This window comes from Sceloporus undulatus, chromosome 7 (genome assembly GCF_019175285.1).
Source record: "Sceloporus undulatus isolate JIND9_A2432 ecotype Alabama chromosome 7, SceUnd_v1.1, whole genome shotgun sequence".
Classification (NCBI taxonomy): Eukaryota; Metazoa; Chordata; class Lepidosauria; order Squamata; family Phrynosomatidae; genus Sceloporus; species Sceloporus undulatus.
The window spans coordinates 30,476,685-30,541,097 of record NC_056528.1 but is presented as its reverse complement, the minus strand read 5'-3'; the positions used below and the strand labels follow the sequence as shown (position 1 = coordinate 30,541,097).

Genomic DNA, 64,413 nt, shown 5'->3' with positions numbered 1-64,413 from the left:
ACATCTTTTTGCTTTCGGGATTTCAGCAACAATGCATTTCCGATATCGCTTCATTTGCGCAATTGCGTGTGATGATCATTTGCACAATTACTCGCCATTTTCGCTTTATTTGCCGGATGGTTTAAATGCGCTTTAATCTCCCTTTAATGTCGGAATTAGCCCCAGTGTGATAAACGCCAATAAGGGTTGTTTTTTTTTTGTGATATTAGACACCAGTTATTGTTTTTCTCAGAGAACATGGGACCCGAGTTCTGATTTTATGTATTTTAGGGACATTGCAACTGCAATACCATTTAGTTTGTTTTGAGAATTTTAAGCAATTATATAAATACTTTGGATAATATTCGTACAGATTGTGTTACTTTTTAGATTTGGCGAACGCCTAACTCTTTCCTTCTTCTCCGGAGTCGTAATGCTCAGAAACACAATGCCACCCTGACTCTCACACTTTCTGCTGCCAAATTGCCAAGTTACAAATCCAGGCCTGGTTGGGAAGCCCTGCCTTTGGCATCCTTTGCCTTTGCTCTGTCTTGCCCCAACTCGCCTTTCCTGGCCTGTTGGCTCTGCAGCGGAGGAAAGGGTCCTGGAGAGGGACTGCAATTCCCATCTTCCACTCCAAGTGCCCTGGCAGCCCCTCTGGGCATTCAAAGGGCAGCCTTCAGCCTCCTTGGATGGATCCTTTCCCAGAAGCATTAAATAGAATGGGGAAATCAACCTCGAGGGAGGATTGTTCCAGATCAGAGCTTGCTTTGGACACATGGCTCCAGTTTCTCAATGTCCTTTTTGAATTGTGATATTCAGAACTGGACACAGGATTATTCCAGGTGAGGCTTGACCAAAGCAGAATACACTATTACTTCCCTTGATCCAGATACTATAATTCTATTGATGCTCCTCATAGTATTTCATGGTTTCCAGACCCATCACCATTGCAGTTGTCCTCCGGACACGTTCCAGATGGTCAACATCCTTCTCGAATTGTGGTGCCCAGAACTGGACACAGTGTTATTCCAGGTGAGGCTTGACCAAAGCAGAAGAGAGGGACACTATTGTTTCCCTGTTCAACTTGTGGTCTACTAGGTCCCTTTAACATGTACTGTTACCAAGCCAGGTGTCCCCTGTCCTATATCTGACCCTTTCCTTATTCCTATAGTCCTCTAGTCCTTCCTGTCCAGGAGAATCCAGTGGCCATCTTGGGCTCATCCAGGAACTGTTGCAGAGATGTCTCCCTGGCCATGGGTTCTGGTGCTGAAGAGCACTGTTTCACAGAACCAGGCTCCTGGCCTCTTCTTCCTTGCCACAACAGTTTTGCGTGGCCATAAGTGTTTTGCATGGCCATAAGACCCATGGTTCCCGCCACCCGCCACAAATCTGTGCAAGCGCCTGGAGCCTTGGACTCTTGCCTCACAACAACAACAACAACAACCCTCCTGGAGTCTCTTATCAGCCTTTTATGGCTGCTTTTATGGCTTCGGGAGCAGGCGGTTTCAGCCACACCTGAATGCAAAACCACCCAAACAAGCTCTGGCTCATGCTGGGATGGTTAGTGGTTGGGGCTGGTGGCCAGAACCGGGCAGGAAGGGGCCAACGGAGGGAGGCATCGTGGCAAGCGTCACGCAGGCTATTGCTGAATGTGGCACCCTCCAGATTTCTCTGGACTGCAGCTCCCAGCAGCCCCAGCTGGCAAAGCCACTGGTCAGGAACACTGGTGGGAGCTGTATAGCAACTCCAGAGGATGCAAGATTTCTGCTCCAGAACAAAGGGAGACTAGCCTGTTTTAGACATAGGAGACTGCTTCCTTGGTCAAGAAGTTCAGATTTCTCATTCAGTTCCAAAGGTTCTTATTTCAGCTGGGCCAGAACCAAAAAAGCTTCTGGTTAGAGCCAGCTTGACCAATCTGTTGGCCCATTTGGCGAAACTTTTGCTACACTGGCAGAACCCACCCACTGCCCAGAAATGGGTTCTCTTCTTAGTCCTGTTTCGGATTATGGCCACTTTAGGGCTTGGAAGAGTTTCCTGTTCTGGCCCTGCAATGCCCCAAGGCTGGGAAGGTTAGCCGGCCGGTGGATTGGTGGTGTTGCAGGTGGAACCTTCTCATGCCCTGGTCCTGCTGGCTTTTCCACGCTGCTTGGGGAATTTGGGGGGTTTCAATCCAGAAAAGTTTCAATCCAAAGCTCCAAGTCGCCTTTCAGACCCGGCACATGAGGCCACAAAGGAAGCCTGAATGCTGACCAGAAAAAGAAATGAGTCAGTAGTTGTGCAAAGGGGGGAATGCAGTGTTTCTGGCTTCCAGAGTTGTGGGCCAGAGCCACGGGGGGGGGATTTTGGCCAGGGAAGGGGCAAAGAAGGGGGTCAGCGGGTTCTAGAGGCCCATGAGGCTGACTGACACTTTCACAGATGCAAACAGGGACGCCTTTGCTTAACTTTCTCCAGAACGTGGCACGGAGGAAGGGGGTTATAATTAATTGCAGGCAGATGTCTGTTTGTTTACTCTGCACTGGGAGGCAGAAACCTCACATGGAACCGGACTGAGCTCATGCTCTGTTCTTGCTGAGCAATGCAGAGGGATTTCAGGCCTGGAAGTTGTGGAGGAAAGGATGTGCGCCATTGTTCTTTCACATGCACTGCATCGCAAAGTCCTATTCAGAAGTCACAGCCAGGCTGAGAGGCTAAAGAAAGAAGCCAGAAGCGAGGCACGTGCCAGACAGGCCACATCTGGGCCACAGTGACCATTGCCCAACCTGGACAGCTGGACTTCTGCTCTGCAGGGCAGCTGAACCATCTCCTCTGGCAGCCCCGCCAGACATAGCAGAATGGGTTGGACTGGATCAGGGCCCTTCTTGGAGTCTCTTCCAGCTCCATATGAATTTATGACCCCACCATTAGAAAAGGTAGATAGTGCTTGGCAATGTGGAAGGCAGAAGGAGAAGGGGAAGGCCACATGCCATGGAGATGGTCTCAGCCAAGGAGGCCGTTATGGGTCTGCAAGAGGGGCTTTGGGGATCTCTTTCATTCAGAAAGGTGCCATAAGACTAAGATCTGCAATTATGTCTTTGCCATTGCTAGCTGGCCTCAAGTCAACACCAAAAATATAATTACAAGCCCCAGAGCCATGTTTTGCTTTCCCTGCCGCCTCCGAAGCGCCACCGTTTGCACATTTCCTGGCTTTGTTTTGCCTCTGGAGGCTTGCTGCCCCAACATGCCTCCGCTTTCTGTGTCTCAATGGGATCAGATATGAGAAATATTTGCCTTTCCAGGGAGAGGGACGCTCCAAACAAAGAAAGGGCAGCCTTCCTAATATTTTAAGACTCCCAAAGCCAATGCAGAATATAAGAAGCGGATCAGATAAACGGAGGTCATTATGCCCCTTGATGGAGCGGAAGGAAGGGGGGCTTCACGGACGCGATGCAGAATGTTTCTTTTTTAACCTTACCAAGAACTGCGATTAGATTGTTTACGAAGGGAGCCAGATATATCATGGTTTGTAATAGCAATCTCAAAGGTTTGATTCCGAATGAAGAAGAACAATGGATGGATGTGAGAGATGAGCAATGAAGAATTTGTTTGTTTGTTTGTTTATATGTATCCCGCTCTTTTCCCAGGAAAATGTCTGGGACTCAGAGTGGCTTCATAGTATTTTAAAAAAATAGTACAATAAAATAAAAAGTACATTGGAAAGAGTTTTTAAACTGGTCCAACATCGAACATCCCAGCCTGTCCTTATAGTAATTCCCTAAATGCCTGTGTGAACAGGTAGGTCTTCACCTGCCCGTTCTGATAATGCTGGGCAGGGAGTCCCAGAGTCTAGGAAGGGCAGCCACCGAGAAGGTCCTCTCTCCTGTCCCCACCAACCGTGTTTGTGAAGGTGTTGGGATGGAGAGAAGAGCTTCTCCAGAGGGTCTTAGAGTCCAGGCCGGTTCATAGCAGGAGAAATGCTCTGCCAAATAGTGTGGACCTGAGCCATGGAGGGCTTTGTAGGTAATAACCAGCACTTTGAATTGTACCCAGAAACAAGCTGGCAGCCAATGAAGCTGTTTCAACAGGGGAGTTGTTTGGGCTCTGTAATCGGCGCCTGTTAACAGCCTGGCAGCAGCTCTTTGAACCAGTTGAATTTTCCAAACACTCTTCAAAGGCAGCCCCATGTAGAGCCCATTACAGTAGTCCAAACAGGATGTAACCAAGGCATGTACCACCGTGGCCAGATCTGGCATCTCAAGGAATGGGCACAGCTGGCGCACAAGTTTTAAATGTGCGAAAGCACTCCTGGTCACAGCAGAGACCTGGGCCTCCGAGTTTAAAGCTGAGTCCAAGAGTACCCCCAAACTGCGAACCTGTGTCTTCAGGGGGAGTGTGACCCCGTCTAACCCAGGCTGGAACCCTATTCCCCAATCTGCCTTCCGACTGATCAGGAGCACCTCTGTCTTGTCTGGATTAAGTTTCAACTGGTTTGCCCTCATCCAGTCCATTACTGAAGACAGACACTGGTTTAGGACCAGGACAGCCTCCTTGGATTGGGGTGGGAAGGAGGAGGAGGAGGAGAGTGTTGATGACACCGCACCCCAAAACTCCAGACAACCCTCCCAGCGCTTTCATGTACTGTATATGTTGAGAAGCATAAGGGCCAACACAGAACCCCAAGAGACCCCACAGCCAGAGAAGAAGGCCTTTAGGAGGAGAACTGAGATTTGTGCTGAAGATTATTGTGTTGAAAATATAGTGTAAATAACAATAACATTAATGATAATAATAATAATACTTTTAAAATATGCCGCTCTCCTGCAGGATCGAGGCAGCTTACAATATCGTATAGTGTACCCTATCTATTAAACTGCCCCCCATCACTTCCCTCTCCCCCCAACTGCACTATAATGAAATCACATAAGCAATTAAAACAATTCATTATTGCATTTATTGTGTTGAAAGTGAAGTGTGTTTAGTGTCCCATGGATGGACAATCAAAAATACATTAAAACGTTAACAAGTTATAATAAAAAGTAACTTCTCCTGCTTTGCCAAAAAGCTGCATTATTTCCCCAATTTATCTCTGGAGGAAGAAAACTCCATTGAACCCAAAGGCGCTGCTCTCTCCCGCCCCCTGGCGGCGGAATCGCTCCAGAGCTGTCAGTCACGCGCGGCCCGGGTCGCTTACTGGCGAAGAGGCCGCGTTGCCCCGCCCCCTCCGTCCAATCAGGAGCGAGGGAGGAAGCATGGCCCCTCCCTCACCAAGGCTTCCTCCTGGCCACGCCCCCTCCCGGGCTTGCCGCTCTCCTATTGGCTGCCGGATCCGGTTTTTAAATAATCCTAGCAACGGCATTCTTTGCTGCTCTGCGATTGGCTGCCGCGGGACCAATCCATGGCCGCCCTCCGACAAGGTGGCGATTTTGAAATTCGCACTTTGCTGCAAGGCTGCGGAGGAAGAAAGCAAGGGAGGAGCGGCTGCAGAAGAGGAAGGTAAGGAAAGGAAGGAAGGAAGGAAGAGGCGCCGCGAAATGGAGGACGCTCCAGGGGGAATGGAGGACTTTCAGGGGGACATGGAGGGCATGAAGGGAAAATGGAGGACACTCAGGGGAAAGGGAGGACATCAGAGGAAATTATTCGGGAGGAATGGAGGACTTTCAAGTAAAATGGAGGCATGCAGGCGGAAATGATCCAGGGGAAATGGAGGACTTTTGGGTAAAATGGAGGCTATTCAGGGGAAATGGAGGGCATTCAGGGGAAGTGGAGGACATACGGGTAAAATGGAGGACGCTCCATGGGTTGGGGGCGTTCGGGGGAAATTATTTGGGGGGGGAATTGAGGACATGTAGGTGAAATGGAGGACGCTCCAGGGTGGGATGGAGGGCGCGCAGGGGAAATGGAGGACACCCGTAGAAGATGCTTCGAGGGAAGTAATGGAGGGCGTCCCCAAACCCTCCCATGAGTCCCTGCATAGGATTCATTTGCAGCTGCGTTGCGTTTGCTGTACGTTTGCTTTCTTTTCCGCCTTCGTTCTGGGTTTGCAAGGTCCTCGGAGGACTCGAAATGGTGCTTCAGGAGCCACACTGCTCCTCCTTGTCCCAGCTCTCTCAATAAAAGAGCCTTAATAACAATAATAACAGTAATAATACCTATTGATATCCCGCTCCTCCAAATGACCCAAGCAGCTTACATTAAAATGCATACATTATAAAACACAATATCGATACAACGCCGTATAATAACAACAATGCAACCCTGACCCTCCCATCAGTAATAACAAAATGCAACTGAGATATCGATTATTAAAACAGCCATTAATAATTAAATAATTATTATTAGCAATAGCCTGGCCTCCTCTGAGGCCGAGAGAGTGTGACTTGCCCAAGGACATCCAATGGCTTTCCAATGGCAGAGTCGGGATTCGAACCCAGGCCTCCAGAGTTGTAGTCTAACGCTCAAACCACTGCTGGATGTATATATAACTTATCATTGTCGTTATTAATTTATTTGTATGTTGCTTTCCCCCCAAAACTGGAACTCAGTGCATCCCGGAATACAATTAAAACTCCCGCTCTGGACCCCACAACAAACTCCAACTCCCAGAATTCCATAGCCTTGAGCCTGAAAGAGTTAAAGCGGTGCCAAACCAGGTTATCTCTCCAGTGTGGATGCAGCCTTGAAGGACCCGTCCTATCCTCCGAATTGCAGAAGCTGCCAAGTAGATCATAGAACCGGAAGAGAGCCCTTTCTGCCATGCAGGAACTCTCCATCAAAGCATCCCCATTGGCAGATGGCCGTCCATGCATTCCCCAAAGAGGAACGGTGGGCCTGTCAGTCGTGCTCAAAATGGAGGACGTTTTGGAATTCCTCCTGCGGAATGTAGGGCACGACCTGGAGGGTCTGGGGACCCCATATGTGTCCCCTTCACTCCTGGGCTATTGCTGGGCAGCCTTTCCTGGTTTAGGGGTTTTGGAAGGCCGTTGGGGTCTTTTCTGGCTCTGACCTGTTCCTGCCTGCCCCTTCAGTTATTGGGCTTCAGGCCGAAAAGGCAGAGATATATGGTTGGGCTTCCAGCCGAAGACTGAGGTCTGCTAGGTGTCCTCCCTTTGTCCTCCGCTAGTGGGGCAGGGTTGGGGGGCTTCTTGGCGATGGTCCCCAACTGGAATCCCTTCCCTTGGAGACCTGCCTGGTGCCAACACTGCCTTCGCTCTGGCACTAAGGAAAGTCTTTGGGGCCTAATCAGTTCGTTCCGACTTGTGTCTGGTTTTAAAGGCTTTCGTTTTATTATTTGCTTAATATGCTCTTACCCCGTTTAGATTATTTTTCTCATCTTTAAACCTTGGTTTGTTGATTTCAGTCGTACGGCAGGATAAATAAACTAATCAAACGTTGTGTGTCTGCCTTTGCCAGGTTAGCCTCCGGAGGTTGGAAGGATGCCTCCTCCGCGCAACTGCAAGAACGCCAGCGTCAAGCAGTCCTGGCCGGGCAGAGCCGTCCCAATGGTCAAGAACGGCCAGGATGAGAAGGTGGGTCTCAGTGTTGCCCGGTCCCCCAAAGCCATGCCCACCTTGTCTGCCATGTGTGTTTGGCACCTTCGCCTCCTTCCCCTGGTGCAGCCAGGCTGCTGCTTTTGTGATGCATGGAAGGTGGGCAGGAGATGGTTGAGAAGAAAGAGAGAGAGCACAGCAAGTGACTGGGACCGGAACTACCTTCCTGCATCATTTTGGGAACGTATCATTTTGGGAAATCTAGTAGCTTTAGCAAAGCGGGTGGGCACTGCCCAGTCATCGTGTGGCTGCCTACCTGCTTCTCCATGGGGCTCCTGCCAGACCGTTTCCCTTTCCTGTTCCAAAAGGATAAATTGCCAGTCCTGGAAACTTCTGGGCCAGTTTCTGTGTGCAAAGGTTCTCTTTTGGGCCTTGTGCTTCTCTGAATGTGTGTGACGACACACATTGCTCTGGAGAACCAGATGAGAACGTTCAGATTTGGAAGAGCACAGATCCTCCCCATTTTGGGAGGTGTGTAACTTGTGGTTGGTTTGTGGAGAAGGAGGAGGATACAGGAAGGCAGTGGCTCTGGCTAGGGCTTGGTTGGTGCCCTTAGATTTACATCCTCTGGCCCCTGTCTCTTCCCAGAGAAGGACCAGCCTCCAGCGCTAAGTGCGGATTGGGTGAAGGCGTAGGTGGCATTTTGGGTGCCCTGTCCTCTGTTGACACTCTTTCCCCCGGTTCCATTCTTCTCCAGGAGGAGAGTTCTCAGGTCAAGCGGTCCCCCTCCTCTCCCCAAGGGGCACCCAAGAAGCGTTCTGTGTTTGGGGATATCACCAACGTAAGTATGGGCGCTTTTCCTACTAGGCAGGATGGGGGCTAAATGGCAAGCAATCCCTTTTCTGACAGTGCTGTGGGCCTTGGACCTATGGAGGGAGGCTGCTCCTGTGTGCCTTGCCTTGTATCCCCTGGCATCTACAAAGGTGGATCTTCCTCTGCCTTTTCTTCCTGGGGCGAGTGAGGACTGCAACCCTACCTTTCCTAAAAGCAGGACCCACCTTTTCTTCTGAGGAGGGGTCCCTGATCCCAGCTTTCTCTTGCAGGCTCACAAGACATGGCATATTTTGGGAAAGAAGGAGGCACCAGAGATGGCAAAGGGGGCAGCCAAGAAGGTGTCAAAGGGAACCAGGGTGCTGCCAGCTATTGCCAAGAACAATGAGATCAACCTGAAAAAGTGAGGAGGGGGACTCATACAATAACCCTGCAAAGCAGAGAGCCCACCTGGAGCCCATGGGCCTGGGATGCTTCTTTGGACTACAGCTCCCAGGATGTGTGTCCCTTCCCCATAGACAAGGAAGCTTCCCACCTCTCTTTCTCCCAAATGGGACTCAAAGCAGCACACAATATAAATTAAAACTCTAAACCAATACAGAAGTTTTTAAAAAGCATTAAACCAGTTAAAACCCATTTTTTTTCCAACGGTAGCTTAAAACATGATTTAAAACTCACAGAAAATGAATACTACATATTGAATGCAGAAGAGATAGTGATCCCTGGGAGGGGGAAATTGGAAGTGCGACATGTGCATGCATGCGCCACACTCCCTTTGCATCTTCCGGTTCCTTCTCTCATCTCCGCCTTCCTCTTCCAGGTCCCTGAACAGAGTTCCTTCTGAGGACCCTCCAGCCGCTCCATCCGACCCTGAGGTCAAGAAGGACCTGGCCAAGAGCGATGATCCCTCCTGGAAGGCAGAGGAGCCGGAGGGGCTGGTATGGGGCGTCTGTCATCTTCTGTGGCTCTGGGATGCGGTGGCCATAGTGGGATCCATGCCAAGAGGGCCTCTTTTAACAAAAGGGCAGAAGGAAGGCTCTTGTGCGAGGGCAGCAACTGCCAAGGCTTGAGCTCCACATGATGGGACCCTTGAAATGCGGCTGCTAGATACTGAGTCTTATGGGGATTTCAAACAAACAAACAAAACCCAGTTTTCTGGTCCTTCCTTCACTGTGAAGCAGGCCTGGGATTGAGTTGGTTGAGCATGAAATTAAGCCTATGCCTCCATTTTAACCTTACCTGCTTTTCTCCCTCTCAGTTGCTTGAGGTGGCTTTGTGTGTTTGGCCTCATGGCATCACATCCGTCCGTCCTTCCTTCCTTTAATTGAAAATAAATCCCTTTGCAGGTGACGCCAATTGAGGACATCGACAAGGGGCAACTGGATGACCCTTATGCCAGCGCCGAATACGCCAAGGATATCTTTATCTACATGCGTGAACGCGAGGTAGCTCTGTCCTCCAGTGTGTCGCTTGCTTTGCCAGGAAACCTAAGAAATCTGGACTTTATGTGTAGTTTTGTTTGGTCCCAAGGGCACAACGTTTGGCATAAAATTACAGACTGAGATCACAATGAAGCTGCAAGGTCCTCTGCTGTAAGGAATCCCTTTGGTTTTCTCAGGTTATGAAGAGCAGGTGAAGCCAGTGAAAACAGTCAACGTTAGGAATACAGAGGAAATGATTGTGTCTCTTCTTGTTCTCAACAGTCTCAAGCGGATGTAAAACACCAATTTCCTTTAAAAAAGAAAACTGACAAGGAAACCAAGGCCAGAAATTGCTGCATATTTATGTCTTACATAAAAGCCTTCCTGTGACATAAATTTTAGGGGGGGAAATTAGGGGGGATATAGCTCTGGGAGCACATTCTTTACAGTATTTTATTCTTCGCTGTAAAGGACAATATTCCATAGTCTGGTTATTTTTTTAATTGTCTTCAATTTTTGCATTTTCCATTTTTAAAGAAATGATGGGTTGGGTGTTTCCCCCATTTCTTCTCTATTCATGAGAATTCATTTTCCTTTCCAGAAGCCTTGGCTACTGTTTTCCCAGCAGCAACTGGGATAATTTGGGTGACCAAAGAGAACCACCTTCAGCCCTGGTCATGCTGAGGGCGTTGGCCTCCTGGCTGGTCCTCCCGGGACAAGATGGTTGCCATTGGGAAGAAGACCTTTGGGCTGCACCTTTCTCATGGTCCTCTTTCTCTTCCTCTTCTCCTGCAGGAGAAATTCCTGCTCCCCGACTACATGGAGAATCAGCCCGACATCACCACCGACATGAGGGCCATCTTGGTGGACTGGATGGTCGAGGTGCAGGTCAGTCCTGGTCACACCTTCCCTGCAACATTTGTGGACTCATAGCCTCTGTTGGCTTTTCCAGGGCCGAAGCAGTCCCAAGCACGGACTCCCTTAGTACAGATGGGTTTTATGTGCTCTTTTAATTGGTGCATGTGTAGTTTATTGTTCTCCCCTGCCTTGCTCCATTTAATGCTGTTCCCTCCTCCTTCAGGAGAACTTTGAGTTCACCCATGAGACTCTTTACCTGGCAGTCAAGCTGATGGATCACTACCTGGTCAAGGTGACTTCCATGCGGGACAAGCTGCAGCTCATCGGCTGCACGGCCATCCTGATCGCCTCCAAGTTTGAGGTGAGATTTGGGAGCCATGGGGGCTTCTTTGAGTAGAGAAACTGGCTGTGACTTGGTAATGGGCCAAGCTGGCGGGATTTGGGGACCTGCTGTGCCTTCTTCCACCATCTTGATGAGGCTCATGATGCTGAACGTGGCACACAGGAGCCTTTGCCCAGTTCTTGGACTGGTGGCATAAGAGTGGCACTTGCACAAACATTTCAGCATGGGCTTTATCTCTAGGATTCCACATCCTGCCTTCTTAATCCCCATTGAGAAACATCTTTTGTTTTTGAGGAGGGGCACCTCTGCCTTGACAAAAGCCCCATGATGGCATTTTCAGATTCCTAAGCCTCTAGGTCCAAATTTTTAGCGTTGGTACCTTTTCAAAAACCAGCATAAGATGTCAGACCGTGTCTCTCTTTTGGCTTGAAGTTCTTGGGGGGCACATTTCAGGGTCTGAGTGGGGCCAAAAGGAAAAGGGGCAGGAACATATTGCCAGCATGGAGTTCTTAGTGCCCCTGACTAAACCTTAGGGGAGACATGGGGGTGGATGTGGCAGAAGAAAAACTGGGAAACCACCTGTCCTGGGTAAGGAGTCATGGGTAAAGAGGGGTATAGACATTTGGGGAATTCTTGGAAGGTCAGACCTAGACCCACTGAGGTCTCCCTATCTCTGCGTGTCTAAGGACTGTGGCCCTCCCAGAACACATTATACCATTGCGCTCATCCTTGAACCTCCGTTACCTGTCTTATTATGGGGTCAGGTTGAGGAGCCATCTCCCAGTCAATCCTGGGTGCAGAGTCCTTGAGACAGCAGGACTCTGAGATCTGGTCTGTTTTCTTCCCTTTCTCCAGGAACGCTGCCCGCCTTGCGTGGATGACTTCCTCTACATCTGCGACGACGCTTACAAGAGAGAGGAGCTCCTCGCCATGGAAATAAGCATCTTGCAGACGCTCCACTTTGACATCAACATCCCCATTGCTTACCGCTTCCTCCGGCGTTTTGCCAAGGTGAGCTGAGGCCAGAGGCCAAGGCTAGCCTCACAAGTGAGCCTGGGGCCCAGAGTGGGATCGTGAAAGGTTGGGATGGGATTTTTGCTGCCTAGATTATTATCCAAGGTGAGTTTGCCTTGTGAGAGTTCCTGCATGGTAGGGGGTTGGACGGGATGGCCCCTGTGGTCTCTTCCAACTCTATGATTATATGCCATGATGCCTCCTTGCATTTCCAAGTGCCGCCTGGGCCTCTTCCCCGTTTCTCATGTTGTCTTTTCTGTCTCCCCTTTTCCCGCAGTGTGCCCACGCCAACATGGAGACCCTGACCCTGGCCCGGTTCATCTGTGAGCTGACCCTGCAGGAATACAACTTCGTCCAGGAGAGCGCCTCCCATTTGGCCGCCAGCTGCCTCCTCCTGGCTCTCAAGATGAAGAAGCTCGGCGGCTGGGTGAGTCTCCAGCCTTGGAGCATATCTTGGGAGGCGATGTGGCCCCTTTGGGTCAGGGAGTCAAGGCTGTTCACTGTCCCCCTGAACGCCCCCCAAAATCTCAGCCTCCACCCCAGCAGCTGGCAAACCCTGTGGGGATGCTGCTCTGGATGGTCATGGTTTCTTTTGGCTGGAAGAACTGGGCCAATGTGTTGCACAACTCCTGGAAGGTGCAGGGAGCCATTTGTGGAGGCTGCCAGAACCCATGGTTGTGGCTGGTCTGGCAATTCTTAGGAGCCCAGGAAGTTCCTCTGGCACTGAGTACGTCCCTGGTGCGGTCCATCTCAGCCCCTGGTTGCCAACGCTGGCTTGCAGGATTGTTCAAGCTCCACTTGGTGGAGTCTGCCATCCAGGGTTTGGCCAGGACTGACCCTGCTTAGCTTGAGAAACCAGGCAAGACAGCTAAGTCAATGAGTCCACTCTTGGGGAATTAAAAGTTGGGGCTTCCGGGTGTGTTTTCACTGGGCAAGATGGCCACTTCCTTTCTCCTCTGCTGCAGAATCCCACGCTGGAGTATTACAGCGGCTACAAAGCTGAGGAGCTGCCTGCCCTGGTGAAGAGGCTCAACTTCCTGCTGACCTACAGCCACGACCAAAGGCTCAAAGCCGTGCGGAGCAAGTACTCCCACCGGTGAGACCACCCTTCCCACCCCTTTCTGAGCATCTGAGCACGGCATGTGTGAACATTACTCCATCATGAGCGTGTTTGCACACAGGTCATTAGATGCCCTCTTGCCCAAGATAAGAGAGAACGACCTGGCTTTTTTGACATATAGAACAGAGAGAAATGTAGGAATACTGGAGCTGTGTAATGTATTTAATGCAGAGGCCTGGGAACTGTTGCTTAGCCTGCTTGGGGTAGATCCATTGAGTCAGTGGGTTTTACTTATGTGTTGACTGATTCTGACAGTATATATAAGTTGAGAAAATTCAGGGCGCACATGCTTGTTAAAGGATGAAGATAACATTAAACCACGTGCTGTTACTTCTCTGTGCTAACTTGGTTTTGGAACTGGTATAAATGCCCAGAAAAGAAGATCCCTTTGCAGAGATGCTTTAATTATGGATTTCTTCCACTGGCAAAGGGTTGGATAGATGGCTTTTGCGGGGCCTTCCAACTCTGAGTCTATGGGATTGATTTGGGGAGCAAAGCACACTGTGGAAGTTTGGGGGAGAGAGGAGAAGAGTATGCCAAGTCCCTTCTGTCTCTCTTTTTCCTGTCCAGGGAAATCCATAATGCTTCTCTCTTTGTCTCCTTGCCTTACAGGGTCTTCTTTGAGGTGGCCAAAATGGCTCCCATGGACATGATGGAGCTGGAGGGGGCTTTAAAGAGCTAGCCCTGGCCAGGCAGGGGTCCAGAGCCCCTGGCCCAAGGCGCCACTGCAGAGAAGCCGCAGTGTACATAACACTTGTAAATAGAAGTGTGCTTTTAGCCTCGGAGGCCTGTATATAATGTGTATTTGTGTTCATTTTATTGTTTTAAAAAAATTGAGGGGGGGGGAAAGAGGGAAAGGAAAATAAGAAAAGTTAATACTGTTTCAGAGAGGGATCTGTTTGCTTGAAGTATTAGAAGAGCTTTCAATAAAATAAATTAAAAGTATTCCTTGTTGTCATCATAACTGCCTGGAGGGGGGCACAGGAGCATGGCAGGGTTTAGGGAGCTGCCCTATTTCTCGCGTCCGGTGCCCCTACGACAGGTTTCCCTTCTGAAGCTCCAAATAGCTACAGGTCAACCCTTTGCTAACCTCCCTGGAAAGGGTCAGGACACTTTGGGGATGGATCTTGTTGGATCTGTGTCCAAAAACCTGGATGGTTTGGGTGCATATTTTTTCCTTTTCCCTGACGCCTGGATTAATTATGCAATTTTAATTATACATTATGCAGTTTCAAGGATTGCCCCCCCCCCTTGAATGCAGACCACGGATGGAGAAAGGAGAGAGGACTCATTCAGTGAGCCAATCCAGGTTTATTTTGTAATTGCAGTGTCTGGATTCTGCAAGTAAAATTTCAATGGGTCCCATCTTACGCGAGGCATTGGCATCCCCTTGGTCATGTCCAAAGCCACAACACTCCCCTCTCCCAGATCTGCCCCTTTGCTTCCCATCCAGGTGGGGAAGTGGGTTGTCAATTGAATACCTTTCCCCCCATCTGTTTCCCAGCATCTGGTTTGGGGTAGTATAGATTGGGTTTGCCTATTTCACTGGCTAAACATATACCCAGCAGGTCGAGTACCTTTGCTTCACTTCTGGCTTTCTGTCGTGCAGCTGTTCTAGAAAAGGGGCAGGTTTGCTGGAGGAGCAAGGCTTGGCTCCTTGGGATTTGGAGAGGCAGATCCTTCTTTTCCTTCACTATTGCGAGGAGTTTGGGAAGATGGGGCTTGAGAAAAGCCAGGCTCAGGGCCTCAATTGGTGCCTTTGTGCCATCCGAAAAGGAGGGCATACAGAATAAAGTACTGTACAAGGATTTGGATAAAGCCAGTCCTAGAAAGAAGGATCCCAGCCTGCCTCCCTGCCCTACTTCATCGCATGGGGTTGTTGCAAAAATACATTAACTGGGAAACAGACGTCGGCAGTGCAGAAATATGGCAATGAAGAGCAGGGTCAGAGATCAGAGCCAAAAGGCTGCCAAGCCTAAAGGAAATCGGAGCATGGCAGCTGCTTCCCATTAAAAAATCCCCAGGTCTTACTTGCAAGGAGAGCTAGAAACCTGCTCCTCTTTTGCTTTTAAAGCAAGAGGAGACCAAGTGTGGCCTTTTGGACGTTGCTGGACTCCAGCTTCCAGCATTCCTTAGCAAGGCTGATGGGAGGTGCAGTCCAACAAGATCTCAGGCTGTTTTGCCCCTTTGTTTTAAAGGAAAGTGGCAACTGCCTTGCTCTCTGGGGTAAATGCATGCTCCTACATACTTTCTTGGTGACTCTGTTTGAACACCAAACTGAATCGGTCCCTGGCATCCCCTCCTTTTGGCTCCATCTCCGTAAGAACACCTTGCCCAGAGAGGCTTGCTGCTTGAGCCAGCCATGCAGTTACAGGGGCTGGGGTGGGTGGGACGAGATTAAGGCCTATATACAGATACACAAACTCTCCCCACCATCACAATAAAAGCCAATCATTGTAGTAAGCACACGGAGATACATTACACTGGCCCCCCCCAAAAACAGCCTTCCCCAGGAGGGTGCACATGGCATGCAGATCGAGAAGATGTCTGTTCTTCCCTTTTGCCCCATGGCAGGTACCAAGGGACGAGGTGCATGGCTCCTTTGCTCCGCTGTCCTGGCTTCCCATCTGCATAGTCCAGTGTTGGGCTTGGACGCCTGCCCAGGTCCCCTTCCCTCCAGGGACGACACCACAAAACCCCCTAAGGCTGAGGAAGGTTTCCCAGGAGCACTGGCCAGCTCTCGAGATGCAGAGGTGGCTGCTCACATCTCTCCAAGCCTGCGCCTGGCTTCCTGAACCCAACTGCCAGCTCTGGCCTTTCGCATTTCAGAGGACATAAGAAAGCTGTTCAGCATCCACTGTTGCAGGAACAAGAAGCTCAGCTGGGTGCTGCTACGATCAGACAAACACAATGTAGTCATGCCCTCTGGCTTGGAGAAAGCAGTGCTGGACCATCACAGTTTCGGCTAGCTGTCCAAACCGGTGCAAAACTGGCCGACTGCCATCTTCTGCAGCAAAGCCAGTAAAATCGCCATTTGGACTTGCAACCAACGCTGCTCTATATGGCTGCTTGTTGCTGTTGCTTTTGTGGGTCTCCTGCACCTCCGAGTGCGGCTCTAGATGGACCGTCCACTGGTCCAGCCCAGAGGAGACTGGCCAGCCCTCTGGTCATGCCATTGCCATTGGCACCTGTCTCTCTGTGCGTGTGTGTGTTTCAAAGTGCTCTTGCGCAACATAGGTGAAAAATAAATTAAGCTTTTATATAGATATACATTAAATCTTTAAATAAATATCTCTCTTTCTTTCCAAACTATTTACATTCTCAACAAGCACAATGGGGAGAAAAGCTAGATCGATTGTGGCAAAGAAGGCAAGCTTGGAAGGACTGCAAAGGGGGATCGATAGAAGGAAGCCCCCCGCCTCTCCTGCCCCTGAGAAAAAGCAGCAGCTGGGGGCGAAGTGGGGAGCTTTCTGTGCAAAGTGACCCCCGGTGCAGAAAGGGGGCTGCAGCAGAGGTCACAGCAATGGGGCCACTTGGACTTCCATTTTGTGTATTTGGGGAAGATCCCCGAAGAAGCCCCACTGGGGTCTTGGGTTTCCTGTCCCATCTCAGCATTTATAAAGAATTCAACATTTTGTGGTGACTGAGGGAACCTTTGGGACTTTGTAAGGGAAGAGTCTGGAAGAATTTAGCAAACTGTTTGCAAAAAAAAAAAAAAGTTAAAACCAATCTCTCTATATATATTTCCAGATTCTGAAATACTGCAGAACGGAGGTCGAGGGTTGCTCTTCGGATCTGCAGCTGCAATGGTTTGTGCGGTGGGAGGAATTAATACTTTTGTTCAAGGTGCCACTTCATCTGCTCCCCTTGCACTCAACCAAACCAACTTTGAAGCCAAGGAAGAAGACATGGGTCCCGGTACCTCTCTGAGGAGACCATGGGCATCATCCTTTGCTCACTGCCCCTCATTCTTCCAGGATCCATCCTTATTCCTTTAGGAGTGGGGATTTCATGGTCCGACACCTCCTCTAGGCTTACAATGCCCATCATCCCTCACTGGCTAATGTAGAATGATGGGAGCGGCACCTGGAGAGCCATACCTCACCTGCCCTTGCTTTAGCAGCAAACCAGCAGAAAGGGCTGCCATACCTGCTGCATTGGCACCTCCTGAGCTGCTGCTACCATTAAAGATGCAGCCTTTGGCTCTCTTCCTTGCTCATAAGTTCTCCCATTGCAAGCCATGGCCTGTGCACTCCTCCTAAGAAACGGATCACAGACTCCCAAAGCTTTCCTCTCCAGCTCCCTGGACTCAAAGCTTAAAGACATAAATGAATTAGAAGAGTCCCTCTAAGGACTCAGGTCAGTGGAAACTGTGCAAGCCTCCTCAGCTGGGACCACAATGCAACCCCCACAGCATGAAATTCAATGGTCTCCCTGCAGCCTACCCACCATCTTGGCTGCCCCCCAGCCCCAAAGGCCACCATTTCAGGGGATGCCAATGGCAGGAACTGACCTCCAACGACACCCAGGCTGCCCCACCGAGACAGACGGATGGACATGAATTGCTCCGGGTGAAGCCAAATTCAAGCACGTGAGCCAAAACCACAGGAACGGCCACAAAAGAGACTGGGAAGGCAGGCAAGGAGGAAAGGGGAGAACTGGGGAGAATGGGGGACAGAAGAAAACAGCCAAGCCACAATCTTTGGCAAAGATGAAGATGTAAACTCTTGGCAATGGAGGGATGCATGGGAGACGCTCCTGGCGCGACGATCCCGGGGATCCCTGGCTCAGGCCTATGGTCAAGTGTATCCGCATGCCCACCCCATCCACTCCTGCCCACCATCGACCGGCCGCCCGATGCTGCCAATGGAAATGGGAGGTGGCAGTCAAGAAGAAGGGGTGCCCCGAGGCTCCCAATCCCTCCTTTCGGTTTAGAGGAGCTTCTCTAGAGTTGGTTGGTGGCGTCCTTAATTCCCTGGAGAATCCTCTTCAGATGGCCCACTTTTGAGATCCCAAGATCCTGCGATGGAAAAAGAGGAAAGAAGAAGAGGAGAAAATTGGTCTGGTTGCTGGAGAGCAGAAGCCCATCCATCACAAGGGACTCTCCCCTACAAATGATCTGTTGCTTGGGACTTAAAAGCCCTGTGCAGAGATATCCCTAGGGCCACCACTGACCCTTTGCAAGGCTTAGTCTGGGAAACACCGGACGCTGGAGGACACCTCTGCCCAGGTGTGGCTATTCCCCTGAATGCAAGCAGGGGGCACTCTTGCACCATGGAGGGAGAAACGGTGGCACTGCAAAATGTAGGGCATTCAAGGAAAAATGTAGGACATCCCCAAATGGCAGCTATACACACTCATAGAAATGTATAATGCATGCTTAGTTGCTGTGCTCCAAAGGGAAGACATTTTGGAGTTCCTCCTGGCACGAAGGTTGAAATGGAGGACATGCCCTGGAAAAGGAGAATGTCTGGCCACCCTGGATGGGCTGGACCCCTGATGTTTGGCCCCAAGGAAGGAGGTTCCAGCACCTTCTCTTGCAAAGCAGGAGGAAGGCTGCGAGGGTGGTGGGCATGCAAGGGGCAGCAGGAGCCATGGGACTCATGCAATGCAAAGGCAATGTCATGCAAGCACCCCATGCATGCTCATGCAACGCAGCCAAATGCTCACAGCAACCAGACCACGGAGCAATCGCATGTAGCAGCTGTGGAGGAGCAGGCGCATGCCGCAGGCGCAATACCTTCAAATCTTTCCTCTCCAACAGGATCAGCTCAGAGCCCTGAATGTCGTGGCGCATGAAAATCTCTTTGTACTCCCCCAAATCAAGCGCCTCCAGCCAGACGGCCACTTCCTCAGGGCCCCAGTTCTCCACTGGAAAGAAAGGGAGATGGAGAAAAGGGTCGGTTCAGCTCTGGGGAAAAAGGGAAGGGAGCCGAAGCCAAAGCTATGCGAGAGGCGGAAGCGGGGGCAAAACAGGGAGAGTATCGGGACCCTTCCACAATCCACAATTCACAGAATCCCAGGGCAAGGGCCATCTACTCCAACCCCATTCTGCCATGCAGGAATCCTCATCTATAGCACTCTTGAGAGAGACGGCCACCCAAACTCTGCTTAAAGGCCCCAAAGAAGGGAAGCCCCCCAACCTCCAAAGAGGTTCTTCCTCATGTTTAGGTAGAACCTCTTTATTTGCAATTTGAACCCACTGGTTCTCCTTCTAGTCAGGAAAACAAGCTGGTTCCATCTTCTTCCCTGACGTCCCTTCGGATAGTTAACTATGGCTGCATTATTGACACCTGTCCATCTTCTCCATCTTCCAAGCTAAATATATACCCAGCTCCTTGCGCTGTTTCTCAGTTTGCTCTAGAAACCCGGATCTCTCCACAGCAGAGAAATTCCCTAAACTGCAAATGTCAAGGCTTCAAAGGATAGGTTCATGGTGAATGAAGTGGAATTGTTGTGCTATAATTGTTTAGTGTGAAAGGGCCCCATCAAGAAGAAAGGGGAGGCACTCTGGCTGCATCCAGACTGGAGAAATAACCCGGTTTGGCACCGCTTTTCAGCATCCTGACTCAAGGCTATGGAATTCTGGGAGTTGGAGTTTGTTGTGGGGCCCAGAGCAGAGCCAGGACCTGAGCCAATGCAAAAGTAATAGGCCATGCCAAAACCCAGGATGGAAAGGATATTTGAAAACATTGGGGGAAAATAGTAAAAGACAACAACACTTTTTTCCTCCAACGTCTGAGAAACCTTGACAAGACAAATTCTGGACTTAACAAGGATCTTAGCAGTTCAGAACTTATTCTGTGCAACATTAGTACATGGTTGTTTTGAACAAGAAACAGCATTTTCAATGCAGGAAACAGTATTACTTCCACAGATATATTATTATTCTCTATGTAGATTCCCATCCCTCCACAGGAAGCGCCCTTGATGCCCAGTTTTACCTGGCATGACGCCGCTGGAGCGATGCTTCTGGAGCTTCTCCTTCTCCTTCTTGGGTTTTGCCAGGTTGATTCTCAATTTCAGGCTGCCCTTGTTGGCACTCCCTGACGTTTCTGGGCCAATGCCCTGCAAAGAGCAAATGGAGAGGGCAATTTTTGGGGTGGAAGGGTGCCAAGGCTTTGGGCATCATTTGATCCCTGTTTGCCCACCTCAAGCACATGAGCCAGGGTGTGTTTGTTAAATTTTCCTCATACCCCCGAAAAGGCCCAAAAATAGTAAGACTTTACTGACATTTTCTGGACCCCTTGGAGGCCAGAGGTGCCCACCAACATGACTCTGCTGCTCCACCTGTTTTCCATTGAGATGGAAGTGGATGTCTTAAGGGGCTAAAGCAGAGCAGAAAGGGCTGCCATGGGGGAGTTTTGTGGCCATTGCATCCTCCACAAGGACAAAAAAGTGGGTCACAATGGGACAAGCTGGACATATGCTGCTGTAATGCACTAATAGGATGTCAACCCAGTTTTCCAGTCTCTATCCCTGCAGCAAATACGAGGCTATGGAATTCTGGGAGTTGGAGTATGTTGTGGGGTCCAGAGCAGAGCTCTGCTCTGCTCTGGACCCCACAACATACTCCAACTCTCAGAATTCCATAGCCTTGAGCCAGGGCAGTTAAAGCGGTGCCAAACCATGTTATTTCTCCACTAATAGTCCTGTTATGGGGCGAAAGGCAGGCCCCCTCCAAGGTCCGTCCAAACCCCTCATCGCCTGCCCCTCTCCTTGCACCCACCTCCTCCGCAGGACTGATGATGGAGGACATCCAGTGGATTTCAGAGAGCTTTTGTAGCTCTTGGCTGACAGCGCTCAGCGCATGCCGCAGGCCTTCCTCCTGCTGAGGGGAGTCCAGTTGCTGTGGGAGGAAACACCAAGAAGGATGTTAAATCCCCTGGACGTTCACTTGATTCATTTAATCCCCTGGACATTCCCTGGAAGGACGGCTGGGAAGCTGCTCCATGCAGCCTGCAACGAGGGCTCAAATCCAGGGAAGCCTATTGCAACTCAAAGGACCCAGGTCCCATGCTTGGTGTGTGAGGACCAGCACATTTTGGGCATCCTTGCCCCAAAGGAGGGAAACCAGGGTTTGCCTCGAACCCCACACTCACCAGTTTCCCTTCCAAAAAGGCCCGGGTTTCGGTGTAAAGGGCCTTGACGCTGGCAGAGAGCTCCACAGCGGCGCTCCGGCTCAGAAACGGAAAAAGCTGCGCAGGATAAGAAGGCGAGAGGAAGAAGCCCCATTAGGATAGAAGGAGCAGCACTGGCACAAGCTTATTTGCTATCTATCTATTTATTTCTGTATCGCCTTCCAGGCTAAAAGGCTACCTAAGGCAATGAACAGATAAAAACAAATTAAAACAATGTTGTTGTTGTTGCATGCTTTCAAGCCAGTTCCGATGTGTGGCGGCCCTAATGTGCACCTATCATGGGTTTTCCTTGGCAAGATTTGTTCAGAGGAGGTTGGCCATTGCCTTCCCTTGAGAATATTGCTGTGTGCCTTCAAGTCATTTCTGGCTTATGGTGACCCTAAGGCAGCCCTATTGTAGGGTTTTCTTGGCAAGACGTCTTCAGAGGGGATTTGCCATTGCCTTCCTCTTCGGCTGAGTGTGTCTTGCTCAAAGGTCACCCAAAGGGTTTACGGCCGAGCTGCGAATCTAATCCTGATCTCCAGAGTCATAGTCCAACCCTGAAACCACTATGCCATGCTGGCACTCAATCAAAACAACACAAAGATGAAAACATTTGTAACCCCATTAAATTATTATTTTAAAACTCCTAAAAATAATATTTAAAAAGTTAAAAGGCTTAAAAAAAACTGGACTGGCAAGAGGATAGGGGAAACACGGGGAGTGGGGGGCAGCCATGGCAGTTAAAGGGGGAACCCAACTGTGTAGTGCAAAAGGGGCCCCAATAATCCAGGACCCTCCTCCAGGGCTGACCTCTGAGCCACATCCACTGGTGCCGCCGGCGCTCTTGCTGGGCAGCGTTTCGCTCAGGGCCAAGGAGCTGGCATTCACGGCATGTGCCAACTCCTGCTCAATGGCGCGGTGGGTCTTGGCAGCCTCACGGATCCTGCAGGAGGGCAAAGGAAAGCGAGGCTGCTCAGTCCTCCTCTGCAGCCCATCCTGGCTCTTCCTTTGCCCCCCGGTTGGGGCAGAGCCACCCAAAATAGGCCCAAGGGAGAGAAGGCAAGGGGGGGGGGATTTGGATCCCAGGGGTCCTGACCCAGCCTTCAACGATTCCCCCCAGACAACCTCAACTCCAGGCACCTGTCAATGAGGGTCTCCGTGGCGTGCGCCAGCTGCTGCATCTGTCCATGCTCCTCGTCTGTCAGGTACTCCATGGACTGCTGGGAGCTGAGCCGGGGCCGGGAGGAGGACCGGTACCCGTCCCCCTTCTGCTTGTCCTCCCAAGATTTCAGGGTGCTTTCAAAGGCCTGCAAGGAGCAAAGGGGAAGGAGGAATTATACAAGGACAGAAACACACAAACATCTTTCTCATTCTCTCTGTGCCTGGTCTTTATCTCCTGAGTCCATTTCTCCCACTGTGCCACTGAGGCCTCTCCTGTGCCACTTGGGCAGAACAAGTGACTCATGGGAGATCACCCCCAACACCAAAGGGATGCCAGCCCCCCTGCCCTCTTCCTCCAAAATCTCTGATCTTCAGCCAGTTGGGTCTGCTCCATTCCCCTCCTTTGCTCATGGGCCATGGAGTGCCCTTTCATCATGTTCCCTCAGCAAACCAGCGTCGGAATAGCTAACTATGGTCATGATGGCTAGGAGGTTTTGCCTTGCAAATGCCCCGTTGCTCCTGGGTGCTACTCGCACCCTGAAAAAGACCAGCCCTGGAGCCTTCCCTTCCTTTTGGTCTCATGCTAACCAAGCCAGTGGTTCCCATGTCAGGGAGGCAGTGAATCCATTGCTAGTTTAAAAGATCTTTCCAGGGTCTGAGGTCCAGCACCTGGGAGACCTTCTGCCAGAGTGGATTCACCGCTCCACCGAGATGGAAGTCCTGCAGCATCACTCATGCTCAATTCAGCTGAATGAAGAGGGACCCTCCTGCTCTGGAAGGAGCCCCCCAAAAAACAACCAAGAGCAAACCAGGATCACTTGCACCCCTCTTGCTCCTTCTCTGCTCCTCGCTGGCCCCTCACCCTGTCTCTGGTCAGCATCTGTGCCCGGTTCTTGTGCTGGATTTTGATCATGCCGGGGGGCTGGATCCAGGCTTCCCCATCGACTTGCACAGGGACCCCCTCGTCGCCCCGAATTGTGATCTTCACCATCCGGCACTGTGGGGCAAAAAAGGGAGAGAGATATGGAGGAAGACCCCAAAGCAAGAGATGGGATTGCCTTCAACGTCTGCCTATCCGAAGCAAAGCACTTCTCACAGAGACCATCTGGAAGACTCACCCAAAGTGCGCCAGCTGGGCCCCCCCCAGCCAAAAAATACCCATAATGCAAAAAACCAGCAAACAGGTGACCTGAACACAGACACATCACCAAAAAGGGAGGAATAGTCATGCGATTGTTACACCTTCAAGAGGGTTTGGGTTTTGTTTATGGTTCTGGAGAAAACTCACTTGTATTAAAATATGTCACTTTGCTTTTTGATGGATATCTTTGCAACATATTTATGCAGGAAAAAGTGTTCTTTGGCATAATCTTGCATTCTCACATGGCAGAGAAAACCAGTTGCAATTGTTCATCCTTGCATGCAAGAACGGAGCAAATGGAATTTTGCACCCTTACAATGGCACCGGCAAAGGCATTTGGGCCATGTGCGGCCTTTACCTGGGCGATACGGTGATGCTGCAGGTTGATGACCCGCGAGACTGCCATCTGGATGCTGCCAAAGACGGCCACCACTTCCAGCTTCTTGTCGTCGAAGGAGGGTGCCCCAAAATTCTGGAAGGGAAAAGACACAGGTGTAGACATACTTCAAACTGAGGCTGTAGACATACTTCAAACCTGTTTTGGCACTGCTTTAACTGGCCTGGCTCAAGGCTATGACATTCTGGGAGTTAGAGTTTGTTGTGGGCCCCATAGAATAGCTCTGCTCTGGGCCCCACAACAAACTCCAACTCCCAGAATGCCATAGCCTTGAGCCAGGCCAGTTAAAGCAATGCCAAAATGGGTTATTTCTCTGCCTGCATCCATTTCACAGGAGACTCTGTAGGACTGTGTCTCTCTGACCATTTTTTGGATTTTGGCAGCTAAGCAAGGAAGCGGAAAAGGAAAGGGGAAGGGTGCCTTTGAGCCACCGCACCCATGGACCTCCCCAGCCTCCCCAAACTCACGCTGTCCTCCTTTGTGCCTCCCCAGAAGTTGATGCCTCCTGCATAGCTGGGGATGTTCAGCACAGCAATGCCCTGCAGGCTGGGCAAGGAAATGGGCACCCCATCGCACTGGGAAGGAAGGAAGGCAAGGGAGACGCTTTAGCAACTGCCCACAGCCAATGACAGCCCCTCTTTACCCCCAAGAAACCCAGAAGGAGCAGCTAGGATCAGGGCTGTGGAGGCACCTTCACCCCAGAGGCAGCATCTGAAGGAGTCTGGAAGGGCACAAAGACCACATTATAGCACACTTTGTCCATCTCTGCTCTCAAGCTGGAGATCTTCCCTCCCAAGCATTTCTAAAAATCACTCAAACTTCATTGACCGTTCCTTGTCTCTTGTCCTACTGGGTTAGCTTTATTTTTTATCAGTGTATTTCACAAGTGTTGCAGGATTGCACGCTTAAGGGACCCAGTTGCAGGATTGCCCTATAGATTTGGCTGGTGGCTACTACCTCCAGCTGGACCCGTTGCTCCAGGTTCTTGTAGGTCCTCTGGAGAAGCTCCTTTGTCCCCAGGACTCCGTACCACATCATGTTCTTTGTGCGGCTGCTGCAAAGGGGACCAAAAGAGAGAGAGAGATTCACAGATCCTCTTCAGCCACACCCAGAAGCCACATGCAAAGCCATTTTCTCTTGCACTATTGTAGAATCATAGAATCATAAAATTGAAGAGTTGGAAGAGACCCCAAGGGCCATCCAGTCCAAACCCATTCTGCCATGTAGGAACTCTCCATCAAAGTATCCCCACTGACAGATATCCATCCAGCCTCTGTTAAAAGACTTCCAATTGTGGACCATTCGGATCCATTGCTCAGGCTTAACTCATTCCTGGCTGGCACTTCTGCGCACCGGACACGATGCCCTTCCCTCTCAAGCACTGCGCAGTCGGATAATCATCTCTCCTTGATATGAAAATCATCATTGCTCTCCTTCATGCTTTATTATTGGAAACTTTCAAGGGCAGGCAATTACTGGTAATTAAGTAGCACTATGAGACCGGCTCCCAAGTGGCTCTGCGGAGAGGCTCCGGCTTCATTTCTGGCTATGCCCTGATTCCAGAATGGCGCATTGGCCCATCTCCTGCTGTGCTGGCCCTGGGTCGGTCTATCAGGCGCTGGAGCCTCATTTCCTTGGCTCCCCAGGCGACCCGCAGGAAAGCTCATTAAGGATCATTTGCAGAGTCCTTGAACGAAGGGCTCGCCTGGAAGAGGGAACCGCTCCTTCTATACCTAAATTTGTCTGTGTGTGACAGATGCGTGACACACGCTGGGAACAAGCTGGCTCTACAATGGCAGATTTTATCATGAAGATGCAGCAGCGTAGTCCTAGTGGCTGGCATTTATGTTGGGTTCTTTCTGCCACCAAGTCAAAACAAGGCTGCCTTTGAGGGGCTGACTTAATTTCAAAATGCCCATGTACATGGTTTTAACTATTTTAATCCTTGTATACAGAGGTGCCAGCCACAGATGCTGGTGAAACGTCAGGAATAAACTCTCCCAAAACACAGCTCCAGAGCCCCCAAACCCACAAAAAACTATGGATGCAAAGAGTCCTTGTAGCACCTTTGAGACTCACTGAAAGAAAGAAGTTGGCAGCATAAGTTGATAGTCTTTTAAAAACATGCGCCTGAGGAAGTAGGCTTAAGTCCAGGAAAGCTCATGCTGTCAATTTCTTTCTTTCAGTTAGTTTCAAAGGTGCTGCAAGATCCCTCCGCATACTGATTCTCCAGACTAACACAGCTATGTCTTTGTATTCTACCTCTTTGTTAAATTGCTCAATACGTTTTGATCCTGCAGCACCTTTGAGACTAACTGGTGAAAGACGTTGTAGTATAAGCTTTCATAGACTTGGCCTATTTCCTCAGAAGGCTCACGCTACAACTTCTTTTGCACAGTTAATCCCAAAGGCACTATGAGATCCTTTTGCAAACTGATATTCCAGACTAACATGGCTATGGCCTGTTACAGACTGCCAAAATAAAGCTGCTTCGGGTCTCTTTGGAGGTATGCTGTTTAAATGATGCATGCATCCCAAGAATCCAGAAGCTGCACCAAAGCTGCACTCCAGTGCTTAGGAATGGAGTGTGGCTTTGGCGCGACCTCCGGACTCTTAGGACCCATGCATCATTTAAATAGCATACCTCCAAAGAGACCCGAAGCAGCTCTATTTTGGCAGTCTGTAACAGGCCCATGTCTCTGAATGTTTTAATCCTGTTTAAATGAGTTCACTGTTTTACATGGCTTACATTGTTCTACTTGTATACAACCCTGAGATCCCATAATTTAACTAATACTAAAATATTACGAGGAAGGAATCAGTGGGTCTACCTTGAAATACCTGCGGAGATGTCTCCTTCTTGTTGGCTCCTTGACCCATTTGCCTATTCGAGAACACTTCTAATAATCCTTGCAATGGCCCTAAAATCAAGGCCCTCATGCCACATTTCCTATGGACTTGGAGCACGTGTGCAAGAGCGTGTGTGTGTTTGTGTGTGTGTGTGTAAAAGCCGCTCCCATCCGGAGTTGCCAGGTTGGGAAGAGGAGCTCTTGGTTGCAGAAATTACAGAAGCGCTCCCTGAGTGGAAATGTTGCAGCACCACAAAGGAAGCCATTGCAAAAGGGAAGAGGTTTCCTAATCGGTTTGCAAATGCAACTATTTTGTGGGTCTGCGTGGGAGTCGCAAGGGTGGCATGGGGACTGAATGAATAGAACAAACATTGCTTCCTTTTGTAGCTTGTTTCCAGGGACCATCGCAGCCAAGACCTGGAATGGCTGGAGGAGCTTCCGGCTTTGACAGAAGAAGAAAAGAGCAGCCCTGTGAACGGCTTACTTAGGATGCACCTCGTGTGTGCTTGTGTGTCTTTGTGTGTGTGTATGGCATCTCCACAGTCCTCTGTTTTTGCACAAACCAGGCACTTCCATCCTACCTGCATTTCTTTGGATGCTCATCCCTCTTGTTGTTGAACTCCAGAGAGATCTTCGCATCCAGGCCGATGCCAAAATAATTATTCATGACGCATCTTTCGGAGAATTGTCTGAAACCGGCAGATGGAGGGGAAAGGAAATAGCTTAGAAACAGCCACTGATGCGGAACCAGCCAAACGCTCGCAGAATACAAAACGCCCGCCTTGTTATTTCAACCTCCTTCCACTCAAGCTGGAAAAATGGCTTTTGGGCACCAATTCCAGCAGCGGCAGAGAGATAGTGGCATTTGGTGGCGGCAGAGCGGGTGGAGCAAGGAGGGAACAGGAGGATTTGGGGTTGATGAGAGAAAAGTCTCGCCTGTCCCTGTCATATCCAGTGATTCAAAACCAAGCTGTCTAGCTTCGGTGCTGGAGGCAAAGGGAAGGAAGGAGCCAGGACCGTCCCAAGTCACCACTTGGGACTTTGCAGCATCTGCAAAAGAGGACCACTCTGCAAAAGAGTCCATCTGGAATGGAGAAGGGCCATTGTGGTGGCCAGATTACGCTGTGTGATACATTAATCCTGACCATCCTGGGTCCTGTGCCAAAGCAACTGTGGACTCTCATGTGGACTCTCATGCATGTGTACATTGTGCTACACATGTGGAGCAATTTCTTGGGACAATACATAAAGGTCATATTTAGCCGACAGTGGTGCAAGCGGAGTTGTGAATGTGGGATACTTGTAATGTATTAAAGTACACAGCGATGCATCAAAGTACACAGAATATCATGCAAATGTACATTGGCTCTAGGCATTTACCATTATTGAAAACAGGAGTTAAGCATCTCCTATGTTGAATACCAATGCAGCACAAGGTATGTGGAGCAATGGTCAATGCATGTGGCTGAGAATTCACTGTGCACTTGCAATGCACAAAACACAATGCTAAAGCCTAGAGACAAGACACATTCACCTGCTATTCAGTGGGTAAAAGAGCTTTGCCCATGACTCTCAAAATGCCAGCCTTGAGGAAGGAGTGTATTGCCACCTCACTTCTTTACCAAACAGCCAAGGCCAAAAGCAAAGATTCACTTACATGACGCTGGGGTCCTCTGCAAAGTGGACAGCGCTGAAACTCTCTGGACGGTCCAGGATGATGGAGGACGTGGTGGAGATGACCGTGTCACGGCGGGACTCTGGAGCAAGAAATGCCAGAGAACAGCCATCAGACGACTTGTGCTGGATCCAACCCACAGCCTCCATAGCCCAGGAATATGTGCCCCATAGTGGCCAAGCATGGGGCAATTGCAGGGTTGAGGGGTGGTCATTAGTTGGTGGTCTCCATGGGAATCCCATATGGAGGACATGAATGCTGTTAGGCCTTCTTCTTGTGACCTCCAGCAACTGGCATTCCCTGACTCATCCCCTCAGAGACTGCAGGCAATGGATAGCCATTGTGGCCTCAGATGCCTGGCGGTTCCCATATCAGTGAGACAATCTGGGTTTTAAAGGAGCTGACCCTTATCCCTCAAACAGGTACGGCACCTTGGACACCTCTTTTAAAGCTATTCAAAACCTGCCTCCCCAAATTTGCCTTAAAAGCCACTGGTTCTTCCTGCAAAGGTTGGCCAGAGAGGGTTGGAAACCTCAGCCCACTTTCTCCTGAACAGAGCCGAACGCAAGGGTCTTACTAAGCTTCTCCGTCTCCTTGTTGAAATCCTCATTGCTGTCCTTCTTGCCGGCTGTGGAGATGCTCCGATAGGCTTGCGTCTGCTTGTTCTGCTCATCCACAGCTGGAGGAAGGGAAGGAGGAGATTCATCATCATCATCATCATCATCATCATCATCATCATCCTGCCCTTCTCAGGGCGACTTCCAAAATTAAAAAACACCATACAGTTAAAAACATACAAAGGTTGGCTTAAGTTTTAAAGAAGCATGCACTCCGAGGTACAGTTGCAAGAGTTCTCAGGGCAGCTGCCACCAGTCAAAGGCCAAACCTCAAAACAAACTTACCCCAGATAGAACTATTAAACTTGTAATCATAAAAACATGGAATTGTTAGAACGCAGCCTTTAAAGCCCCAGAGGCAACAGTTTCAAAGCATGCATAGGCTGACCAAACAAGAAAGACCTTGCAAAACAAAGCAAGGGCTTTTCCAGGTGTAACTTCCAAACCAGACACTTACATTCATTGCATTTGGTGGTCTGGTTTGGCATGCTGCTTTGCCAAATGGACTCACCACCTGGCCTTTTCTGGACAGCAGCTCCCAGAGTTTGCCCTGCTGGCTGGGGGATTCTGGGAGTTGCAGTCCAAAGCAGTAACGTTTCCAGGCCGTAGGCTACTCAGCGTCCATGCGCACCCTTTCCTCACCTTTCTCTGCCTGCTCTATGATCTGCCGCAGCGCCTTCTTCAAGCTGTTGGCTCTTAGCATGAGCTGCTCCTTGGACTTGAAGATCCTGGGCACTGGGCTGGGATGGAAGGAGCCCTCCTTGGCCTCTTCTGTGGCATCGGGGCTGGGAAGGGCGGTGGGGGAAGTGGTGCCTTCTGGGACCACAATGGCCTGGGATTCTTCATTCAGCTCGCGGACCAGTGAGTCCAGTTTCTCATTGAGCATGGCGCACTGCAAGGAGAGGGAAGAGTATGGGGCATGAGATGCCAAGGTGGAGACAGGGACAGCACGGTTTCCCCCCAAATCCCTGTCAAGGTTTTGATATTTCAGATTGCTTTCATAAGTCCACAGAAAGGCAGAAAATAAATATGGGAATGAAATGCAGGGAAGTAAATAAAGGATCACAAAATCTCTCTGAGGCAAGACTTGGCAGCCGTTCTGCAATGCCCACTCTGCAAACCCTTGGGATATCAGATACAGAAAGATAGTGCCCAAACTTGCCTTCCTTGCCATAGTGTCGGCCTCCTGCTTGTTGTCAGCCGTCCGTTCATACGCTTTGCCAACGTCAGTCACAAAGTCATTGACCGTCCCACAGAGGAACCTGCAAGAAAAAGTGGTTATTGGGAGACTCTCTCTCACACAAAGGTAAAGTCTTTGCTCTCCTTTTCCCAAAGGTATAGATCCTGCCTGATCTTGGAAGATAGGCAGGGTCAGCTCTGGTCATGATTTGGAAGGGAGACCACCAACAAGTTCTAGGAGCTGGAGGCTCTATTTCAGAGGATGGAACTGGGAAAACCCTCTGAAATTCATGTTGTCCATAAGTTGACAGGAGACCTGGAGCACATACATGCACCAAGACCTTTATATTTAAACAGACCCCGGTAATGGGTGCAAAAGGTGTTGTATTTTTTTTAAATTGAGGTCTGGGTGCTGCATTTTTATTTTCATTGTTATGCTTTTAAAATGCTGCTGTACTGTTTTAACTTATTGGTGTTTTAATTTGATAATTAAATTATTTGCATGTGTTTTTTTAAAACCTTCTGCACCATTGGGGTCTTGGCTGCAACATGTTTCGATGTGCTTGTCGGCTGCCCTGGGTCTCGTGTCGGGAGAAAGAAGGAACAGAAATCTAACAAAGGAGTGAAAATAAAATAAATAAGAGCCATGCTGCTTACTTTGCAGAGGAAATCACCACCGAGTGTTTGTCCGACTCCAGGATCTTGGCCAAATGGAGGGCCACCGAATCGGCGTAGTGGGAAATGTGAGCCTAGGAGGAGAGGCAACCAGGGTCAGAAGTTGCAGGAAGTGGCACACGGAGTTCCCAGTGAGCATTTTGCTCTGGTGCCACTTCCAATGCTAGACCAGGGAAGGCCTGCCCCATGGTCTCTTGGCTCAGCAAGGCTTCCCAGGTGGATGCAGGTGAGCCCTTCACCTGTATGTTGGAGTCCTCGCTCTCCTCTTCTTTGATGGCTGGCGGAGATTGCTTGGGGTCTTCATAGGTGAGGACGCTCCACCTACCGGGTGGAAGGAGAGGGAGGGTTCAAGGGTATGGGTCACTCCAAGGCCACTTGGAAGTGAATGCTGGGGAGCCACTGGCCAAGAGGAGCCTCTGGTGACCCTATGACAGTGGTTAGCTTTAAAGGAGCGGTCCAGGTTAGGGTTGGAAAGCTCCTGGGAAGCCTGGGTTTAAAGTGGAGAGGACAACTCCCTGACATGAAAGCCATCCGCCACCACTGGGGGAGGGGGGTCTCCCTTCTTTTGCCACCCATCTACCCCAACCGACACAATCCTTTGCACCAGGCCCTGCCTGTCGAGGATCCCCCTTGCCCTCTCCTTACGGAGGCCTTTGCCCCTTGAGGCTCACCGGTCCAGCATCTTAGTGGTGGCTCTCTCCAGCTTCTCCAGGACCTGCAGCAACTGAGTGTCATCGTCGCACAAGCTTCCCCATCCCAGCACCCGGGCCAAGTCGTTCCCTGTCCCCAGAGGCAGGACTCCAAGCTGGCACTGCCACAAGCAAGAGGGACGCAGGGGATGGAGGGTTAATAGGGCTAGCACACAGCTGGAGCTGCGCAGGAACATTGTCACACTCTGCTCTCTGAGAAACCAGGCACTGCTTAAGGTTCAACAGATATGTTTTCCCCTCCTTCCCAGATTTGTGGCCACATCACTGCTTTGCCCTCCACTTTCTCCCTCCAAATCCACTTCTCCAACAACACAGACTCTTCCAGAAGGAGACACTTTAGAGGCACTTTAGTTGGCACTTTACAGGCCAATAGGTTTATTAAGGAAGGGCCTTTCACAGAATGATGAATCTGAGCCTTTGCTGTTAAAAGCGACCTGGTGCCATTCATTGTTAGTTTCCCCATTTTGGTTGCAAATCAAAGCTATGCAAATTTGGGGTGAGGGCCTTTATAAGCAGCATGGCACCTGGACACAAGGGAGCCCCCAGCCCCTCTCTTTAAACAGGAGAAAGCATAGAATGGGAAGAAATCAGCAGCACAGACCTGCTTGTGGAGCCCCAGGGAATCAATTTCGGAAAGCACCCATCCAACGCTGCCATCGCCTCCGCAGACCAAGATCCGGAAAGTGGAGAACTTTTGAAAGAGACGCAGCCTGGCAGGAAGAGAGAAAGGGAAAGGGGGATGCATCAGGGAAAGGAAGGAGCCTCCAGGAGTCACAGCCCACAAGAGCATGCTTCTCAGGCTCCATCCATCTGTGGGATTTCCTCCTTGGGTTGGATGCATTGCAAGGCACCCATTTTGTAATGGAGGAGTCCTGCAGTGCCAAAGCCTTTCATCCCAAGGTGAGGCTTTGTGCAATAGAAGGAGGATGCGGAGGATAAGTGGATAGCTCTAAGGGGGCCCCTTACTCACCCCAGGTGCGGCCCCCCATTCATCAGGTCAAAGACTTGAGCCGGGTTCAGGAACTGCTTGAACTTGCGGAGGAATTTGACCCCCTGGTTGTCTCCGCTCTTAGAGTTGACAAAGGCCAGCAGTGGGCTGGAGCAGGAGGAGGGACAGGTGGCCTTCCAAAACCCTGGAAGATGGGAGGTGGGCACCGTCAAGAGAAGAGGCAATGGTCACAGTGCTGCCCCACACCCCCAGAGGACCCCCGTCATGGATGGCCCTTTCTCAAACAGGGGGGGCTTCAAGAGGGGGAGTGGGGCCTGCAGATCCCATCTGGACCTCGAACCCCTTCCTGAGGCTCTCAGTGGCCCCCTGGGAAAAGCCTCTGGATTCTCCCCAACAAATTTTAGTGTTTTGTAGTTTCTTTCCATCTGGGTTTTTTTGCCCCAGAATTACAAATGCAAACAAACACACTGCAACACACATAAGTTTTAAACAACAACAAAGCATCGAGCGCTTTAGATGATGCCCTGAAATATGGAAAGCCTCCTTTTAGCAGAGAACACCATGCGCTGCACAAAAAGTCCCCAGACCCAACGCCTGGAGAAGCTGCAAATGCACTTTAGAGAAATCTCTCTGGAAGCAAAAGGCCGTCGCAGAGCCAGGCTGGCACCACAAGGGTGGATCAATAGCTCGGCTGGCATCAATGTCAGTTCCCATCATCTCTGCCTTTCAAGACGCAGGACTGCTGTGCCCCAAACCAACTGTGAGGTTGTACATGATGGGATTTAAGCATCCATAGATTTCGGTATCTGCATGCGGCAGGCGGGGAGCAGGAACCAAACCCCAGTGGCTACCAAGGACCCACTGTGTTTTGTTTCCTAACCAAAAGGCTTTAACCTTAAGACACTTGGGCTGCATCCAGACTGGAGAAATAACCTGGTTTGGCACTGCTTTTTCTGACTCAAGGCTATGGAATTCTGGGAGTTGGAGTATGTTGTGGGGTCCAGAGCAGAGCCCCGCTCCGCTCTGGGCCAACAACAAACTCCACCTCCCAGAATTCCATAGCCTTGAGCCAAGGCAATTAAAGCAGTGCCAAACCGGGTTATTCCCCCAATGTGGATGCAGCCCTTAATTGCCCCACAAGTGCAAGGTCAGCAGTTGCCCCATGCGCCACCGGACCGGCCTTCCCTGCCCATCCTTCTGCTAGGGCCATTCCGCTTACCATCTGAATCGATGCTGTTGAGGGCAGTGGGGGGGATGATGGAAACCTTGTACTGCCCCAAGGGACACTTCTTCCCCAGTTGCTCCTTGCAGGCGCTGTGGACCTGAGCAGGGAGAACAGAGGCAGAAAAGGTGAAGGATGCTGCTCCTTCCTCTTCCTCCCAAAAGCTGAAAGGAGGGGCAGGGCTGCCTCCTCCACAGTGGTCCCTCGCGGCACCAAAAACAGCCTTACCAGGCAAATGGGGGCACTTGGGTTGAGGAAGAAGCTTTGCATGTGTCAATGGGGCAAAAGCACATCCTTGTAAGGGGAGTATTTATCACTGGAAACCCACCCAGAGCCTATAAAAGAACTTTTTAAAAACCAGTAACCCATTGCTCCAGTTGTGAAAATAAGTAACTTGCTCACTACTTATTCCTCTGCTGGTGACTCTTCTACTGGTTTTGTCCTCATTGTTGTTTCTGACTTATGGAAAGCCTAAGGGGACCCTATCAAGAGGGGTTCCCTTCACAATGCTTGAAACTCGAGAATTTCTTGTCAAAACGCCTCTGAAAAGTCCCTAAAAAGTAACTTTTGTGAATAAGTAGAAACTATTGCTTGCTACACCAATAAAGGAACTTTGCTCTTGCTCACTGGGTTATTTTTAAAATCTGGTTTTGTTACATAACTAGTTGCAGGTAACTGACCCTTGTAACTGTGTTCCTTCCAGGCCCTGATCCACTTGCCTCTCCCTGTGCAGATGGACTGCAACTCCCAGCATCCCTAGCCAGCAGAGAGAACACAGTGGAGGGGAACGCTGAGAGATGCAGAGCAGCAACATCCAAGGGCCTGCAATTATTCCCAAATCTGGAAGTCATTAAAGCTAAAAAACCCACATTTTTTAAAAAGTGAGCCTCTGGCCTCACACTCCAAGCTCAGCCCATGTGCCAAATGAGACATGATTCATCTGGTTGCGGCCCAGACCCTCCTGCATGCTGGCATATGGGAGGCACCAGTAACCCTAATGCCTTCTCTGTTGGCAGCCTAGGAGCCAAGTGGTCTAATGGCCACCTCCCAGGGCTACTTTAGTGGGGCATATATACATGACAAGGGGCTGGATTAGATGGCCCTTGGGTTCCCCATCCAACTTTATGATTCTAGCAAGAAGTGCTTCTCTTACAATCGCCTTGCACCAGAGGCACCGCCAGTCCTGCAGCCTCCGAACGCTCCCACAGGTTTTGTCGCACACAGCGCAGCGGGCGCTGACCGGCAGATTCCCCTCCAGCCATTGATGAGGCATGGCCACCTGGGAAGAGAAGCAGTCGCTTAGTCAGGGCACAAGCAGCATTTGCATGTCTGAAGATGCAGACACCTTCTTTGCAAAGAGGGGCGGCTGAAAGGACACGCCTGCCCATCTGCCGCAGCACCTGGTGCCCCAGCCCTCCCCATGCCACCTGCTAGGGCAAGCAAACAAGGCTTTAACAGCTATGCAACATTCAGTAGGGCTAATGGTGAAGAATGCTGGGCATTGCAGTCCAACAACACCTGTAGAGGAACCCATGATTCCCACCCGAAGCAAAGAAAGCGAGGGAGAGTCAAAAGGAATTACCCCATCTTCATCCTCAATGATATCATTTCCTATGGAGGCCAGTGTGGTCCATTTGCAGTTGTTGGTGGCTCTCACAGCACAGCGCTTGTGAGCTTTGAATTTGCAAACTGGAAGGACAGAGAGAGAAAAGCAACAACCATGGATGAAACAGAAGGAGCAGCGCAATGCATGGGGACAGCTGTTTTTCTGGCCAAGGATTCACAGCCCCACAGTTCAGGGGTCTGAGCCTGCGTTTAGTGAACAAGGCTCCTAAAAGACCCCCTTCTTGGGGGTCTCTCCACTGCTGGGGGGGGGAAAGGAGGAATGAAGACCTTGCCAACTATGCCTCCTTTGCCCACCTCAATGCCCAGCAGCCAGTGCCCCAGTTTACCTCCTCTTCAAGTTTATGCATTCATTCGTTTATTAAAATATTCCTATCATACATTTGTGAAATTTCAAGGAAGCCTATAATTAAAACAATATAAACAGTTCAAAACCTCTACAGAATAATTTAATTGGGACCAAATCATATTAATCCCTAAACAGCAGACGAGGCAAAAACAATTTGTGACAAACTCTGTGCATGTACACTTAAATAAGTAGCAAGCCCTTTCCCACGCCTGGCCATCCATGGGGAGAAGTAGGCCCATTTGCAAGGAAATGGAGGCACCGGTCACCTTCGCAGGAGAGTCCGTGGGACGTGACGCCGGAAAGCGCTTCGCGGCAGACGTTGCAAAAAGTAGGGCGGGCGTGGGAGCAGGCGTACCAGTTGTGCATCCCGGAAAAGTGCTCCATGTTGAACTGGGAGGCCTGGAAGAAACATCGGAGCCATGTTAGGGGCTGGAAGGCAAGAGGGCGGACTGGGCAGGGTCCACTTGGGCTTCATAGGAAAGGACATCCCTCCTTGGGCCAAGTGGCTGCTAAGAGGGCAACCCTCCTCTGTCTGATCTAAGAATATGGCCCATGGGCTGCACATGGTCCCTTGTTTTAGGCATCAGTGGGGTTCAGAGTCACTTCCAGTGCTGAAATAGACCCCCCTGGATTCAGGAGCAGGGCTGCTCAGTTCTTTTCAGAGTGGGGAGGTGGGTAGCATAGGGACCCCTCCAAGCTCCAGGGCTGGGTTGGCGCAACCATTCCCTAACTGGACCCAGGAAGCTATGTCCCATCTATGGGTTAAAGGCATCTCCCCAGGATTAGCAGCTGGGAAAAGGGGGATATAGGTACCCTTCTTGGGCCAGATGTAGCCCCAAAGTCTCCAGTTGCTGATCTCCAGCCTGTTCTCATGGAACATTGCATAAACCAGGGCCCCACAAAACACTAGAGAGCACCTCCCTGAGAGAAAAGGGGGACCTCTCTCAAGCTGCTGAAAAATTATCTATATCAGCTCAATATAGCTGCTGTGTTTCAGGTGAAACCTGGTATGCTCTTTAGCTAATAAGCATCCTTTTCTGGCACTTTGAGACAAGTCTCTCCTTTCAGGATCAAAAGCATCCAAGGGCAAAACCAACCCCCATCTGTTCTCTCCCCTTCTGTCACCTCATTGATTTCCCATTTCTGGACAGACTTCAGGGCCCCGATCCAGTCTTCCATCTCCTTCCGGTTCTCTGCGCACAGGATGAGTTTCCGGAAAGGTGTGATCACCTAAAAGGAGGAGGAGGAAGAGAAGATCAGAAGATCCATCTTGCAAGGAGATCCAAAGAGGGTCTTTAAAGATGCTCCGCACCCTGCTCCCTTTGCTGGATGCAAGCAGTTGCCATTTGGAAGCCCAAAGGCAAAGAGGAGCCACGGAGGACCCTCTTGTTTGTGGTCAACCCCAGCCCACCGCCAGACACCATCTGAACCAGGAATATTTGAAGACTCTCCAATTAACCTGAACTGGAGAGACCCAATGCAACAGGATTCACTCCAGCAAAGGTAAAGCCACCTGAATCTGGCAGGTTTGATCTGTTACAGACCCTAAACCTATCTCCAGATGTGAGAGTGCAAAGGTTCTTGAGAATCTCTCTGTATTCTACCTACAAAGCAGCTTGGAGCATCGCTTGGGACACAGACAGCCTACCTCTCCAAGGCAGTCAATTTTGTGGCTACCAAAGGAGACAGAAATGCTATCGCTTGGCCTTTTCTGCCCTTGTCCTCAGTCCCCATTCAGCCAAAAAGGGCTGAGGTCTGCTCTTGCATCCAAAACCACCTCCCTTAAGACCACCTGAAGCAAACATCTCAAAAGGACACAGGACCGTGGCTCCAACACCTTCACTTTTCTTCTCCCCTGTGATTTCTAACATGTTTGATGAAGAAGCCATTGAGTGTAATGTGCTTTGCATCTCTTGGTTGGCCTGACAAGGGTTTTTACTGAAATGTGCATTTTTGATTTTGCATGCCCTTCAACATTTCATGGATAAAGTCCAGGACACTGTGTCCAAGCAATATCAGACTATGGCCAGGATACCAAAAGATATTCATAAGGAAGGAGGCACAAGCTGGAAAGATGAGGCTGCAGCAGTTTGCTTTTGCCTATTATGACAGGGAAGGGCAAGATCCAGCCCCTTCCTACTCCACACTTGGTTAAGTGAATGCAAACTACTTTGGAAGTATGAACCCTGTTTACAGCAATTGAGGTGAGCTGAGAGGGAAGGAAAGAGGACAGAAACTGGGATGTTTTAAAGCCAGCTGAAATCCTAGGATTCATTGGGACCATCCCTGACAAATCAGGAAAGCTAAAGGGTATGACTCTTCTGTGTTTTGCTATGTCACCATCATGACTAACAATGCATCCCCCTAAAATGTCTGACCTCGAAGATATGGGCCAAGAGCAAAATTAGTGGCAGTAAATTCCACAAATCAATTAAGTCTCGTTGAAGAAGAACAGCCTGCCCTGAATGTTCCTTTCGCTGGGGACCCTGGAGCTCCAGTTTGATGAGGGATGATGTGCGCATGGATGTCTATGTGTGTATGTTGTGTGGGGGAGAACTCTCACTGTCTTCACATCAAGCCAAATGGGACAACCGTAGGAAGCTGCCTTACACTCCGGTGGTTCTCACTTCTTTGTCCTCCAGATATTTTGGACCTCAGCTCTCCAAATCCATATGCATTGCCTGTGCAAGCTGGGATTTCTGGGAGTTGAAGTGCAAAACATCTGGAGGACCCAAAGTTGAGATCCTGTACCTGAGACAAAGCCAGATCTTTTCTCCATGGAGCTGCCTACTCCGACCAGCATCAGCTCTCCATCATCATCATCTGTCAGGGACTGAACCTGGGACCTTCCATACGCGGAAGCAGGTTCTTTTCGCACCTGAGCTCTGCGTCATTGCAATATTTGCTCCCTCCATCAGGACAGTTTTGGCTGAGCCAGCAGGGCTCTCTGAACCAAGGGACAGAGGCCAAGGCAGGCGGCTGGAAACGCTGGACCAAAGTCCGTCCACCAAGAGACTCATGACGCATCACTGGGAGAGCAGTCTGTTTCTAGCAGCCTGCTTACCGTAAAGCTGTTATTGATGTTCTTGGTGCTGGTTTCTGCCACGCTGGCATCGGACAGGTCCACCTCATCGAAGATCAGGGACTGGAAGAAGAACGGGGGAGAAAGTGGCAAACCCAGTCTGTGCACCTTCCTGATGCCAGCTGCCTGGATCTCCTCCCTTCCCTTTTTGTGAGATATTTTAAGGTTTCAACATTTCACCTGGAATGTTATGCAGATTGAGAAAATAGGTGGAACCCAACTACAGTTGGCCCTCCGTATCTACAGGTCTTTTAATCCACCTGTTCCATCATCCTCGGCTTGGAAATATTCCAAAAGAATATACATTCCAAAAAGCAAACCTTGATTTTGCCACTTTTCTATGCCATTATATTTAATGGGAGGAGGGGTCCTGGAACCAAACTGCAGCCAAGGATACCAAGGGCCTACTGTATCTGCAATTTCTGGCAAGGGAGAGGAGGCAAGGGAGGCTTTGTGGCATATTTCTCTCCATTGTCAGCCCAGATTTCAAGAGCATCCATGTTCCTGCAAGACTTGAGGCATGTTTGAGCTGCCTGGCTCTCTCCTTGGCCTAATGCTTTCCATCTAAACCTGGTTGCCCAAGTTCACCCAAAAGTAGGGCGTTCATTGCCACACAGAAAGAGCAAATCACAAAGAAAAGGAGGACTTTAGTAGCTGCAGCCCTATAATATAAGCAGCATTCCCCAACATTTCCCAAGCCCTCTCCAATGGCCCACCCAGGACCAGAAGCAAGCCTTACCTTGGAGTCCTTGGCATAGTATAGGGTCCGTCCTCGGAGCTTAAAGTACCTCCTCTTCCACCTCTGGAAGGAGCTGGTCTGCTTCAATAGGAGTCCTTCCTTCACACTTTTCTGCAGAGAAATCCAGGGGGAAGTTCATTTCATACGAAGGACTTTCATACCTGGTTCCTGTTCCTAATAACCCTCCAAACCCAGGCACAGTATCCATTGACCCAGCAGATGTACCAGATACTGAGTTGCATGACAGTCCTACCCTACAGAGATGCAAAACACTGGATTGTGATCACATTCGTACCCTCGAATGGGGTATACTATATAAATATATATGCCACCCTTTTTTAAAATGAGAAGCATAATTCTTACTCGCTTGTGCTTTCTTTAAATTTAAAATAATTAAAATATGTTTCTAATACGAACAGGTACTTCCACGTTCATGAATCAAATAGTAGTAAGAAGCTGGTGCTCATGGGATAAAGAGAAATTAGGCTAGAAAAGGAAAACTTCACGACATCTGATTACTTAACAAGGAAGTGGTAAATTGTTGGAGAGAGAGCCAGCATGAGTGCTGTATTCTGACTCTGCAGACCAGGATTCGAACCCTCGCTCAGCCATGGAAATGCACTTGGTGACTTTGGGAGAGTCACACATTCTCAGCCCCAGAAAAACCCTGCGACAGCTTTGCCTTTGGGTTGCCATAAGTTGTGAATGGCCTGATGGCAGCACACAACAGCAAAACTCTTGGAAAGAAAAGATACTCCCCATCCTTTGTAAAGATTAGCAATGCCAGGCCCATTGGAGGTCTCTCATTCATAGAGCCATCCTAAGCTGACCTAATGGGACACAACAACAACAGCAACAACAACAGGGAATCTTTGTGACTCCCTTGGATAGTTTTAATGCCTTTTGGAGATAGCTGTCTAATGAAAGCTTAGCTCTAACTGAGGGAAAGAATGGGAAAATGTACTGCAAAAAAAGAATGGGAAAACCTAGTTTGCAAAGCAGTGTGAAACACATCCAGGAATGAAGAACCCAGGGAGGAGTTGAGGTTTTCAGAGGAGAAAAGGGGAGCAAGGAGAGCAATCTTCACACAGACACACTTGTCCTCTCCCAATGTCCTGCAAAAGGTTACCTGCGTTTTTGTGTACTCTGCCTTGGCGTTGTGGGCCCTTGAGGTGTTGCATGCTACAGCATCAGCTCTTTCCTTGATCCCCTCCTGATGCAAAGTAGCAGAAACATCAGGACTCCTCTGATAACCCCAAACCTCTCCCCAAAAGCTCTCCTTCCCACCCCCCTAGACTCCAAAAGGCGCTAGGACTTTGGCCTTAGACCTGGGAAAGGAGGACAAAGGTGCATGTCTTTTATTGGCAAAGCAGCCTCGAGAGCGCAAGGGAAATTGCACAGGCAGCAGCAACCAGAAAAACCTGATCATCCAAGAGGTGGAAGGAAGCCAGAGGATCCTCAGCCAGAGAGAGAGAGGGCTGTGCCCCGAAGGAAGGGGAGCAGGAGAGGAGGATCGACTCGCACTCGCACCCCTTGGCAGGAAGCCTTTGGCAGCAAGGTGGCTGCGAGGAAGGAAGGGAGTCCAGAGGAAACTAAAGGTAGCAAAGAGTCCCAAGTCTTGCTTCAGTGCTCAATGCGCTGGTGGCCATTTCCACACCTGCCACTCCTTTGCTCACCTGCGCAATTCAGAGATCATGCCACTGGTCTACCTTGCAAGGCTGCTTTCTTTTCAATGGTATTAATTTATATCACACTCCCCACCCTCCAAAAAATGAAGCCTTAGTCTGATTTTTTGGGGGGGCTATTTCTTAACTCCTTCTCCCGGTGCCACGTTTTTCAAGTCAGAAAAAGTTAATATTTTGGACTAAAACTCTCAGAAAGTTCCAGAAACCATGCCACCGGACACACTGGCGTTGCAACCCAAAGCATTAGGAATGTGGAGAGATCTTGCAACACCTTTGAGACTAAGCGAAAGAAAGAAGTTGGCAGCAGGAGCTTTTCTACACTTTAGTCTACTTCGTCAGATGCATTTAGATGCAATAATAATAATAATAGTAAGTAGAGAGATCTTGTAGCCCCTTTGAGACTAAGCAAAAGAAAGCAGTAGGCAGCAGGAGTTTTCCTAGGCTTCTGTCTCTTTCCTCGGATGCAATCCAAAGCATTGCTTATGTATGCCGTTCTACGCTGCCCTACATTGGAAGGTCTCAGGGCAGGGGACCAATAGAAGAAAGTGCCCTCCCAAAAAAGCATCCCGTTCCCCCAGCCCCTTCACCCCACACTTTGCCCCCCACCCAAAAGCCCCACCTAGATATGTTGTTGCCTTGTCCTTCCGTGGAGCAGGGTGCTGCCATGCTCCTCCTCATGCGCTCAGTTGCTGCCCCCCCCAAACAATGGGAAGCCCCCTCCCATAGACAGTCCCAGGGGCTTCCTTTGCTGCCTCCAAAGGCAATGTGCCTCCTTCCTTCCTTCGTTTCTTGCTCCTGTTTGCTCAGCTGAGAGGAGTATTTGCAAAGGATCAGGGCTTGTTTGCCCAACACACGCGCTGCTCCTTGAACTCTCTGCCATTCTGCACTATCTGCCTGGTATTTAAATAAGATGCAAATGACAATCTGAGCTGTCTCTGACAATTAAGTCCCGGACGACGATGGCCTCAAATGCCAATGGACTGGACACATGTTCGGCCGGCCATGAGCTCTGGACCCTGCGTTGCTGTGGCCAAAGGGCACCCCATGGATGGACGCAGAGCAGGAGAGGTCCAGCCACCCTCCGAGGAGGAGCCCCTCGCTGCCCTGCCTGTTATCCGTCCATCACTTTCAGGGGCCCAGAGCATCCCATTGGCAGTGGGTCACGTTCATATGGACTCCTTGCAAATGGCCAGCGCCTTCCTTCCCTGGAAATGGCTTAAGAAAAGGACACAGGTTCACGCAGCCATCTTGAGAGATCTGAAGCAAAAGGAGCCACCTTGTTCCCTGCTGCTCCACAGACAAGAACCCAAAGTAACGGGTTCAAATGAGCCCAAAAGGGATTCCGCTTAATATTAGGAACAACATTTTTACCTGAAGAGCTTTCCATCGACTGTGGAATGGACAGACTTCTTTCAGTTAGTCTCAAAGGTGCTACAAGATCTTTTACAGATGATGATGATGATTCAGTCTAGATCCTCAGATACATTTAGATGTAATAATGATCATCATCATCATCATCCTCCTCCTCTGCAGACCTTGTAGCCCCTTTAAGGCTCACGGAAAGAAAGCAGTTGGCAGCAGGAGCTTCCCCAGAGTTCGATCTACTTTCTCAGATGCATTTGGCCTAAGACTAGAAAAGTCCACGCTGCCAACTGCTTTCTTTCCGTGAGCCTCAAAGGGGCTACAAGGTCTCTCTGGATATTATTATTATTAATGCATCTCAATGCATCTGAGAAATAGACTGAAATCTAGGAAAACTCCTGCTGCCAACTTCTTTCTTTCCGTGAGCCTCAAAGGTGCCGCAAGATCCCTCTCCAAACTGCTCTGCTTACTTCGTTGGGGCCGATTCGCACCCAGAACCCCCTTTGCATGCTGCTTTTCCAGGTTAACTTGGCTCTGTCTTGGAAGCCCACCAACCAGGGCCAGCCTTTTCTTAACACCTGGGAACGACTTGAAAGCAGACAACAACAACAACAACAAGGGGCAACACCACTTTTGGAAAGAGCCCTTGGCCCCTGGAGGGGGATTCTGGGAGCTGCCCTCCCCAGGCCCTTCCCCTCCCAAAGGGGGGGGGTCCCTTGGCTGGCAAAGCTTTAGGGGGAGGGGCGTTCCTTGCCGGAGGGGGCGGGCCGAGGGGGTTCCCCGCAGCCAATGGGAGGCCCGCATGCAAATCGGGGCCCACCTGGCGGCGCAGGTGGCGCAGGTGAGTCCAGGGGGCGGGGCCCGGAGCCCCGAGGAAAGCGGGGGCCTCCCCTCCCAGAGTCCGGGAAGAAGAGGAGGACACCTGTTTCTCCGATGCCCCCCGTCCTTCCAGGGTCCCAACTCCTCTCCCTCCCGCGTGGGCCAAGAGAGGCCAAGGGTGGGTCCCATGCCCCCCCGTTCCAGACCCCCCGCTACGCACCCCTCTGGGGCCAGGGCTCGAAGGCGCCCCTCGGCGGTGGTCACTCCGGCAGCAGAGGAAAAGCCCAGCAGGGCCCCCCAGGCGCCGCATCCCGGCTCCGTCGGGGTCTCCCTCCCCCTCAGCCTCGGGCGGCTCCTTCTCGGGGTCGGCCTCCGCTTCCTCTTCCTCGGCAAATGTAGCACTAGCACTAGCAGGCAAGGCGAGGGTGCGGCGGGCGGAGGAGGAAGAAAGGGAGCCTTCTCCACGTGGGGGGCGGGGCCAAGGGGAGGGGGAGGGGCCAAGGAGGAAAGAGACTCCAGTCCCGTGGCCTCCATTGGGGGTGACCCCTCTGCCCCCCAAAACACTCGCCTTCGGGCAGAAACAGGGATCGGCATCCCCCTCTCTCCCATCCAAACGCTGAAGGGATGCTGGGGGCAGAAAGGAGAAGAGCCCCGGCTGCCTCTTCTTCCAAGTTAAAATGCCAAGGCTCCGAAATCACATTTTGACTTAGTTTCTTTAAAACCCATGACATTTTGAGCGGATTTTCCACCTGAAGCGCATGAAGCTGAGCATGTCTCAGCCCCTCCCAGCCATGTGTGTGATGCTGCGCTTTAAAAGGCCCAGCAGCCAGCCTGCCTGCCTGCCTGCCTTTCTCTCTCCTGGCAGCATGCAAAGCATGCATTAAATGCACAGAGAGCCCCTCTCTCGCTTTGGCCTTTTCTCTCGGTGGGCAAAGGGGGCTGTTCACCAACAAAGTCCCCAGCTGCTCTGGAGCTCTAATTCCATTTTCTGGCAGGGCTACTGCTCTTTAGGGTTAAGGGTGTGCGCAGGTGTGTATGATAACTTTTCCAACTCTCCTCCTTGCAGAGGAAGAGAGGCTTCTCAAGGGCTTCGAAAGCGGCGCTTGTGGCCCTGTCTTCTCCTTCGGTGGCGTGACTCAGGAAACGTGGCTGCAATTTCCACTTCTGCTCTGCAAGGCCTGCTCCCTCCTTTCACCAGACCAGTCTTGCAAAATGATAAAGTCAAGCTCCAGAAGTCAGGGCGAGGGGGGGGTCTTCTTCCTCTCTCAGCAGGAGGAGGAAGAGGGAAACAGTGGCCCTCCACCCAGATATTGTTGGACTACAGGTCCCAAAGTCCTTCCCCAGTGCTCTGCTGGCTGGGGCTGTTGGGGTTGCCAACTCCCTCCTGCTGCAGCTGATGCTTCAGTCTTCTCAAGCAAGAGGTACAGAAGCGCTGGCAGGCCAGCAGGGACTCCCAGCATGGCAGAATGGAGTTGGACTGGGTTGCCCTTTGGGTCCCTCTTCCAGCTCTGGGATCTTATGGGTCTCCTGTGGGGGTTCATGGCTGCATTCTGTCTGAAATCTGCCAAAGTGGGCAACACTGTGCTCCAAGGTCTGAGTATAAGGGCAGCGTCCTATGCTCAGGATAACCTGAACATGCTTGATTTGGCCTCATTTCAACCACTAAGCAGGGCTGTGCATGGTTAGGACTTTGATGAGAGACCACCTGGAGGAGCTATACCTGGGATCTCAGGTGAGGCAAAGAGGGAATCCCATTGGGAATCCCAGAGAGCCATCGCGGCTGCCAGTCAGAGCTGCCACAACTGGGTTGGATGGACCCCCAAGTGTCTGCCTCAATAGGAAGCAACTTCTTCTACCCCCCCAAAAAGCCACCTGTTCTGTCCAAAGGGTCATTGTGCATCAAGAAGGATTTGCTCTATCAATAGAAGTATAGGGTCTAGATCAAGGGAAGTCATAGTGCCACTCTATTCTGCTTTGGTCAGGCCCCACCTGGAATATTGCGTCCAGTTCTGGGCCCCACAATTTAAAAAGGATGTGGAGAAACTGGAGCCATGTGTCCAAAGGAGGGAGACTAAAATGGTGAAGGGTCTGGAAACCATGCCCTATGAGGAAGGACTTAGGAAGCTGGGGATGTTTAGCCTGGAGAAAAGAAGGTTAAGAGGTGAAATGAAGCCCTGTTTAAGTATTTGAAGGGATGTCACATTGAGGTTGGAGCAAGCTTGTTTTCTGCTGCTCCAGAGAACAGGAGACAATGGAGTAACGGATGCAAGCTCCAGGAGAAGAGATTGCACTTCAACACTAGGACCTTCCTGACAGTAAGGGCTGTTCGACAGAGGAACACACTCCTTCCTTGGAGATTTTGGTGGAGTTTCCTTCAGAGGTCTCTAAACAGAGGCTGGATGGCCATCTGTCAATGGGGATGCTCTAAGTGAGAGTTCCTGCATGGCAGAAGGAGGTTGGACTAGATGGCCCTTCTTGGGGGTCTCTTCCAACTCTACGATTCTGTGATTCTGGATCTCCAAAATGCTTTACAAAAAATATTTTTGCATAAATAGATTTTGCATCAGGTCTTTGTGCTTTATTTTAGCGATCACAGTCCATGCAAAAGCTCTTTATGCCATTTTTTTCAAGGGGGGGGGTTGTTGCTGAAGACACCGAAAGAGTCAAAGACTTCCTCTGCCTTGGCTCAGTCATCAATCAAAATGCAGGCAAGAAAGCAGAAAAAGGACAGGACTTGGAAGGGCAGCGATGAAGGAAATAGATAAGATCCTCAAGGATAAAGAGATATCATTGAAAGCATTGCTGCTGTGTGTCTTCAAGTTGTTTCTGACTTACAGCGATCCTATGGCAAACATATAATAGGATTTCCTTGGCAAGGTTTGTCACCAGGGCCTTCCTCCGAGGCTGAGAAAGTGTGCTCTGTCTAAGGGCACCCAGTGGGTTTATATGGCTGAGCTGGGACCAAACCCTGGTCTCCAGAGCCCTAGTCCGACATTCAAACCATCACACGGGCTCTCCAATTATTGAATGCCAAAGACAAGGCAATCCATGCCATGGGTGCACAGCACCTTCAAGTCCCCTACTGACTTATGATGGCCCTATGAATTTTTCATAGGATTTCCTCTGGCAAAGAGGAACACTCGGCGCCTGGCATTGACTGGCAGTCTTCCATCCAAGGACTAACCACTTGCAACATGGAGTGAACTTGCTTTCTGCTGCTCCAGAGTTTAGGACCCAAAGCAATGGGTTCAAAGGACAGGGAAGGAGATCCCGGCCTTAGGAAGAACCTCTTGATGGCAAGAACAGTTTGATGGTGGCACAGAAGGCCATGGAAGATGGTGGGTTTGCCTTCACTGCATAGTTTTACAGGCTAAGTGGCCACTTCCAGTGGTGCTTCGGAGACAGCGGTGCTTCTGCATTGGCAGAATGGGGCTGGATGACCCCCAGGGACCCTCCCAGACCTAAGGGCAGCAAGAGGTGAGCCCAGAAACCAGGCCCTCAACTTGTGGGCCACACAGCTGAGTCATTCACAACACTTTCAGGCAGCAAAGAAGGAGAAGAGAGGTGGAAGGGTGTGATCTTATCGGGCCGGAAGAGCTAAAAATAAGCCCTTGGGGCTGGCCTGGCTGGAAGCAAGTGCGCTGGGCTTGTGGGGTGGAGAGGAAGTGAGCTCAGAGATTTGGGGCTGGCTGGGACTTGCTGTGGTTTGAGAAAACGCCAGCACCCATTTGGCTGCAAAGGGGGCAGAAGGAGGTTTGTGGCGAAAGAGAGGAAGCCATGGCCATGCTGAAGGGAGTCAGCAAAGGAGACCCCTCCGCCTCTTGGACCCCTTTTTCCCATCACGCCTTTGACAGAACCCCATAGCCCTCCTGCAACCTTCCCCCAACAGACCCCAGCTTTGCTGGGCAACAACAGTCCCATCATCCCCACCCAGCATGATAGGAGTTGTAGCCCAACACATTTGGGCTGTGTGTGCCACATTGGGGGAGCCTACCCTGCTCTAAGAGAGGCAGCATGGCGTAGTGGTTTGAGCATTGGAAGACAACTCTGGAAACCACGGTTCGAATCCCCACTCAGCCATGAAACCCATTTGGTGGCCTTGGGCAATAAGTCACACTCTCTCAGCCTCAGAGGATGGCAATGGCAAGCCGCCTCTGAACAACTCTTGCCAGGAAAGCTCCATTATAGGTTTGTCTTAGGGTCACCATAAGTCACAAATGACTTGAAGGCACACAACAACAGCAACAACAACAAACCCTGCTCTATATGAGCTTGTAATTAAAACCCAGGGGAACCCAGTTTAGCAGGACTCAACTGAAGGCACAAGGAAAGGGAGCAGCATATATACTTTTCCCATTGCATTAAAATATTTATATCCTGCCTGTATCCAAGGACATAAAATCATTTCAAACAATTTAAAATTTAAAGCAGTAGGGGAAAAAAATTTAGTCCAAAAGCCAATTAATCCCTACTGGGCGAATCGAAAAGAATGGTGCAAACCTCAATAAGAAGAGCTTTACTTTTGCCTGGTTCTTTTTGAATCACTCGGCATAACAATGTCAAGCCTGTTTAAATAAGTTAAACCCATGGGCATGCAGAAATTGTACAAAAGCATTAGAGCCTTAAGGGGTTTGAGAAAAAGCCACGTCTTCATTTGGGGCTCAAAGGAAGCCAATGTTGGTGCCAGGTGGGCCTCTGGGGTGGGTCTGAAAGGAGAGTAAGATGCACAGCCCACCCATGCAACTGGAAACCCTGGTTTTTCAAGCATCTGCATCCTATGGAGAGACTGGATTATTGCCTTGCAAGAGGAACAAGCAATGATGGAGTAACCCCTTGATCCCAGTCCTCACCTGGCCAGGTTCCTCCTCTGCTGAACACCTGAGATGGGCTGAGACTGCAACTGGCCCCATTGCTCCACTGGGACATGAGCCTGGGCCAAACTGAAGGCACTGGACATGGCCTTATTGCCCATCCCTTCTGCCTTGGCATGGCCTGCTCACTGGACAGTGGTTGCTGGACAATGCATATTGGGACACCCCTTCCATCCTCCACTCTGAATCTTCTCCTTCCCAAAGTACCCCTGTCTTACATGACTCCCAGGAAAATGGACATCCAGACCTGCTCACTAGGCTGTATTTTGAAATCCTCTTGTAAATATTCTGGGCAGAAGGCCAGGGAAAAAGTAATCCCTTGGCAAGTCACACTCTCTCAGCCTCAGAAGATGGCAAGTTCCTCTGAAGAAACCTGTTACGATAATTCTACGATAGGTTTGCCTTAGGGTCGCCAAAAGTTGGAAATGACTTGAAAGCACACAACAACAACAATTAAGATCTCCAGACATGGATGGAAGGCTTTAAAACATATGTTCCCCAAGAACTCATAAAATTTAAGGGTTATGGGGTAGTGCATATGCCTTTTGGAAGGGCACCCAAACACCCCTCTTGGGATGCATCTTAGGAGTCAGGGCACTGGCCAATCTGTGCCCAGTATTGCCAACCCTGAGTGGCAGCCATAGTTCTCTGGGTTTCAGGCAGGATCCTCTCCTGGTTCTTCCTGGAGATGCTTCTGGAGAGAGACCTTCTGCTTAAAGTGCTGTCCTTGCATTTGGTCAAGGCACTGGCCCAGCTATGCCCAGTATTGCCAACACTAACTGGTGGTAGGTCCATCCCAGGGGTTTCAGGTCGGAGCCTTCCCCAGTCCTAATGGGAGATGCCAAGGGCTTCTTTCTCTCTTGACTCCCATGCGCTCAGCGTACAAGAAGCCAAAGGGCTCCCTGTTCCTTTGCGGAGGCTGTCAAATAGGAAGCAATCCCCCTTTCCCCTCCTTTTGCCATTCTCCTTCCTGAGGCTGTTCCATGGGGTCTTGATCTGTATTCCATGTGGCTCCCACTCCAAACTGGAGAGGCTTCTGCTTTTTGCTTGCAGCTCATGTCTATTAAGTCACTGCTGCTGATTCTCAGCCACGAATGCCGTTCCAAGCCCTCCGCTTCCCAAGCTGTTCATTCTCTCGCCTATCAAAACCTGTTGTTATTTTTAAAGAAATTGTTGTTGTTGCTGTTGTTGTGTGCCTTCGTGTCGTTTCTAATTTACAGCAACCCTAAAGTGAAACGATTGCAGGGTTTTCTTAGCAAGGTTTGTCCAGAGGGGGTTTGCAACCATGGCCTTCCTTTAAGGCTGAGAGATTGTGATGTGCCCAAAGTCACCCAATGGGTTTTCGTGGCTAACCAGGGATTTGAATCCTGGTCTCCAGAGATGTATAGATTTGGACAAAGAACAATTTGTTGGGAGGGAAGGAGAGGGAGAAATTGGGGCCATTTGATTTCCAAATATCTGCAAGGCAATGGTGACATAAGAAGACCCTATTTGGCTCAAACCCACTTGGACCCATTTGTAGCATTCAGTTTATGTCTTGTGTGCAATTATGCATGCAGATGTATTGTTCTCCCTGCCTTTTTTGAAACAACCTCTGAAAAGAGCCATCAAAATATTTCTTGGCCAAAATGTATTGGGCTATTGTGAAGAATAAAACCATTTTTAGAAGAAGGAAAAATGTGCACCCAAAGACTCAGCCTCTCTTTTTATGCTTAACTTGCCAACAAAACAAGTATCTTGCTGGTCAGGAGGATTGCCAGTCAAAAACACCCACATCTCTGAGTTGATCTCCCAGAGCCATGAATGCCAATTCCGCACTGACACCCCAATGCGCCAAACTCCCACCCCATCAATCTCCACATCACTCTTCATCCCAAACTTGTCAAGGGAACTGAAGCTTCAGATGGCAGCAACAGATTCGGTAGAGTGAGCAAACACAGCTCAGGGTCCCAGCTGGTCTGACTTAGATGGCATTCACACTGGAGAGATAACCCGGTTTGGCTCTGCTTTAATGCTCTATGGCTCATGGCTATGTAATTCTGGGAGCTGGAGTATGCTGTGGGGTCCAGAGCGGAGCAACCAAGATTTGTTCAGAGGAGGTTTTCCATTGCCTTCCCCTGAGGCTGAGAGAGTGTGACTCGCCCAAGGTGGGTTTCCATGGCTGTTGGGATTTGAACCCTGGTCTCCCAGTCTCCCAGTCCCACACTCAAACCACTATGCTACGCTGGCTCTCTTCATACCTTTCAACATTATTTCCCAAGTGAAAACCAGGATGCAAATGGCCAAGCAGCATCAGAGTGTGGTCAAGTGGGCAGAAGGCAGTCATAAGGAAGAACAGACAAGGCAGGAGAGGCGGCAGCCAATGGCTTTTGCCCGAACCTCTTGGAAAAGGCAAGACTCTGCCTCCTCCTCTCATCTCTACCTTTTGCAGTTTGAACTTAGTCCACAGCAATTGAAGTAAGCTTGAAAGGGGGAGGAAGAAGAGGAGGAGGAGGAGAGAAAGTGGGACGCTTTAAAGGCAGCTGGAAAAGTGGGATGGCAAAGGATTAATTGGGACTGTCTGTGCCAAGGCCGGGCAATGGGAGAGTACCCACAAAATGCCCAGGCAAGGCCGTGTGCTATTCCTCATCCCTATAAATTGCCCTGAAACTGTTGTGAGCCCGAGGGGAGAAAGTGGAGGGTGGGAACCGGTGTCCCTGGCTCTCCCACATTCGATGCCCAACAATGTGGAGCTGATTTCTGAGAGGAGATGAAGAGAAGCACCGGTGACAGAAGCAGGCGAACAGGTGGAGGGTGGGGGGGGCATTCATCTCCCGCCTGTCACCAAACAGCCAAGCGCCTAATAAGCCTTATTTATTGCCAGCCTGGCTGGCTCCTTCCATCTGCATAATGAACGGCTTCCTACAAACCTTCCAGCAGCACAATGGAGCCCATTACAAGGAGGCCTTCCAAGGCTGGCTAAGTGCAGTATGCAGCACAAGGGACACATGGCAACCTGCAGCGGGAGAAGCTGGAAAACCAGGGGTGGAGGGAATGGCCTCCTAAAAGACAATGGAGGTCAGCCTTCTGGCTGGACAAGGACCCAGATCCCACCATTGCGAGGAAGGCTCCTCTGGGTTAGGATGATGCAGTGAGGTTCAGAGCTCTCCCTGGGATTGGTTTCCAGTTTCCATTCTGAACAAGGTGGGTCTGCATTGGACTTGGACCCTCCTCAGCCCCCCATTGCCCCTGAACCAAGAGCAAGGCTGGGGGCTCTCCCCACACCAATGGGGCAGACCCTAACTCAGGCTTTAAAGGAGGCTGCAAACCAACTAGGTCCCAAATAGGTTCAGCACTTTGGATAGTTCCCTTAAAGCTAGCCCAGCCCTGGCACAGCTTCACTGCCAAGGACACATGCCAGGCCTCACTGTCCAGTGCAAGCCGGGCGGGCTCCTTTTCTGCCCTCACCTTCATCTCAACTGGCAACAACCAAGTTGCGCTTTGCAAGACCCCAGAACAGCACTGCAATGGGGCAGAAAGACGCACCCAGTTAACAACATGGTGTAAATAGGGCACCAGCCCCTGGAACACTGTGGAGGGCTTTTGTTTTTGTTTTGCTCCTCTACTGCCTCAGAGAGCTTAAGAAGAACTGGGCCAGTGAGTCTGGATCTGGATGGGTCTGGCTTTTTGGCTTGCTGGGGAACCAAGAACACTAGTCCAAAGAGAGCACCCTATTTCCCCCTCCCCAAAATCTGCACAAAGTAACTTTATGGTGGGAGGGGAGCAACCGGACCCCAGAATACATGTTTGCACCAGTTTCTCCTTGTTCCCCTCCGCCTTGTCCTCCTCCTCCTTTTTCTGCTCTGCTTCCCCAGTTCAGACACCTCTAATTGGGTCACCCCTTTCCATTGCAAAACCAAGCCCCGGTGGGAAAGGGAGGCATCCCTTCCAGAGCCTCAGAGGCCCAGGTTCATTAAGGAATGGAAATGAGTAGTGGACACCGCATGTTCCGGCTGCCTATTCTTAGCCCACTACTCATTCCCCTGGCAACAGCTCAGGGGAGCAAAGCAAAGGCAAGGCCTGCCCTCCCTCTCCTTTGCACAACCTTTGCATGTGTTGTGCTCCCCATCGCAAAGGGCACCAGACCTGAAGGGAGGACCCCAGGATTCGTACCAACCAGGAGATGGCAATGGGAGTGGGGGAGCTGCGGCTGGGTTTCCTTCCACCTCTACCTGGCTCAGCTAGACTTTGACCATTCACCCTCATCAACTACAACACAGGTGTTTGGGCAAAGTACAGCTCCAAGAATGCTGCTGTTGACCCCAACACTCCAGAATCCTGAGACTGACCTTTTTATGGCCAAAAGTGAGCATGAAACATTGCTCCTGGAAGCCTCCAGGTACAAGAGATTGTCTTTAGGTCGCCGGGCCTCCCTTTACTGTTTCACATCAAATAATACCCATTTATAAGAACCAGACACAGACTTCAGGGCACTCAGGGGATCCTTTGTGTTTTATTTTTTGGTGGCCCTTGCATCCCCAGAGTCTTCCCAGGTCATAAAAAGGGCTCCTTGGAGCTGACACAATTGCTCACCGCTGGCCTACAAAGCCTGATGTACTGCCAGAAATGGGTGATGGAGGAAATTCTCTGTTGAGGGGGGAAACCCTCAGCTCCGTTAGTCAAGAAATGTGATTCTTTTAAAAGGGAAAATATATGCAAGAGAGCCATATGTAAGTCACTGTGGTCACTTGTGGGAGAATGCACATTTTGGTGTGGGTTTTGTTCTGCTTTGCTTTTGGAAGGCATGCTGGAACAGAAGGGTGTGGAAGGAGAAGGGATGTAAGGCAAGACACAGAATGGATGGAGAGAGCTCTGGGCTGCTGGACCAGAAGGCGAAGCAAATGTGGAGATGGCCACTGCTGCATTGGCCTCTTCATGCTCTGCTCCAGGGCTGCTCTCCAAGGTACTGGGAACGGCCAAAGAGCTGGAGTCCCTGCCCTTTGCACAGAAAGAAAGGATCCCTGTCCTTCGGGAGGCTAAGCAGAGTTGGGGGGAAATGGTCACCACAGCACCATACTCTCTGGCTGCATCCAGACTGGAGACATAACCTGGTTTGGCACTGCTTTAACTGCCCTGGCTCAAGGCTATGGAATTCTGGAAGTTGGAGTTTGTTGTGGGCCCAGAGCGGAGCAGAGCTCCGCTCTGGACCCCACAACATACTCCAACTTCCAGAATTTCATAGCCTTGAGCCAGGATGCTGACAAGCAGTGCCAAACTGGGTTATTTCTCCAGTGTGGATGCAACCTCTGTGAGCAAATCTGTCCGGAGCAGCAGTGCAACTGAGGGCCTGCCAGCCTGCAAGGCCCTCCTTTAGTCACTCCATCTCCTAGCTCCGCTGTCCTCTCCTACACATCCACTCCCATTCGCACCCACACCCCTGGCACCTCCAGTGCACAAGCCCTGCCATGCAACCTGTGGCAGCTTCAGCGGATGGCAGCGCCAGGCAATAGCACTTTCTCACTCGCTGGCTGCCAGAGACTGCAGTGGTGACTCATCCAGAGAAATGCACAGAGGGACGTGCGGCCGCCAAATCCCCGGCCCCAGGAGGGCTCCTCTGGCCGGCTCTGGTCCTTTGCCGGGGGTCCTGGCGGTGCTTCTGCAGAGGTCATTCCTCCATGGAAGGAGACCCTCCACCCGCCAGGACCAGCCAGCTGCCCTAGAGAGCAATGGAGGGACAATGCTCTCCTGCATGCTCCTCAAGGCCTTCAAAGCAGTTTATGTAACAATAAGATCTCTTTGACAAATATATTTGCCATTCGTTTAAGCGTGCACGCACCCGCACACAAATACATAGACACTGCATCAGTTGCACTCCGCTGCTTTGTGGCTCTCTGGTGCCTAAGGAACAAAACCTAAAGCATCTGAGCTTCTACTTCATCCCAGCAAAATAGGACAGATTCCACACCTTTCCTTCAGCCATTGAGTCGATGGGCAAAAAGGGTCTGTGCTTCTGCCCTTTTGATTCTTAGCACTAGCTTAAGCAGAAGCAAAGAGGAAGTGGCTGAATCCTCTATTTACAAGAATTGATTTGAAAGACCAATTAAAGCTGGAGGAACAAATGCCGTTTTCATAAGGAAGTTGGCTAGGGAGGCTGAGGTGCCATTTCTTTGCACCTGCCTTTGGCCAAGAAAGAAAGATGCTGGAGAAACAACCACACCAGGAGCATGGTTTTTGGGGAAGCCAGCATGGTGTAGTGGCTTCAGCATTGGACTATGGCTCTAGAGACCAGGGTTCGAATCCCTGCTCAGCCATGGAAGCCCATTGGGTGACTTTGGGCAAAAGTCACATTCTCTCAGCCACTGAGGAAGGCAAAGGCAAAGACCCCTTTAAAATAAGTATTGCCAAGAAAACACCATTATAGTTTGCCTTAGGGCCGCCAGAAGTAGAAAAAGACTTGAAGGAATACAACAACAACCTGAATATTAGCAGCAATGGACCTAGATGTCCAATTATAGAGGCAACAGAACTGGATGGCTTTTACTCAGACCCTTAAAATGCAAGTAGGAACCCTGCAACCAGCCAGTCCCCAGTTGTTGTTGGACTGCAGCTCTCAGCATTCATCACCATTGGCAATGCTGGCTAGAAGGCCGCTGGGGGTTGCAATCCAACAGCATCTGGGATACTAACTCCTGTGCAAAATCCAGCCTGTCCTAAGTAAACTCTTTGGAAGCATTTTTACTGTTAGGACAAGTAATGTCCTAACGGTTATGTTGGCATGAAAAAAGCGGCATGGCTTCTACGAAGGGAAGGTTTGCTTCACCAGACTTTTAAAATGCATTCAGAAATCCCTACATTTCAGAACTTCGTAATGTCTACAGAAAATGAGGCTCACCATAACAGGGACGAGCGTTAGGTCAGGAGAACAAAACCTTGCATGCGCGGAAGGGGTCCTAACTGGTTGCTGCAGTTACCAAGAAAAGCAACACTGGGATGATATGGAAAAGGTCTGGAGAAAGTGCATTGCATTGCATTGCATTGCATTGCATGGTATTTCCCATTTGCAAGGAGCTGAAAAGAAAACTGCAGCTGTCAGGATGCTTTTATATCAATCTATGGAGCAGTCACATCTGGAACGCTGTGTACAGTTTGGATGGCATCCTCTCTTTTTCTCTTTCCCTCACACGCAGAAAACAGAAACCATAAAAGTGGGAAAGAGGCAGAGAAGAGAAGCATTTTGGGGCTGGGACTCTGCAAGGAGAGGCACAAGCATTTGGGACCATTTTTAGCTTAGAAAAATCCAAGTAAAGTAGCGATGAGGAAAACTGGCCAAAATGAAAAGAGACTGGTTTGTCTTAGATACAGAAACAATGGTAGACAATGCTCTCCCATCATCCCTTCCAAAGAAAGACTTTAACTGCCACTCTCAGCAGCTGAGAACCAGTGTGGTTTAGTGCTTTGGTTGCTGGACCTAAGCATTGGGAGACCAGGGTTCGAATCCTTGTTCAGCCATGGAAACCCACCGAGAGATCTTGGTCAAGTCCCACTCTCTCAACCTCAGGGGAAGGTAAAGGCAACAAACCTTGCCAAGGAATAAGTTGTGAAAAGTTCCTCGCATTGTGTGTTGAAGTCATTTCTGACTCCTGGCAATCCTGTCCTGGGATTTTCTCAGTGAGATTTGTTCAGAGAGGGCTTGCTATGGCCTTCCTCTGAGGCTGAGAGAGTGTGACTTGCCAAAGGTCACCCAGTGGGTTTCAATGGCTGGGCTGAGCGGGAATTCGAAGCCTAGTCTCCCAGCTTCCTAGTCTAATACTCAAGCCATTAAACTATGCTGGCTTTCAGGTCCATTTTAGGATTGCCCTAAGTCAGAAATGTCTTGAAGGCGTAAGATAGCAGCAGCAGCAGCAACAACAACAGCTTTTGTAAGCAGAAATGGGGTGGTGTTCACGCAAAGTTGCCTATTTGTTTCAGGAAGGGGAAAAAGATGCCTTGGGTTGGCCCTGGCTGTTGCCGCAGCCACTCTTTTGCCAAGAGCGTGCCATAGACAGATCCCCAGCCGAGACAGATTGGGGCAACGCTGGCACCTTTGCCTCTAGAGAGTTCCAAGCCTTTACTGTCAGCATCGCTGGAGCCAAAAGGGAGAGCAAAGCCAAGGATGCAGAACCTCAGGACGGGAGAGAAAGTGCTGGAAGCCCAGGGCTTTTACACCTGTCATCCCTCCTTGAAAAGAGGAAGACCCACAAGGGAGAGGAGGACATCTTCTGAATCGCAAGTTTAAAAACATCAAGGATAGAAGAGCTTGCAAGAAGAGACCATCCGATGGCAAGGGCTAGTTTCCAACCTATTGTCCTACGATACGATGCCTAACCCATAGAGCTTCTACTGGGCCACTGTCTTAAGACAGACATGTCCAGACCCTGCTAGCCATGGTCTCACATTGTGACTTCCGGCAGACATTTTATTGTAATGTAATTCCTTTGTCATTTGCAATGGAAACTAACAAGCCCAACAAGGAGCAACCCAGGAGTTGGGTGTTATGTGTCTTGGAGAAGAGAAGATGAATTGGTGACATGCTGTTGCCTCCTTTAAATATCGGAAGGGGTGGCATGTAGAGCAATGCTTCTTGATCTGTCTGATAGGGGAAACCCCCGCAGGGTTTTCTTCCCCAAATGCCAGGGACTAGCCCCATTTTTGTGCCCATTGACTACAACTGTTTCTTCCTTTCCTGGAAACTTGCTGCAGACTGGCAGCTGCTTGGCTCTGGTCCACAGACCATCACTTCAAGTGACACTGAGGGACTAGATGGCTCTTGGAAAAGAAATCCTATTGCTTTTATTGCCATAGATGGCGGCTGTTCCCAAAAGACAGGCATCTCCAGGAAGAACAATATTGGTTCAGAACAGCCACTACTACTTTCTTGGGCTCCTGAAAGGCTGCATCTGCTGACTTGAACCTCCTGAAATGAACCAGCCCAGTTTGGAACCTGTAGTTCAAGGGAGTTGACCAGAGCACTCCAGCAAAGCATTTGAAGCACCTCCTAAACTACAAGTCCCAGGATTGCATAGGATGGACCTGGACAGTTGAAATGGGACCGAACCACTATAACAGCACTCTAAAGTCAGAAGAGTCCTCTTCTCTAAACATCTCAGCAGTTGGTGAGAAATAGGCAGCAGGGCCTCTGCCAAATGGGTCTGTTGCCCTACACAGACATACCAGTTTCATATAGTGTTAGCTACCCATCCTAGCAAATACTGGGATTTGTAGCTTGATGAGATACTTGAAAGTCTACATCCTTTGGAGACTCTCCTTGTTGTTTTGGCACAGAGGAGCCCCTGCTTCATGGCAAGCCTTGCCCCAGAGGCAGCAGAGAAGGGCCCCCCATTAATCCCAAGGCCCCCAAGTCTCCTTGGACCCTCCTCCATCCTTTATACAGGAGCTGATTTGCATGGCCATTAACTGGATCACCAAAGTGGCAAGGAGAGGAGAGCAGCATGTTCTGGTCCCTGGCGCTTCCTCCTTGGCACCCTTCAGCTCCCCAGTGCCATTCTCCGCAGCCTGACAGACCCATGCCCAAATTTGGGTTCTCGCCCCTCAGTTTGCATCAGGCTATGCTCCTTTCTTCCAGCTGTAGCCAGCAGTCTTCCCTCCTTCCCAGCCCTGAAAGAGGGCACCATCCACCCCAGAATGGAAACACTCCTCTCCCGGTTGGGGACTGACATGTGCTCCTTGGAGGGTGGCACTCGAGGGTCCCTGCGCCAACCCAGCAGGCAAAGTTTCAGATGCTGCTTTCCCACACATCCACAACCCATCATTTGTCAATAACCCTGGCTGCCTCAAGGTTGCCACAAGCTTTCCAGCCAAAGGACGGTTTCACAAGATTTTCATCAGCCAATTTTTGTAATAGCTCAGGGCCGATTTTTCTTTCTGTTGTCTCCAAGACACAAGCAACCATCTTGCCTGGCTCTTCAGCCTCCCTGCCTCCCTCCCCACAACATCCCTGGCTTCTTCTCTGAGAAGAGGACCAGCGCCTGCCATGCCACCCACTGTCTGCCATCCAGGGCCCTCCTCCCCAAAAAACCTGTTGGAAACACAAAAGAGCCGCACCGGATCCTGCAGCAGAGAGCCACGAGGGGAAGCAGGCCAGAGCCTCCGTTTCCTTGCAAGACACATGCTGGGCCTCTAAAATCCCACCTGGACCCCACTCACTGGCACCATGTGCCAGTTCACAGGAGGGTCTCCAGGGAGGAAGAGCCCTGGGTCCAAACCAACCAGCTCTCAGAGCATCTCAAGCGGCCCAAACCCTGCTAGGACCCAGAACCAGAGTGTCTCTCTCTCTCTCTCTGTGTTTTTCAGTTGGCAGTGATGAAAATGGCAACGGGTCCCCACTTGAAGCCCTTTTCTATCAAGGCCCTGGCTAAGGCCTTTTGGTTTGCCTTAAGCAGCACCCAATCTGTTAAGAGTCTGGGGGGAGGAGGTCCCCCAAAGCCCCCTTTCCCCTAGGAAAGGCCACCTCTCTGGGGGATATGTGCACTTGGGGCTAAACGCTCTTTGTTGGAGGGCAGACTCTTCTCTGGGGGTGGCAGCCAACCCCCATCCTCTGCCAAGGGCAGTCTACATGCTTCACAAGGGACCAAAGGGCCTCCTCAGTCCTCAGCCGTGTGAGACCTAGAGCCAAGGGCAGGGAGGGCTGCTCAACCCAGAGAGAGAAAAGAGGGGCTCCTTCCTCCAACCAGGAGAGGCTCTGGGCTCTCCAACCAAGGCCAGCCTTGCCCCCCAGGCATGGATGCAGTCAAGGGGAACCAGGGCACCCCAGTTCTGCCCAGAGCATCGCCAAGTCTCTTGGCTGCCTTTCCGGGGGGGGGGGATCTTGCAGGGGGGGGCCAGGGGGGGGGGGGCGCCTCCAGGGGGGTGGGCCCGGGGCGGGGGGGGGGGCGAGTGGGGCTGGAATCCTGGATCAAGGGGCCCTCATAGGGACCCTAGGGACCAGGCTCTGCAGACCCAGAGGGGATGGCTGCCTTTCCTCGGGGGGAGCCCCCTGGGGCATGGCAAGGGTCCCTATGAAGGGCCATGAGCTCAGAGTCCTCCATGGGAGATGGAGAGGGCTGGCCCTTGGCCCTTGGGGGGGGGTCCCCTTTGGAGAGCCTCCACCTGCGACGGAGGGGGCCCTTCTTACCTTGGTGCGCATCTGTCCCGAAGTGGAGACCTTCCGGATGAGTTTGTGGGAGGAAGAAGAAGAGCAGCCGCCCTCGGGCTCCCCTTCGCTGTCCGAAGACTCCGCCTCGACCGGCGGCGCCAGGCGCTCCAGCTCCAGCGAGGAAGAAGGGCCCGAGGAGGAAAGGGCCCCGAAAGGAGGCCCCGAAGGAGAGCCCAAGAGAGCCCCCGGAGGAGGAGGAGGAGGAAGGGGAAGAGGAAGGGGCGGTGGCGGAGGGGCCAGCTTCTCAGCCATCCTCCCGAGAAGGAGGGAAAAAGGAAGGAAGGAAGGAAGGAAGGAAAGAAGGAAAGAAAGAAAAAAAGAGAAAAAGGAAGAGGAGAAGGAAGGAAGGAAGGAAGGAAGGAAGGAAGGAGGAAAAGAGAGGAAGGAGGGACGGCTGGATGGCTTTGGGGGCGGCGGAGGAGGGTCCTCTTCTGGGTGGGGAGCCAGAAGCGGCGCTTTAAGGCGGGAGGGGGTGCAAATGCGGAATCTCGGGGGAATCAATAGGGGGGCTCAGTCCCTTTCCTCCCTCCCTCCCTCCGTCCCTCCCCCTCCGGGGACTAAATCCCTGGCGGTGGGGGTCCTTTCCTGTGTCACCGAGGGGCGAAGAGGCTGGGAGACAGGGCTGCGCACCCTCTCTCTCTCTCCTTCCTTCCTTCCTCTCCTCCGGGGGGGTTCCTCCCTTTGCCCCTCCTCTGCAGCCCCTCACATGCGAAGGGAGGGAGGGGGAGAAGGAGACAGCCGTTTGGCTTAGAGGGAGAGAGATGGAGAGAGAGGCCACGCGGCGGAGGGCCCCAATCCCTGGTCCCTTCCTCCCTCCCTTCCTTGTGGCTCAGCTGCAAACAGGTGGGAGGCGTTGGCGGAGGGAGGGGCGACAGGACCCCACCCACAACCCCCCCCAATCCACTGGCTTCACCCGCTGCCCAGACTCAGGATCGGGGCCGCCAGGGAGGGAGCCCAAATCCCCCGGCTCAGGCCCTCTCCTGGGGGGGGGGGCATAGGAGGCTCGGTGCGGACGCTGGGGGCCTTGTCCGCGATGGAGGCGTCAGAAGCAGGGCGGGGGCGCCTTCTGCATTTGTAAGAACCTCCCCCTCTGTCCCTGGCTCCCCCCCCGGAGTCCTGGGGGTGGCCCTGGGATGGGGGGCAGTAGAGCCCCCTTTCTCTTGGGAGCGAGTTCGAATCCCCCCAAACTGGGGGAGAGGGCCCTGTCTGGAGAGGATCCGGCCTTTGAACCCCCCAGAAGCCCCCCTCAGGAGAGGAAGGCCCTCCATCCTCATCCTTCCCCCCCCCCCTTTGCCCTCAAATTGGGAGCAGAGTTTACAGCTGGTGCAGCGTGACTAAAAGCGGGCAAAGGATGACCCTGGAATCGGAACCAGCCCCTCGCGGTGTCAAACCCATTTGCATCGCACGCAAAGGGGCTTCAAAAGCAGCCTCCCGAGCAGCAGGGAGTGAGTCCCAGGGTTGGACTCGGGGCACCAAGGCGTTCTTTCTGCTCAGCCCGAGCGAAGGCAGCAGGGGCCCCGATGGGGCGCCTGCCCTGAACCCAAAGGGCCCAGAGGTGGCTCAAGAGGAGGATGGGCTTGGAGGGGACACAGAGAGGCCCTTTCCAGGCAGAACCCAGGGCTGAAGCCCTCCGACCTCCTTGGAAGCCTCGAGGAGGAGGAGGAGCCCCTGCTGCCTCCCAGCTCCAGGCCCTTTCTGCTCCCAAGGCAGCCTTGCCCCAGCTGCAGCCCCTTCAGAATTCCCCGATGGAGCTTGAATGCTGTGGCTGGAGGGAACTTGTTAGAGAACAGGGCAAAGGAGCGATGGATTCAAACTCCAGGGAAAGAGATTCCTCTCAACTTCCAGACTGTGTGGAAGGCCCTCCTCCCTCAGTGGAGTCTGGTGGAGCCCCCTTCTTCGGAGGCCTTTGCACATTAGAGGATGGACATCCAGGGAGGCCTTCGGTTGAGAGTTCCTGCATGGCAGAAGGGGGCTACTCTGGGTGGCTCTTGGGGTTTCTTCCAACTCCGTAAAGCTCATGCTGCCAACTTCTTTCTTTTAGTCTCGGGGTGCTACAAGATCACCTGGCTGCAAACCACTTCAATCTGGTGGGAGAGGCAGGGTAAAAATAAAATGTATTCTTATTATTAAAGTCAGTATGAAAAGAGATCTTGTAGCACCTTTGAGACTAAACGAAAGAAAGAAGTTGGCAACATCAGCAGCAGCAGCAGCAACACACCAATGGGGAAGCACATCCCAGTTGTGCAAGGAGGGTCAGTGGGGCTGGGCAGGTTTTGCGGTTGTCTGGAAGACGACCGTGTGGCAACTGCCCAGCGGTCAAAAGGCAATGCTCCTTAAATGCAGCTCCTGAAAGAAAAACCCCGTATTTCTGTTTTTAAACATTCTGGGGAAAACCCTGTAAAAATAAATGTCTTCCTTTTGTGGACAATGAAATGCCCCCTGATCCCACTCTGTTGCCAGTGACTATGACTTCCCAGGGCTATTGAGTCCAGCAGTCATACTGGCCTCCCCTTCAGAGACTGGGAAGGTGCACACTGGTCGGACTGGGAAGGTGGAGGGGGTCCTTGCAGGGAGAAGTGACAAGAGACACCTTTGTCCCTTCCCTTCCCACAACCTGCAGCCCAGACCACTAGCTGTTTGCGAGAAGTGTGCTAAGTAGGCCATGCGCACCATGCGCACTGCCTCTTCTCCTCTCAGGGCTGCAAAACCAGACAGGGCCCACGTGGGAGTTTCTTCAGGAGACTTTTGTCACAAGTGAGTCATCGGAAGCACAAAAAGGAACTGCGGATCCCATCCGTGCTACAAGCAGCCTCCATCCATCCATCCTGACAGGAAGAACAAGTAGTGAGTGCATGGAAATGAGTGGATGAATGTGACTGGCCTGTCTGGCCATTCTGGTCCTGGAGGGCCCCCTGCCGGCACAGAGGACACCCAGAGACCAGAGACCTTTGGCTACATCCACACTGGAGAAATAACCCAGTTTAGTGCTGCTTTTAATCATCCTGGCTCAAGGCTATGGAATTCTGGGAGTTGGAGTATGTTGTGGGGTCCAGAGCAGAGCCAGGATGATTAAAAGCAGTGCCAAGCCAGGTGTAGCATCCACTGCTTGTCCCCCTTTGCAACCTATTGCCATAAACCTTAATGTGCCCAATGCGTCCAGTTTCTTGCTCTCATAAGAACCACCACACACAGCAACCACAGACTCCAGTCATCATTGGCACCACTTTTAATGCAACATGTTGTGTGATTGTGTGCCCTTCCTGTCCCCAATCCCCATTCCCCAAAGCATTGCCAGAACAGAACACAAGGTAACACCTCCCAAAACACACAACAACCCGAAAGGCCCCCCCGCTGTGAGGAAATGCCCGTGGGTTTCTTTCTTTTTCTCTCTTTTCATGTGTGTAGGAAGCACTAAAATTACAACCCCGACAACGCAGGCACTTAATAACATAGCAACAAAAATGGCATTGGCACTTCAGGCTCCACCTGGAAGAAGGGGAGGAGGGACCGGCTTTGGCAAGGAGAGGGTTGTTCCGCGGCACCCAAAAGGGCAAGGTGCAACCCTGAAGTTGGCAACCCACTGAGAAGGCCATGAGGGGCAAACCATTCTTTCCTGGCAGTGCCTAGGAAAATGATGGCAAAGGCATAGGCACTTGTGTGTTTGTGGAAGGGGTAACAAGGTGGGCTTGAAGGATGTGCATTTGCAAACTACACTGAGAGAGACAGAATAAGTGAAGGTCAGAATAGGTCATGACACCTTCACATCACTGCCAAAGGTATGTGCCCCTTGGGTACTTATAGAAAGGAAGCCTCTTAATAAACGCACATGTGCATATACACAACTACACTGTTCAAAAGAGGATGGAGAGATTTGTTCATGCTTTTTCTTTTTCTTTGCATTTTGCAAAATTCTGCATTTTTCTACTTGCACAACGTTGCATTTTACATTCTTTTGGTAGAGAGAAATGCCCAAGCAGGGCAACAGAGATGAGATTGGCCACACCGAGACAATCCTAAGAGAAGGTTCCTTCACACGACTTGGGCATAGGGAGGTGGGGGGGGGGGGGGGGGGTTCAGGATGGCATGCATGGGAGCGCCTCCAACTAGAGAGGACAAAACCTCATACTTTGGCTCTAGAACAAGAAAGGAAGCCTCCCCACCTGCCTAATTCCTGAAAAGGCGAGCAAGGCTTCCTCTTCATCTTTGGATGAGAAGGTGAGGACTATGGGTCGAGGGATGAGAGGAGAAGCAGCGGTCCTACCTCACAAGATCTTTAGTGGTGATGGAGGCACAGTCTCAAGGGGCAGCCTGACCCCCAGCTGCTCCTCGCAGGCGGCAGGGATCGAAGCACTATCCCTGCAGGAAGCCAGGCGCAAACTGCCAATTGGCACATTGGACAGGATTGATCTGCAAGAGGAAAGCGTGTCTGGGCAACTGGGCCAAAATGTTACAAGGCAGCCAAGGATTCATTTTACTCTCAAGGTTGGGAAGAACCCATAGTTTCCTCTGCATGGCTGTGAAGACCAGGAGTACACCTCTGGGGAAAACAAAACTGCAAGGAGAAGATGTGCAGCCTAAGTCTAGGGATTGCTGTGGGGCGGATGAGAAAGTAAACAAGCCTGAGTGTGAGCTGTGGAAGTTGCGGAGGGCACAGAGGCGGCAGGGGCGGTGGGCAATGCTGGGATGCCCGCTGTTGCAGGAAAACAATAGCCAGCTGCTCCCACTGGAATTCCTGCTCTTTCAAATGTGGATTCCAGGAATGCTCCCCCCCATTAGAAATGGAAACTGTTCCAAACCCCACTGTCTCAATGGGGAGGGCTGCTACAACTGAGCCTTTCCTGCTTGGACTTGTCTCCAAAAGGAAGTTTCATTTAGGGGGTTGTTTTCATCCTGCAAAGCCTCTCCTGCTTCTGGCCCAAAGGAGACTCCGGTCTGCAACACCGTTGGCACAATAGGCCTTCCTCCCTGCAGGATGCAAACCTC

The 64,413-nt window shown here is 50.9% G+C and overlaps 3 protein-coding genes across 4 annotated transcripts in view; 1 reads left to right on the top strand and 2 right to left on the bottom strand.

The window, feature by feature from the left end:
* Positions 1-5,363: 5,363 nt before the first annotated feature.
* On the top strand, positions 5,364-13,946 carry CCNB3 (cyclin B3). The gene is made up of 12 exons (XM_042477812.1): positions 5,364-5,451; positions 7,369-7,484; positions 8,203-8,286; positions 8,549-8,679; positions 9,097-9,214; positions 9,623-9,721; positions 10,493-10,585; positions 10,779-10,916; positions 11,754-11,909; positions 12,190-12,339; positions 12,878-13,008; positions 13,645-13,946. Exons 2-12 carry the CDS (start codon positions 7,392-7,394, stop codon positions 13,712-13,714), a joined length of 1,263 nt encoding a protein of 420 aa, XP_042333746.1. The 5' UTR covers positions 5,364-5,451; positions 7,369-7,391; the 3' UTR covers positions 13,715-13,946.
* A 390-nt stretch (positions 13,947-14,336) lies between these two features.
* DGKK (diacylglycerol kinase kappa) lies at positions 14,337-59,722 on the bottom strand. 2 transcript variants are annotated; one of them, XM_042480195.1, is made up of 29 exons: positions 59,410-59,722; positions 39,524-39,634; positions 38,767-38,847; positions 36,828-36,932; positions 35,969-36,101; positions 35,313-35,419; positions 34,884-35,009; positions 33,728-33,830; positions 32,530-32,692; positions 32,161-32,269; positions 31,521-31,660; positions 31,089-31,170; positions 30,832-30,923; positions 30,158-30,257; positions 29,638-29,887; positions 28,956-29,057; positions 28,361-28,460; positions 27,285-27,392; positions 24,812-24,908; positions 24,322-24,429; positions 23,816-23,929; positions 23,179-23,313; positions 22,296-22,462; positions 21,966-22,098; positions 21,135-21,230; positions 20,762-20,881; positions 19,977-20,100; positions 18,773-18,903; positions 14,337-18,052 (listed from the first exon to the last, which is right to left on the bottom strand). In XM_042480195.1, exons 1-29 carry the CDS (start codon positions 59,680-59,682, stop codon positions 17,978-17,980), a joined length of 3,585 nt encoding a protein of 1,194 aa, XP_042336129.1. In that variant the 5' UTR covers positions 59,683-59,722; the 3' UTR covers positions 14,337-17,977. The 2 variants fall into 2 exon arrangements, with proteins under 2 accessions (XP_042336129.1, XP_042336130.1); XM_042480196.1 differs by lacking the exon at positions 19,977-20,100.
* A 2,916-nt stretch (positions 59,723-62,638) lies between these two features.
* SHROOM4 (shroom family member 4) overlaps positions 62,639-64,413 on the bottom strand; it is a 38,349-nt gene continuing 36,574 nt past the window's right edge. The window contains 1 exon segment of the mRNA XM_042480069.1: positions 62,639-64,413. This exon segment is cut by the window's right edge and continues 1,943 nt beyond it. The gene's annotated coding sequence lies outside the window, so the exon portion shown is untranslated.

Coding starts and splice junctions, on each gene's coding strand:
- CCNB3 (XM_042477812.1), top strand. CDS start 7,392: ATGCCTCCTCCGCGCAACTGCAAGAACGCCAGCGTCAAGCAGTCCTGG. Junction 8,680..9,096: donor AATGAGATCAACCTGAAAAA/GTGAGGAGGGGG, acceptor TTCCTCTTCCAG/GTCCCTGAACAGAGTTCCTT. Junction 12,340..12,877: donor TGAAGAAGCTCGGCGGCTGG/GTGAGTCTCCAG, acceptor CCTCTGCTGCAG/AATCCCACGCTGGAGTATTA.
- DGKK (XM_042480195.1), bottom strand. CDS start 59,682: ATGGCTGAGAAGCTGGCCCCTCCGCCACCGCCCCTTCCTCTTCCCCTT. Junction 31,661..32,160: donor CCCTGGGGCTCCACAAGCAG/GTCTGTGCTGCT, acceptor TGCTTGTGGCAG/TGCCAGCTTGGAGTCCTGCC. Junction 30,258..30,831: donor GTGGTGATTTCCTCTGCAAA/GTAAGCAGCATG, acceptor TTTTTCTTGCAG/GTTCCTCTGTGGGACGGTCA.